At 44.6% G+C, this 72089-nt stretch overlaps 8 protein-coding genes across 8 annotated transcripts; all 8 read left to right on the top strand.

The window, feature by feature from the left end:
* Nucleotides 1-23578: 23578 nt before the first annotated feature.
* On the top strand, nucleotides 23579-56023 carry LOC109740740 (uncharacterized). Its single transcript, XM_045233901.2, has 6 exons — nucleotides 23579-24025; nucleotides 24447-24771; nucleotides 27730-28669; nucleotides 29123-29459; nucleotides 33881-33973; nucleotides 52426-56023. Exon 6 carries the CDS (start codon nucleotides 55080-55082, stop codon nucleotides 55857-55859), a length of 780 nt encoding a protein of 259 aa, XP_045089836.1. The 5' UTR covers nucleotides 23579-24025; nucleotides 24447-24771; nucleotides 27730-28669; nucleotides 29123-29459; nucleotides 33881-33973; nucleotides 52426-55079; the 3' UTR covers nucleotides 55860-56023.
* LOC109740742 (uncharacterized) lies at nucleotides 25255-27215 on the top strand. Its single transcript, XM_020299795.4, has one exon. It carries the CDS (start codon nucleotides 26270-26272, stop codon nucleotides 27071-27073), a length of 804 nt encoding a protein of 267 aa, XP_020155384.1. The 5' UTR covers nucleotides 25255-26269; the 3' UTR covers nucleotides 27074-27215.
* On the top strand, nucleotides 29470-33618 carry LOC109740743 (uncharacterized). The gene has a single exon (XM_045233902.2). It carries the CDS (start codon nucleotides 30749-30751, stop codon nucleotides 31451-31453), a length of 705 nt encoding a protein of 234 aa, XP_045089837.1. The 5' UTR covers nucleotides 29470-30748; the 3' UTR covers nucleotides 31454-33618.
* LOC109740745 (uncharacterized) lies at nucleotides 32750-33618 on the top strand. The gene has a single exon (XM_020299799.4). It carries the CDS (start codon nucleotides 32750-32752, stop codon nucleotides 33449-33451), a length of 702 nt encoding a protein of 233 aa, XP_020155388.1. The 3' UTR covers nucleotides 33452-33618.
* Nucleotides 45037-47894, top strand: LOC109740744 (uncharacterized). Its single transcript, XM_020299798.4, has one exon. The coding sequence runs from the start codon at nucleotides 47087-47089 to the stop codon at nucleotides 47786-47788; it is 702 nt and encodes a 233-aa protein (XP_020155387.1). The 5' UTR covers nucleotides 45037-47086; the 3' UTR covers nucleotides 47789-47894.
* Nucleotides 49294-52183, top strand: LOC109740746 (uncharacterized). The gene has a single exon (XM_073511249.1). It carries the CDS (start codon nucleotides 49298-49300, stop codon nucleotides 50000-50002), a length of 705 nt encoding a protein of 234 aa, XP_073367350.1. The 5' UTR covers nucleotides 49294-49297; the 3' UTR covers nucleotides 50003-52183.
* On the top strand, nucleotides 51563-52030 carry LOC109740755 (uncharacterized). Its single transcript, XM_020299807.1, has one exon. The coding sequence runs from the start codon at nucleotides 51563-51565 to the stop codon at nucleotides 52028-52030; it is 468 nt and encodes a 155-aa protein (XP_020155396.1).
* Nucleotides 56024-57186: 1163 nt separating the features above from the next.
* Nucleotides 57187-57888, top strand: LOC109740754 (uncharacterized). Its single transcript, XM_020299806.1, has one exon. It carries the CDS (start codon nucleotides 57187-57189, stop codon nucleotides 57886-57888), a length of 702 nt encoding a protein of 233 aa, XP_020155395.1.
* The last annotated feature ends 14201 nt before the right edge of the window (nucleotides 57889-72089 follow it).

Genomic DNA, 72089 nt, shown 5'->3' with positions numbered 1-72089 from the left:
ATGGTAGCTAGTACTACTTAATTACTTACCTTGGATCGATACCAAAACAGCTTTTCTCGCCATTTGCCTGGAGTCATCTTGATGAACTTTGCCCAAGCCCTGCCCGCCGGCAAAGAAAATTAATAAAGGGGTTATTAAATAGTTGATATCAGGAAATGACGAACTAAATAGGCCGAGATATAGTTAATAATGATTAAAATTACCTGCCGACTATCCCCTTCAAGATGGTGTAGTCACTTTCTTTTTTATGTAGTGAGTCCAGTACTTCAACTTTTCCTTCTTCAACTTTAATGTCTAACAAGATCCAGTGGTAACTTCATGTGCACATGTTTGTATGTCTTAATTAAGCGGGCATGTGCATAACACTAATCAACTACCCTAAACCCTATACACTTAATTATTAACATCTAGCTAGCTAGTAAGTAAAAACAGAATTTGTAGTACAAGACAGTGTGACTCACAGGAAGTTGTAAGGAAATAGTATATCTTCATTGGTATCGAGGTGCTTCAAGAACTCTAGCATTTTATTCTCTACATCTTGTTTATACCATTCCAATTTCCATGTGTATTCATTAATGGTATTTGGGTCAATGAACCCAACGCCATAGCGTCCAGCTTTTTTCATTTCATACATCTTCATCCTGCATAATACCACGGAAAATAATATAGTGAGGATAATTACAGGTAATGATCGATCAATGAGCACTAAAGCTAGCTTGAGACTTAAATTACAGAAAGAAATCACTTACAGACAATAGCAACTGACGAGAGATTTGTCGAGTGCATCTTGATTGAATAACTGAAATAGTTCTGAATACTCAACGGACAGAGCTAGCTTATGGAAGTAATGCTCTTCCTTGACTTTCACCATGAGGGACTCTCGATTGGAACTCTTGGTAATGTTCATGTACCAATCATGCAATTCATACATTCTCGTTGGAGGTTCTTGACCTCCTCGGGCTCGACCAAAGGTTGGCCGCGGACATATTTCCGTTTTATTTCCTCCTCTCTAAGCGGAGACATGGGCTCGATCTCGAGGAGTTGTCCAACACTAATGCCGAGCATTTTAGCCTGGCTTATATGCTCCTCGGTTATTACCAGATTGCCCAACTTGGGAACTGTTTGCGCACAATAATATAGGGCGCCGGTACTCTCATGTGTTGTTGGCACAACAAGCGGGGGGATCGATTGCGCCGCCTGTTCTCCCAGCCGGGGAACGGTTTTTCCGCATTTTTTGCCAGCTGCTTGTTGGCTCGAGCTCGAGCTCGCTTCCTTCTGTAGTCGTGCTCGATGTGCCTTCCTGATTTGGCTCTCATAGTCTGAGTCAACAGGCTTGGGAGCTGGTGGTCTAGCCATACGAATGAAGTGGTCAATCTTTTCCTCAGGCACTTTCTCCCTTGGCGGCGGTGCCGGTTTCGGTCCAAAATGGGCGTCCACTTGGGCCTGCACTATGGCTGCGTTTTGCTCCTCGGTCATGTCGTAAGGCCTCTGAGGAAGAGGAGCGAGGCTTGGACCATATCTATATCGCTTGCCTCCGCCTGTACCTCCTGTACTACCTCGACTCGTACCGCTACGCACCATAGCTGCGGCGGCTCCCTTCTGCGATTGCTGAGGCGGCGGAGACGGCTGACGTGGCTGAGTTGGAGCAGGAGGAGTGGCCTGATGCTGTGCCGGACTTGGAGGAGGAGGAGTGGCCTGACGCGTTGGTGGACTTGGAGGAGCGGGAGTCTGCTGACGCGGTGGCGGACTTTGAGGAGGAGTCTGCTGACGCTGTGCCGGACTTGAAGCAGGAGGAGTGGCCTGACGCTTTGCCGGACTTGAAGGAGGAGGAGTGGCCTGACGCGTTGGTAGACTTGGAGGAGCGGGAGTCTGCTAACTTGGTGGCGGACTTCGAGGAGGAGTCGGCTGACGCGGTGTCGGTGGCCTTCGAAAGATGATGCAATCCTTTCTCCATAGGATGATACGATGTTTGGCCTCTCCTAGTGTGTGCTCCTCGTCACCTCCAGGAATGTCAAGCTCTAGCCCCGAATATTGGTCCACCACCTCATCAACCAAGACACGAGCATAGCCCACTGGAACCGGGTTGCAATGGAAGGTTGCTTCGGGGGGATTTGTAAAAGCAACGGCGTCCGCCACCTTCATGGATATGTTCTTCATTTTGAAGTGTAGCTCACAGTTAGTGTTCTCCATGATGTCATCCACATGGTATCTATCCAGCAGTGCGTCGCCCGGGGCGGAACCAACGTTGCTTCTCGGCATGGATGGGACGGTGCTATCCAATGCTGGATCATCCGCTAGCTGTTGCCGCTGCTGAGACCCCCTTTCCTGGCTAAGTGAGTCGATCTGCTGCTGCTGCCGCTGGAGTTTGAGTGCCAAGTCCGCGTGCGCTGATTCTAGGCCTTGAAGGCGTTCTGCTTCCTGCTTCCTCTGCTCCTCCTCCAGCTTCCTCTTCTTCTCCTCCTTCATCTTCCTTCTTGCACGGCTCCTGTAGTCGTCGTTCTAGTCCGAAAAGCCCTCATATCAGGGGATAACGCCCTTGCCTCGTGTTCTTCCCGGGTGTTCAGGATTTCCCAGGGCGCGCGTAAGCTCGTCGTTCTCTCTGTTGGGCGTGAACACCCCCGTTGGAGCATCTTCTATTGCTTGAAGTAACTTCCCTTCGGCTCCTTTTAGACTTGCCTTCTTCAAAACCAGGCCTGTCTTCGGGTCCAACGCCCCCCATACGCATAGAACCAAGTTCTGCATCTGGGGGGCCAGCTCCTAGTAACTGGAGTGACCCCTGCATCCAGCATCTCTTGCTCATACTTATCCCACTTAGGCATTGCCACCGCGTAGCCACCTGGCCCCAGCCTATGGAACTGCGTCTTTTTTGCGGCATTGGCCTTGTTTTTTCTCGACCATTCCTTAGATAATTCTGATTCCTTGAATTTCACGAAAGCGGGCCAGTGCTCTTTGCTTCTCCAGTGTTCCCTTGAATTCTGGAGTCTTCCTTTCTCCTTCGACATAGTTGGCCCATACAGTTTTCTTGTGGGTGTTGAATGCAATTGTCATCTTCCTAAGAGCAGCATCCTTGACTTTCTGCACATCTGTATCAGTGAAATGATCTGGTAGGGTGAAATGTTCCATGAGAGATTCCCAAAGCGTTATTTTGCACTAATCTTCTTAAGGAGGGAGTATTTCAAAATTTTCTTACGATCACGCAAGATCTATCTAGCAGATGCATAGCAACGAGAGGGGAGAGTGTGTCTACGTACCCTCGTAGACCGAAAGCGGAAGCGTTTATCAACGCGGTTGATGTAGTCGTACACCTTCACGATCCATCCCGATCAAGTACCGAACATACGGCACCTCCGCGTTCAGCACACGTTCAGCTCGATGACGTCCTCGCCTTCTTGATCCAGCAAGAGGGGCGAAGTAGTAGATGAGTTCCGGTAGCACGACAGCGTGGTGACGGTGTTGGTGAAGAACAATCTCCACAGGGCTTCGCCAAGCACTACAGAAACTATGACGGAGGATAAACTAGAGGGGACGGGGTTGCCGGCACACGACTTGGTGATTCTTGATGTGTCTTTGGTGCAAGCCCTGCCCCTCTATTTATATGTTGAGCCCTGGGGTCGAAACTTGGAGCAAAAGCCTCCTCAAAGTCGGTTTTACCCGAAAGGCAAGAGTCCCACTCGGACTCTAGGACCAAACGCCACAATCCTTGGCGGCTGGCCTAGACGCCATGGGCCTCGGCGTCTGGCCTAGGGCCAGATGCCAGGGTCTCCGGCGTTTGGCCTCTGACCTCCGCAAAATTTTCTTTTGCACCAACTTATAGCCCTGTGGGCCTGACCCCTTGGCCTAACCATATCATCCAATATATGAATCTTTACCTCCGGACCATTCCGGAGCTCCTCGTCATGCTTGTGATCTCATCTGGGACTCCGAACAACATTCGGTTACCAACATTCTTACTCATATAGTACTATATCATCAACAAACGTTAAGCGTGCGGACCCTACGGGTTCGAGAACTATATAGACATGACCGAGACACCTCTCCGGTTAATAACCAATAGCGGAATCTGGATGCCCATATTGGCTCCTACATATTCTACGAAGATCTTATCGGTCGAACCTTACGACAACATACGTAATTCCCTTTGTCATCGGTATGTTACTTGCCCGAGATTCGATCGTCGGTATCTTCATACCTAGTTCAATCTCGTTACCGGAAAGTCTCTTTACTCGTTCCGTAATACATCATCCCGTAACTAACTCATTAGTCACATTGCTTGCAAGGCTTATTATGATGTGCATTACCGAGAGGGCCCAGAGATACCTCTCCGATACACGGAGTGACAAATCCTAATCTTGATCTATGCCAACCCAACAAATACGGAGTAAACCGCCTTGCGGGCCGTCAGGGACGCCGCCTAAACCGCCTTGCCGGGCGTCGGGGACGCTGCCTAAACCGCCCTCTATTCACATGTCCCCCTCATCTCGCACAGTCAGGGGACGAGCCGCCTTCAAACACACAGCCGCCAGGCCGGAGGTCTGTCATCTCTGCTTTCTTTCGTTCATCTTGTTTTTCCAGTGACGTGCTGCTTCACATTTGAATTTTTTTCTTCATGTGTGACATATTGATTCACGTTGATAAAACTGAAGCCAGCCGAAGCAAGCTTGTTACTAGAGTTCTAAATAAACCTTCCATCGGTTATTTGAATGCAGACATTCAACAGTTAAGCTTCATTACCAATGTGATTTGCATTGCTTGTGTTTTTGGCTCGCCAATGATCATATTATATTGATTTCCCTGATTTTGTACACACATCAAGCGGATGAAAAGTAGTCATTCGGGGTGCTTCTCCGTCATGATTAGGGAATTGTTCCCAGTTTTTGGTGCAATCTAGCTATTCTGGACATGCCTCTTTTCCATTCATCCATCGGTGGAGATGTGAAGTGGTGAACCACATGGGAAGCTCGCCGGTTGGAACTATCTACATCTCAGATGCCAGGCAAAAGATGGACAGAGCGGCGCATGCGGCGGCAGAGCAAGCAGTTAGGGATCCACAACGACTATTCAAGTTAGACATGCCAGCCCTGTCAATCATTCATTTTTTGGCTTCTCTAATTTTTCTATTGGAAGGGGATCATTGTGATGAGAGATTGTCCAACCATTATGTTTGCCGTTTTTCAGCTGGCACGGAGGGGGATCAAGCATTCCTTTGTTGTCTTGTGCAATCAGCCTTCAGGAAGGAACCATAATTGATCTTGTGCAGTTCAAGGCTCGCCTCAAGCATCGCTGTAACAGTTCCTAGGCACTTGGCGGCTGGCCCAACTATGATGCAATGCAACTCAGCATATAGCTTCCTGAACACCCACAGACTTAGTTGTTAAGGCTGTTATTACTGTAATCAGGCACTACGTACGACCATATGGGAATGCTTTTTTATCTTCTTTCTGTTGGTGAACGTAGTAATTTCAAAAACAATTCTACGCACACGCAAGATCATGGTGATGCATAGCAACGAGAGGGGAGAGTGTCGTCCATGTACCCTCGTAGACCGTAAGCGGAAGCTTTATGACAACGCGGTTGATGTAGTCGTACGTCTTCACGATCCGACCGATCCAAGTACCGAACACACGGCACCTCCGAGTTCAGCACACGTTCAGCTCAGTGACGTCCCACGAACTCACGATCCAGCAGAGCTTTGAGGGAGAGTTCCGTCAGCACGACGGCGTGATGACGGCGATGATGATGCTACCGACGAAGGGTTTCGCCTAAGCACCGCTACGATATGACCGAGGTGGATTATGGTGGAGGAGGGCACCGCACACGGCTAAAAGATCAATGATCAACTTGTGTGTCTATGGGGTGCCCCCCTTCCCCGTATATAAAGGAGTGGAGGAGGGGGAGGGCCGGGGGAGGGCCGACCCTCTACTATGGCGCGCCCTGGGGAGTCCTACTCCCACCGGGAGTAGGATTCCTCCCCTTCCAAGTAGTAGGAGTAGGAGAGAAGGAAGGGGAAGAGGGAAGAGAAGGAAGGAGGGGGCGGCGCCCCTCCCCCTAGTCCAATTCGGACTAGGCCTTGGGGGGGCGCGCGGCCTGCCCTAGGCAGCCCCCCTCTCTCTCTCCCCTAAAGCCCAATAAGGCCCATATACTCCCCGGCGAATTCTCGTAACTCTCTGGTACTCCCATAAATACCCGAACCATTCAGAACCTTTCCGATGTCCGAATATAGTCGTCCAATATATCGATCTTTACTTCTCGACCATTTCGAGATTCCTCGTCATGTCCGCGATCTCATCCGGGACTCCGAACTACCTTCGGTACATCAAAACACATAAACTCATAATACTGATCGTCACCAAACGTTAAGCGTGCGGACCCTACGGGTTCGAGAACTATGTAGACATGACCGAGACTCATCTCCGGTCAATAACCAATAGCGGAACCTGGATGCTCATATTGGTTCCTACATATTCTACGAAGATCTTTATCGGTCAAACCGCATAACAACATATGTTGTTCCCTTTGTCATCGGTATGTTACTTGCCCGAGATTCGATCGTCGGTATCTTAATACCTAGTTCAATCTCGTTACCGGCAAGTCTCTTTACTCATTCCGTAATGCATCATCCCGCAACTAACTCATTAGTCACAATGCTTGCAAGGCTTATAGTGATGTGCATTACCGAGTGGGCCCAGAGATACCTCTCCGACAATCGGAGTGACAAATCCTAATCTCGAAATACGCCAACCCAACAAGTACCTTCGGAGACACCTGTAGAGCACCTTTATAATCATCCAGTTATGTTGTGACGTTTGGTAGCACACAAAGTGTTCTTCCGGTATTCGGGAGTTGCATAATCTCATAGTCATAGGAACATGTATAAGTCATGAAGAAAGCAATAGCAAAATACTAAACGATCAAGTGCTAAGCTAACGGAATGGGTCAAGTCAATCACATCATTCTTTAATGATGTGATCCCGTTAATCAAATGACAACTCATGTCTATGGCTAGGAAACTTAAGCATCTTTGATTCAACGAGTTAGTCAAGTAGAGGCATACTAGTGACACTTTGTTTGTCTATGTATCCACACATGTATCAAGTTTCCGGTTAATACAATTCTAGCATGAATAATAAACATTTATCATGAAATAAGGAAATAAATAATAACTTTATTATTGCCTCTAGGGCGTATTTCCTTCACTTTCTTTGCTCGCAAATTTGGTCATTTGGATAGCACATTATCAAGTGGTCTTACTTAAAGTTCAGTATAATATGAGATACAAGACGAGGTCGTTCAGAGAAGTGCTTTCACATGACAGTAACAGTATGGACGTAATACCATAAAGAAAAATAGTATGGAGGTAAGGAGGGGTTGTTTGTTGGATTCCACAGTGGACCGTACGTACAATTCAGTCATGTTAACCTGCCATGTTATTTGCTATTAGCCAAAGCTTAGACAATTTTGTTGAGATTATTTCTTTTTTTAAGCTTTATTAGTTCTCAAGGCACCCGGTTCTTTTGTCTAGCTCTATATCCACTCAACTTTGATGTATTTTTTCTTAGCTCTGCATTTCATTGGTGCCTTGACATTCACACTCATATAACAAGTGTTGAAATTCTAACATATGCAGGGTTCTTGAGCAGTTGACTGGGGGTGCTTTCCTACATGTTCTCTTATGCACAATTGTACAATTGGCTAGCTAAATGAGTGTATGGTAAATTTCAGATTCTTTTGTAGTTTCATCTGCTGGGATTTTAAGGTAGTATAAGCTTTGGTATTTTGTATACAAATGGGTGTTTTTTTCCTGATGTACACACTTTAGTCTTCGTGTTGTTCATGCAAGTAAACAGTTCGCGTAGAAATATGAACCAGATATGCGGCCTTGCACGTGGTGAAGGCTAGCTTCTACAGATTGCTTTCCTGATATTGAATACTTGAGAGGTTTGTCTTTTGTTACACAGATGAAATGGATTTTCTTTTGTGGTATGATATAATCAGTTTGTCGATGTTGGAATTTGCATGAAAAAATAAGGTATATGTATCACCTGCTGTTAAATAAGCATTCATGGATCAAATATAGTGACATTAATTCACAACTTAACTATTCCAATTTGGAAAATGACGGGATGATTGAAAGTGGCACATATGTAACAGTTATGGCACTTGCAATATGCCAATGCCAAGCGACACAACCATGGAACATTCTGTCAAGAAAAGAGTGAACAACCATGATACATTTTTTTCAACAAAATTTCATGGACAAAGAGGGCCTTTTTCATGAAATGTTTCCTTAGTCATAAAACGGAGGAAATAAACTTGGAGACAATGGGGTGGAGAACAATATGAGTAAACCATTAAAGTTTTGTTTTGGATGCAAGATAGGCAGCTCAAAAAATTTCCTAAGGATACACGTGCATTGCACGTGCAAACTTACTAGTTGATCTTAGTGTCCCTGTTTGCCATGCAACCCTCTTTCACTGCTTTTTTACCTATAGTTTAGCTAAGCCGTCATTCACCATGTCCATGTCACGACTAATCTTTTTTTAGTCGGTAACCTTTGCAGTTTTATTTAATCAACGGCAAAATTTGAAGCTACCACCGTGGCAAGGCACTCCGGTGACACTTTTTTTGAGGGAAAGCCATGTTGCTAACTTTACTGATCACGAATCACAGATACATCGTCTATAGGTTTACTACCTAAGCAATTCGGAGGATTATTTAACTAGGAACTAGATAGCTTATTACAATAACTAAACTTAGCTAGCACATGTGCCGCTTGATTAGCCGAACGATTACAATGCTTAAAATTGACCTTCCCAATTGTTGTACTAATATCCATGCACTTTGCAAAAATGGCTACTCCAGCATCCCACCATCTAGTGTGCCCATTACAAAAATTGATGACGTCTTGCAAGTCCGCCTCCGCCTCCACACGATTAAGCCCCATAGAGTTTGCTAGCGCTAGACCATTACTCCGGTGGCACTTGGAACTAGGTCTTACATCTATATCTATACCTAATAATAAAAAGGCTATTGGTTATGGCGGTACGTCACGGAAATTGCCACCAAAATTACAGAATATTACCCACCAATGCCACATCTAAGTTTTTTTCAAGACAGTGCGACATATAGGTGATAAAAAATGATTCACACAGGGGAACCCCCGCCTGTGACGGCCCATGCAGGGACCTCATATACTGCACGCACGTTTCGGCCGGCACATGTCCGGGCGGCCTGTTTTTTAAATTTTAAATTTTATTTTTTATTTTTCTTTTCAATTTTTTTTCTGTTTTTTCTAATTTGGGACTCCAAAAAAGTTCCGAAAATTTAAAAAAGAGAATTTTCAAATAAAATGTTTTATAAATCATAAAATGTCTGTGGATTCAAAACATGTTCAGGATTTTACAAAAAAATATTCGAAATTTTGAAAACAAATGTTCGGGAAATCAAAAAATGTTCAAGGTTTTTAAAAAGTTCATGTATTTAAAAAATTAATGAATTTGAACAAAATTTCGCCAATTCAAAAAATGTTCATGAATGAAAAAATATCCTAAAAACTCAAAAACTATTCGTGACTTACAAAATAGAGTAGTTTATTCATTCATAAAATGACCGCAGATTCAAAAAATGATCATGCATTTCAAAAAATGTTCGTTAAATCAATAAAAAAGTTTGTAAAATCAAAATCATTATCATGAATACCAAAAATTGTTCCACCAATTTCGAAAACAATGTTCACCAATTCAAGAAAAATTAATTATTTTTTTCATAATTTTAAAACAATGTTTGGAAATTGTATAAAATGTTTATGAATTCAAGAAGTGTTCTTAATTTGAGAAAATGTTCGAAAATTTGTACAAGTCTTCATGAATTTGAAAAAAGTTCATGATTTCAAATATGTTCATGATTTTAGAAAACTATTCATGATTTCATGAAATTGAGAGTGATAGTGTATCTCCGTGATGCAGGAAAATATGCACAAACCTTTTTGCTATCTATATACCTAATAATAAAGGGGCAATTATTCCTGACGATACGTCACCGAAATTGCCACTAAAGTTGCAAAATATTACCCATTGATGCCGCCTATAAATGATAAAAAAAATGTTTCACACAGGAGAACCCCTGCCTGGGCCGGCCCTGCACTCTGCGCGTTAGGAGAAGACACAATGCACCTGTTCGGGCCGGTCCATGTCCGCGTGGCCTGTTTTATAGATTTCGTTTTCCTTTTTTGTCTACGTTCCTTTCTACTTTAAATAATTTTGGACATAAAAATAGTTCCAAATTGTTATAAAAATATGGATTTTGAAATAACATGTTCAATAATTTAAAAATGTTTGTGGATTCAGAAAATGTTCGCATTTTAAGAAAAAAAATCACATATTCAACAAATCTTCGCAATTTTGAAAACAAATGTTCATGATTTACTTTAAAAGTTCATGTATTAATTTTTTTAATGGAATTGAACAAAACTTTGCCATTTAAAAAAAGTGCATGAATTGAAAATTATCCAAAAAATTTAAAAACTGATAGTGAGTTACAAAGTAGTTTATTGATTCATAAAATGGTTGTAAATTAAAAAACGATCATGCATTTCAAAAAATATTCGTTAAGTCAAAAAAATGTTCATGAATTTAAGAACTTGTTTTACCAATTTCCAAAAGAAATGTTCATCGATTCTAGAAATGTAAGCCTATTCAAGAAAAATGTTTTAAAAAATGATGGCAAATAGTATAAAATGTTCATGAATTCTATTTTTCATGATTTTAGAAAATGTTCGAAAATCTATAAAAATGTTCATGATTTTAGATTTGTTTATAAGTTTTAAAAAATGTTCATGATTTCAAAAATTGTTCACGATTTCACGAAAATGAGAGTGGTTGTGTATCTCGATGATGCAGCAAAATATGATCATGGCCATTGGAGATTATGATTTTTTTTCTCCCGTTTCAACGCACGGGCCATTTTGCTAGTAATTTTCTAACGCAACATGAGCTATGTTGTTCGCCGAATGATGCACCCAGCCTACTTTAAACTCATCTAGAGTTTTAAGTAGTGATTTTATTGTTGGGTAACGTAGTAATTTCAAAAAAATTCCTACGAACACGCAAAATCATGGTGATGCATAGCAACGAGAGGGGAGAGTGTTGTCCACGTACCCTCGTAGACCGAAAGCGGAAGCGTTAACACAACGCGGTTGATGTAGTCGTACGTCTTCACGATCCGACCGATCAAGTACCGAACGTACGGCACCTCCGAGTTCAGCACACGTTCAGCTCGATGACGTCCCTCGAACTCCGATCCAGCCGAGTGTTAAGGGAGAGTTTCGTCAGCACGACGGCGTGGTGACGATGATGATGTTCTACCGACGCAGGGCTTCGCCTAAGCACCGCTACGATATTATCGAGGTGTAATATGGTGGAGGGGGCACCGCATACGGCTAAGAGATCAATAGATCAATTGTTGTGTCTATGGGGTGCCCCCTGCCCTCGTATATAAAGGAGCAAGGGGGGAGGCGGCCGGCCTAGGAGGAGGGCGCGCCAAGGGGGGAGTCCTACTCCCACCGGGAGTAGGACTCCTCCTTTCCTTGTTGGAGTAGGAGAAGGGAAGGGAGAAGGAGAAGGAAGGAAGGGGGCGCCCCCCTCCCTAGTCCAATTCGGACTAGTCCATGGGGAGGGGTGCGGCCACCCTTTGGGGCCTTTCTCTCCTTTCCCGTATGGCCCATTAAGGCCCAATACGAATTCCCGTAACTTTCCGGTACTCCAAAAAATACCCGAATCACTCGGAACCTTTTCGATGTCCGAATATAGTCGTCCAATATATCGATCTTTATGTCTCAAGCATTTCGAGACTCCTCGTCATGTCCCCGATCTCATCCGGGACTCCGAACTCCTTTGGTACATCAAAACTCATAAACTCATAATAAAACTGTTGTCGTAACGTTAAGCGTGCGGAGCCTACGGATTCGAGAACTATGTAGACATGACCGAGACACGTCTCCGGTCAATAACCAATAGCGGGACCTGGATGCCCATATTGGCTCCCACATATTCTACGAAGATTTTTATCGGTCAAACCGCATAACAACATACGTTGTTCCCTTTGTCATCGGTATGTTACTTGCCCGAGATTCGATCGTCGGTATCTTAATACCTAGTTCAATCTCGTTACCGGCAAGTCTCTTTACTCGTTCCGTAATACATCATCTCGCAACAAACTCATTATTTGCAATGCTTGCAAGGCTTAAGTGATGTGTATTACCGAGAGGGCCCAGAGATACCTCTCCGACAATCGGAGTGACAAATCCTAATCTCAAAATACGCCAACCCAACAAGTACCTTCGGAGACACCTGTAGAGCACCTTTATAATCACCCAGTTACGTTGTGACGTTTGGTAGCACACAAAGTGTTCCTCCGGTAAACGGGAGTTGCATAATCTCATAGTCATAGGAACATGTATAAGTCATGAAGAAAGCAATAGCAACATACTAAACGATCGAGTGCTAAGCTAACGGAATGGGTCAAGTCAATCACATCATTCTCCTAATGATGTGATCCCATTAATCAAATGACAACTCATGTCTATGGCTAGGAAACATAACCATCTTTGATCAACGAGCTAGTCAAGTAGAGGCATACTAGTGACACTCTGTTTGTCTATGTATTCACACATGTATCATGTTTCCGGTTAATACAATTCTAGCATGAATAATAAACATTTATCATGATATAAGGAAATAAATAATAATTTTATTATTGCCTCTAGGGCATATTTCCTTCAGTCTCCCACTTGCACTAGAGTCAATAATCTAGTTCACATCGCCATGTGATTTAACATCAATAGTTCACATCACCATGTGATTAACACCCATAGTTCACATCGTCATGTGACCAACACCCAAAGGGTTTACTAGAGTCAGTAATCTAGTTCACATTGCTATGTGATTAACACCCAAAGAGTACTAAGGCGTGATCATGTTTTACTTGTGAGATAATTTTAGTCAACGGGCCTGTCACATTCAGATTCGTAAGTATTTTGCAAATTTCTATGTCTACAATGCTCTGCACGGAGCTACTCTAGCTAATTGCTCCCACTTTCAATATGTATATAGACCGAGACTTAGAGTCATCTAGATTAGTGTCAAAACTTGCATCGACGTAACCCTTTACGACGAACCTTTTGTCACTTCCATAATCGAGAAATATATCCTTATTCCACTAAGGATAATTTTGACCGCTGTCCAGTGATCTACTCCTAGATCACTATTGTACTCCCTTGCCAAAATCAGTGTAGGGTATACAATAGATGTGGTGCACAGCATGGCATAATTTATAGAACCTATGGCCGAGGCATAGGGAATGACTTTCATTCTCTTTCTATCTTCTGCCGTGGTCGGGCTTTGAGTCTTACTCAATTTCACACCTTGTAATACAGGTAAGAACTCTTTCTTTGACTGTTCCATTTTGAACTACTTCAAAATCTTGTCAAGGTATGTACTCATTGAAAAAACTTATCAAGTGTTTTGATCTATCTCTATAGATCTTGATGCTCAATATGTAAGCAGCTTTACCGAGGTCTTTCTTTGAAAAACTCCTTTCAAACACTCCTTTATGCTTTGCAGAATAATTCTACATTATTTTCGATCAACAATATGTCATTCACATATACTTATCAGAAATGTTGTAGTGCTCCCACTCACTTTCTTGTAAATACAGGCTTCACCGCAAGTCTGTATAAAACTATATCCTTTGATCAACTTATCAAAGCGTATATTCCAACTCCGAGATACTTGCACCAGTCCATAGATGGATCGCTGGAGCTTGCATATTTTGTTAGCACCTTTAGGATTGACAAAACCTTCTGGTTGCATCGTATACAACTCTTCTTTAATAAATCCATTAAGGAATGCAGTTTTGTTTATCCATTTGCCAGATTTCACAAAATGCGGCAATTGCTAACATGATTCGGACAGACTTAAGCATAGATACGAGTGAGAAACTCTCATCGTAATCAACACCTTAAACTTGTCGAAAACCTTTTGCGACAATTCTAGCTTTGTAGATAGTAACACTACTATCAGCGTCCGTCTTCCTCTTGAAAATCCATTTAATCTCAATGGCTCGCCGATCATTGGGCAAGTCAATCAAAGTCCATACTTTGTTCTCATACATGGATCTCATCTCAGATTTCATGGCCTCAAGCCATTTTGCACCAGTCCATAGATGGATCGTCATGGTCTAGTAACATAACCTCCAGAACAAGATTACGGTACCACTCTGGTGCGGATCTTACTCTGGTTGACCTACGAGGTTCAGTAATAACTTGATCTGAAGTTTCATGATCATCATCATTAACTTCCTCACTAATTGGTATAGGCGTCACAGAAACTGGTTTCTGCGATGAACTACTTTCCAATAAGGGAGCAGGTACAATTACCTCATCAAGTTCTACTTTCCTCCCACTCACTTCTTTCGAGAGAAACTCCTCCTCTAGAAAGGATCCATACTTAGCAACGAATGTCTTGCCTTCGGATCTGTGATAGAAGGTGTACCCAACTGTTTCCTTTGGGTATCCTATGAAGACACATTTCTCCGATTTGGGTTTGAGCTTATCAGGATGAAACTTTTTCACATAAGCATCGCAACCCCGAACTTTAAGAAATGACAACTTTGGTTTCTTGCCAAACCACAGTTCATAAGATGTCGTCTCAACGGATTTAGATGGTACCCTATTTAACGTGAATGTAGCTGTCTCTAATGCATAACCCCAAAACGATAGTGGTAGATCGGTAAGAGACATCATATATTGCACCATATCTAATAAAGTACGGTTACGATGTTCAGACACACCATTACACTGTGGTGTTCCAGGTGGCGTGAGTAGTGAAACTATTTCACATTGTTTTTACTGAAGGCCAAACTCGTAACTCAAATACTCTTCTCCACGATCAGATCGTAGAAACTTTATTTTCTTGTTACGATGATTTTTCACTTCACTCTGAAATTATATGAACTTTTCAAATGTTTCAGACTTCTGTTTCATTAAGTAGATATACCCATATCTGCTCAAATCATCTCTGAAGGTCAGAAATTAATGATACCTGCTACGAGCCTCAATATTCATCGGACCACATACATCTGTATGTATGATTTCCAACAAATCTGTTGCTCTCTCCATAGTTCCGGAGAACGGCGTATTAGTCATCTTGCCCATGAGGCACGGTTCGCAAGCATCAAGTGATTCATAATCAAGTGATTCCAAAATCCCATCAGTATGGAGTTTCTTCATGCGCTTTACACCAATATGACCTAAAGGGCAGTGCCACAAATAAGTTGCACTATCATTATTAACTTGCATCTTTTGACTTCAATATTATGAATATGTGTATCACTACGATCGAGATCCAACGAACCATTTTCATTGGGTGTGTAACCATATAAGGTTTTATTCATGTAAACAGAACAACAATTATTCTCTAACTTAAATGAATAGCCGTATTGCAATAAACATGATCAAATCATATTCATGCTCAACGCAAACACCAAATAACACTTATTTAGGTTCAACACTAATCCCGAAAGTATAGGGAGTGTGTGATAATGATCATATCAATCTTGGAACTACTTCCAACACACATCGTCACCTCGCCTTTTACTAGTCTCTGTTTATTCTGCAACTCCCGTTTCGAGTTACTACTCTTAGCAACTGAACCAGTATCAAATACCGAGGGGTTGCTACGAACACTAGTAAAATACACATCAATAATCTGTATATCAAATATACCTTTGTTCACTTTTGCCATCCTTCTTATCCACCAAATACTTGGGGCAGTTCCGCTTCCAGTGACCAGTCTCTTTGCAGTAGAAGCACTTAGTCTCAGGCTTAGGTCCAGACTTGGGCTTCTTCACTTGAGCAGCAACTTGCTTGCTGTTCTTCTTGAAGTTCCCCTTCTATCCCTTCGCCCTTTTCTTGAAACTGGTGGTCTTGTTAACCATCAACACTTGATGCTTTTTCTTGATTTCTACCTTCGTCGATTTCAGCATCGCGAAGAGCTCGGGAATTACTTTCGTCATCCCTTACATACTATAGTTCATCACGAAGTTCTACTAACTTTGGTGATGGTGACTAGAGAATTCTGTCAATCACTATTTTATCTGGAAGATTAACTCCCACTTGATTCAAGCGATTGTAGTACCCAGACAATCTGAGCACATGCTCACTGCTTGAGCTATTCTCCTCCATCTTTTAGCTATAGAACTTGTTGGAGACTTCATATCTCTCAACTCGGGTATTTGCTTGAAATATTAACTTCAACTCCTGGAACATCTCATATGGTCCATGACGTTCAAAACATCTTTGAAGTCCCGATTCTAAGCCGTTAAGTATGGTGCACTAAACTATCAAGTAGTCATCATATTGAGCTAGCCAAACGTTCATAACGTCTGCATCTGCTCCTGCAATAGGTCTGTCACCTAGCGGTGCATCAAGGACATAATTCTTCTGTGCAGCAATGAGGATAATCCTCAGATCACGGATCCAATCCGCATCTTTGCTACTAACATCTTTCAACATAATTTTTCTCTAGGAACATATCAAAAATAAACACAGGGAAGCAACAACGCGAGCTATTGATCTACAACATAATTTGCAAAATACTATCAGGACTAAGTTCATGATAAATTTAAGTTTAATTAATCATATTACTTAAGAACTCCCACTTAGATAGACATCCCTCTAATCCTCTAAGTGATCACGTGATCCATATCAACTAAACCATGTCCGATCATCACGTGAGATGGAGTAGTTTCAACGGTGAACATCACTATGTTGATCATATCTACTATATGATTCACGCTCGACCTTTCGGTCTCCGTGTTCCGAGGCCATATCTGTTATATGCTAGGCTCGTCAAGTTTAACCTGAGTATTCCGCGTGTGCAACTATTTTGCACCCGTTGTATTTGAACGTAGAGCCTATCACACCCGATCATCACGTGGTGTCTCAGCACGAAGAACTTTCACAACGGTGCATACTCAGGGAGAACACTTATACTTTGATAATTTAGTGAAGGATCATCTTATAATGCTACCGTCAATCAAAGCAAGATAAGATGCATAAAAGATAAACATCACATGCAATCAATATAAGTGATATGATATGGCCATCATCATCTTGTGCTTGTGATCTCCATCTCCGAAGCACCGTCATGATCACCATCGTCATCGGCGTGACACCTTGATCTCCATCGAAGCATCGTTGTTGTCTCGCCAACTATTGCTTCTACGACTATCGCTACCGCTTAGTGATAAAGTAAAACAATTACATGGCGATTGCATTGCATACAATAAAGCGACAACCATATGGCTCCTGCCAGTTGCCGATAACTCGGTTACAAAACATGATCATCTCATACAATAAAATTCAGTATCATGTCTTGACCATATCACATCACAACATGCCCTGCAAAAACAAGTTAGACGTCCTCTACTTTGTTGTTGCAAGTTTTACGTGGCTGCTATGGGCTTAGCAAGAACCGTTCTTACCTACGCATCAAAACCACAACGATAGTTTGTCAAGTTGGTGCTGTTTTAACCTTCGCAAGGACCGGGCGTAGCCACACTCGGTTCAACTAAAGTGAGAGAGACAGACACCCGCCGGTCACCTTTAAGCAACGAGTGCTCGCAACGGTGAAACCAGTCTCGCGTAAGCGTACGTGTAATGCCGGTCAGGGCCGCTTCATCTCACAATACCGTCGAACCAAAGTATGACATGCTGGTAAGCAGTATGACTTATATCGCCCACAACTCACTTGTGTTCTACTCGTGCATAACATCAACGCATAAAACCTGGCTCGGATGCCACTGTTGGGGAACGTAGTAATTTCAAAAAATTTCCTACGAACACGCAAGATCATGGTGATGCATAGCAACAAGAGGGGAGAGTGTTGTCCACGTACCCTCGTAGACCGAAAGTGGAAGCGTTAACACAACGCGGTTGATGTAGTCGTACGTCTTCACGATCCGACCGATCAAGTATCGAACGTACGGCACCTCCGAGTTCAGCACACGTTCAGCTCGATGACGTCCCTCGAACTCCGATCCAGCCAAGTGTTGAGGGAGAGTTTCGTCAGCACGACGGCGTGGTGACGATGATGATGTTCTACCGACGCAGGGCTTCGCCTAAGCATCGCTACGATATTTATCGAGGTGTAATATGGTGGAGGGGGCACCGCACACGGCTAAGAGATCAATAGATCAATTGTTGTGTCTATGGGGTGCCCCCTGCCCCCGTATATAAAGGGGCAAGGGGGGAGGCGGCCGGCCTACGAGGAGGGCGCGCCAAGGGGGGAGTCCTACTCCCACCGGGAGTAGGACCCCTCCTTTCCTTGTTGGAGTAGGAGAAGGGAAGGGAGAAGGAGAAGGAAGGAAGGGGGCGCCCCCCCTCCCTAGTCCAATTCAGACTAGTCCATGGGGAGGGGTGCGGCCACCCTTTGGGGCCTTTCTCTCCTTTCCCGTATGGCCCGTTAAGGCCCAATACGAATTCCCGCAACTTTTCGGTACTCCGAAAAATACCCGAATCACTCGGAACCTTTCCGATGTCCGAATATAGTCGTCCAATATATCGATCTTTACGTCTCGACCATTTCGAGACTCCTCGTCATGTCCCCGATCTCATCCGGGACTCCGAACTCCTTCGGTACATCAAAACTCATAAACTCATAATAAAACTGTCATCGTAACGTTAAGCGTGCGGACCCTACGGGTTCGAGAACTATGTAGACATGATCGAGACACGTCTCCGGTCAATAACCAATAGCGGGACCTGGATGCCCATATTGGCTCCCACATATTCTACGAAGATTTTTATCGGTCAAACCGCATAACAACATACGTTGTTCCCTTTGTCATCGGTATGTTACTTGCCCGAGATTCGATCGTCGGTATCTTAATACCTAGTTCAATCTCGTTACCGGCAAGTCTCTTTACTTGTTCCGTAATACATCATCTCGCAACAAACTCATTAGTTGCAATGCTTGCAAGGCTTAAGTGATGTGTATTACCGAGAGGGCCGAGAGATACCTCTCCGGCAATCGGAGTGACAAATCCTAATCTCGAAATACGCCAACCCAACAAGTACCTTCGGAGACACCTGTAGAGCACCTTTATAATCACCCAGTTACGTTGTGACGTTTGGTAGCACACAAAGTGTTCCTCCGGTAGACGGGAGTTGCATAATCTCATAGTCATAGGAACATGTATAAGTCATGAAGAAAGCAATAGCAACATACTAAACGATCGAGTGCTAAGCTAACGGAATGGGTCAAGTCAATCACATCATTCTCCTAATGATGTGATCCCATTAATCAAATGACAACTCATGTCTATGGCTAGGAAACATAACCATCTTTGATCAACGAGCTAGTCAAGTAGAGGCATACTAGTGACACTCTGTTTGTCTATGTATTCACACATGTATCATGTTTCCGGTTAATACAATTCTAGCATGAATAATAAACATTTATCATGATATAAGGAAATAAATAATAACTTTATTATTGCCTCTAGGGCATATTTCCTTCATTTATCAGGTGTGGCCGTCAGATGGTACCTCTGCGACACGATGGAGCAGGCGCTTGCGCCAGCCAGCAGGGCTGCAGATGGCCTAGGCACCCCAACACACCACGGTATATATATCTGCTACTACTACTCCTACTACTACTATGTACATACTAGTACTGTTTACCCTTCTTCAAAAGGCTGTGCAGGGGAGGGGGCCAATGCCCCCCTACCACCCGGTTTTGATCGTTGTCAATATTGTAGGAGTGCTAGCTTAATTCGTAGAAGATTGTGAAATCCTCCGGCCTCAGAGTATTATAAACACTTCGTCACAATGAAAAATCATGTGGCAATCAACTAAAAAATGAGCTAACATACAACCCTACCCCCCCCCCCCCCCCCCCCCGCCGCCTTTCTGAAACCCTAACTTCAAGCCACAATCTAAACATTATAGGTGACATTGGCCATGATATCTATTGTAATGCAAGTAATTGAAGAAGAAAATAACGTGTATAGCGTTTGATATCAAGTTCCTTGTAGACTTCTGATTAGGGGAGATGTAGCGACGCTATGCGTGATGGTCATGTGGGCCATCTTGATCAATCGCAACCGCTGCACACACAATGAGGTGACTTACCAACCAAATCAGTCTATGGTACTAGTTAAAGAGCTCATGAGGGCACTGGAATTTCCTCCTGTTGTGAGGAAGAATGATCAAGTAAAGCCGACGAAATGGTCTATTCCTGTTGAGGGCCGGACTAAAATAAATGTTGACACAGCGGTGGACATTTTCATTGGCCAATGTGCTAGGGGGCAATGGCGAGAGATCATGAAGGTAAATTTATCAGTGCTAAATGTACAAGGTATATGGGAGTGGTTGACCCCTTGAATTTGGAAATTTCGGCCTACCAAGATGCACTACTAATGGCACGGGAAAGGAGTTTCACAATAGTGATAATTGAAACTGATTGCTTGACTTCAAAACAGTTGTGGGAGAGCAGGTCTAAGGGGAAACCAGTAGGTTTTCACTTTATTCTCCAGGAGATGGAAGAGCATAGTGTTAGTTTGTAGGGATTTGAGCTTCACCATACTAGTCGTACTATTAATTCTGTAGCACATACTTGTGCAAAAGAAAACTCTTTTACAGGAGAGTATTGTAAACTACTCTGATGTAATCCCTGGTTTTCCGAGGCTCAGTTTGAGCTCAGACAGGTTGCCGCTGAATGAATAAAATGCCTGAGAGCGGAGCTTTCAGAAAAAGTTCCTTCTATATTTCTGATCGGTGTTTAATTGTTTAATAATATAACTATTTTTACGAGTTTGTTTAAAGTTACAACCTGAGTCATTAAGAAATAGCATGGCTAGATCTCATATATGAGCAGCTCGCATCATCATAGAACATTTTGTTGTTTCTTTTTCATATTTTTATTCTTCTTTCAGTTTTCCCCTTTTTACTTTCCTATTTTTGCTGCCATGTTCTTTTTGAACATCAGTACAGACGCAAAGCGCTCATACATGCCATGTTTATTTGTTAGAAAATGATAAATGTATTTGCACATTGCCAACAAATGCAATTATAATTCCGCACTGGGATGAGTGAACCGCATCTATAGTAGTGTGCTACTGGCGGGCAGGCAACTGTAGTCGCGCGTACTGGAATTTCTAGGTTTCCCAAGTGCAGAAAGGAAAAACAGAAAACCAGGAAGGAAAATCTGCATGAATCTTGGTGTAAAACCATACGGTGAGAGGTCGAGTGAGATTTGAGTGAGGATTAGCAAAATCATAAAAAAATTACAACCTTGACACTTAACATAATACTCATTCCGCGACGACAACTAATTCCGGACGGAGGTACTAGTATTTGACAATCAGTGTTCAAAAAGTCTAGTGAAAAAGCAAGTTGACACAGTGAAAAAGTTCATTACTACACGAGAAGAACAAGCAATGTTTGACTGGAGGGGAATTGTGAAGAGGGGCGAGAGACAGAGACCACACCCAAACACTTATCGCCAGAGCTCCACCTCGACAATGGCCGCCGCTTTCTCCTCCTCCTCCTCGTCGCCGTCCGCCGCGGCATCCACCCACCACCCCTTCCCTTTCCCGGCCCCTCCAAACCCGCCCACAGCCCACCGCCTCCGCCTCCGCATCCGCCTGGCCGCCTCCAGGTGGGTGAGCCGCGGCAGGGCCCCGCCGGAGCGCGGCGCCGGCGCGGCCAACTCCATATGGGTCAACCCGGCCGCCCCGTCCCGGCCCGGCCAGGCCGGCCAGAAGCTCCGCCGCCTGGTCCAGCTCGGGGACCTGGACGCCGCGCTCCGCCTCCTCGGCGCCTCCCCCGACCCGCCGGCCGTCGTCGCCTGCAACATCCTCATCAAGAAGCTCTGCGCGCAGCGCCGCCTCGCCGACGCGGAGCGCGTGCTCGACGCGCTCAAGGCGGCCGGCGCGGCGGACCCCGTCTCCCACAACACCCTCGTCGCCGGCTACTGCCGCGACGGCCGGCTGGCGGACGCCGAGCGCGCCCTCGCGGCGGCGGCCCTCTCCGGGGCCGCCAACGTCGTCACCTACACCACGCTCATCAACGGCTACTGCCGCTCCGGCAGGCTCGCCGACGCGCTCGCCCTCATCGCCTCCATGCCCGTCGCGCCGGACACCTACACCTACAACACCGTGCTCATGGGCCTGTGTGGCGCCCGGCAGTGGGAGGACGCCGAGGAGCTCATGGCCGAGATGGTCAGGAACCATTGCCCTCCCAACGAGGTGACGTTCGCCACCCAGATCCGCGCTTTCTGCCAGAACGGGCTGCTCGACCGCGCCGTTCAGCTGCTCGACCGAATGCCTAGGTACGGATGCACGCCCGATGTTGTCATTTACAGCACCCTGGTGAATGGGTTCTCGGAGCAAGGGCGTGTCGACGACGCCATCGAGCTGCTCAACGGCATGCTCTGCAAGCCCAACACTGTTTGTTACAACGCCGCGCTGAAAGGTTTGTGCATCGCTCAGCGTTGGGAGGATGTCGGAGAGCTGATTGTGGGGATGGTTAAGAAAGACTGCCTGCCAAACGAAGCGACATTCAGTATGCTAACCAGTTGCTTGTGCCAGAATGGGCTGGTTGATTGTGCGGTGGAAGTCCTCGAGCAGATGCACAAGTATGGGTGCAGACCTGATGTTGTCATTTACAATACGCTGATATATTCCTTTTCAGAACAAGGGCGTGTGGAGGACGCGCTCAAGTTACTAAACAGCATGCCGTGCAGTCCTGACGTCATTAGCTTCAACGCCGCGTTGAAGGGTTTATGCAGAGCTGAGCGATGGGATGATGCCGAGGAGCTTATAGGGCAGATGCTTAGGGAGGACTGTCCCCTAATTGAAATGACTTTCAATATACTCATTGATTCGCTGTGCCAGAGTGGCCGGGTAAACTACGCAATTGAAGTGTTTGAGCAAATGCCAAACTTTGGATGTACACCTGATATTGTCACATACAGTAGCCTTATTAATGGCCTTTCTGAACAAGGGCTTGTCGAATCAGCCATTGAGTTGTTTCAAAGCATGCCATGCAAGCCTGATATCTTTGGCTACAATGCTGTGCTGAAGGGTTTGTGCAAAGCTGCGCGATGGGAGGATGCTGGGGAGCTTATATCTAAGATGGCTAGAAAGGATTGCCCCCCAAATGAAATCACATTCAATATACTAATCAATTCCCTGTGCCAGAAAGGGCTTGTTGATCGTGCAATTGAGGTTTTCGAGCAAATGCCAAAGTATGGAAGTACACCTGATATTTTCACATACAATGCCCTTATCAATGGCTTTTCTGAACAAGGCCGTCTGGATGATGCCCGCAAGATATTAAGCACCATGTCATGCAAGCCTGATGCCGTGTCCTATAATTCTGCATTGAAGGGTTTATGTCGAGCTGAACGATGGAAGGAAGCAGAGGAGGTTGTGGCTGAGATGCTTAGAAAGAAGTGCCCTCCAAATGAAGTAACATTCAAGTATGCTAATCGATTATTTGTACCAAACAGGGTAACTTGAGTCAACCTTTTGAATCTCTTCAGAAAATGCCAATTATGAAGTTATGCTTTGCCATCTACACTGCCCCTGCCAAAGGAGATTTTGTAAGCAAGAGCCTGAAGGGTACTACAGGCCTGCCACAGTCTGCTCTTATGCTTCATCAATGGATTTGTGTAGAAATGAGCAACAGGATACTGCCAGAGTTTCTGGTTGAGATCAGCGCGGAAAGGCTAATCCAAATAGTGCATCTTTTGGTTGGCCGGGATCATGGCCCGGTCCATGCTAGTGCCAGAAAACGCGAGGTAGGCAACTGGAGGCAACGAGGACACGGTGGAGGCCTACATCTCTCCAGCAAACCTTTCATTTCCTGCAATTTGCACAATCAAACTGAGACGACTGTGCTGCCACCTACCTCTCTCCGTGCATGAGCGCCGGTGACGATGACAAGGTGGCTTGCTTCTCTCCTGTAAGTACCTAAATCCTCCTCTGAAAATCCAGGCCCCTGATTCTCCTTCCCCTGTTCAAAAGAATTGGGGGGCATGGATCTTGGGCTGGAACTTGTTTATTCTGTGTCAGTGTCACTATGATGTACTGCACGTTGTTGCTTTTACTAGACATGCCTCTTTTTACCGATTCATGTCTGTCTCCTGTATTGGTTCAGAGTAGAATCAGCTATGTACCTAACTTTATTTGTGAAAAGAAACTGTCTTTAGTTGAACAAGTACTGCCAATGCCATTCTTATCATTCATGTTGTTACAAGAAAACTTTGTGTTATATAGATGTGCTAGCTTGCTTGCTTTCCTTCTCAAAGCATACACCAAGAGCCTGCTTAATGCATCCTTATTTTCTGGCAGCTTCTCATCTGTTTAATTCACTGTTTCTGCAGATATTGCAACTGCTGCTAGCAGGAGGGAGCTTCTTGATTAAGGAACAAACTATATTTTATTGTAAGGAGAAAAGTCAGTTGCAACAAATAATTATTTGTCAGTTACCAAGTGTGCTCAGATATATTATTCTATCTGAAATGGTTGAAAATTGAAAAGCATTGTACTTCTGAGTAATTCTGAAAACCCATGGTTTCATTCATATCTGGGTAATTCTGCTCATGCACCTTCTCCATGGAAATTCTGGATGATGTGTATGTGTTACAATCCAAATAGCTGCTCGGTCAGCTTCTGAAGATGGGAAGTTCAGAGTTCAAGCAAACAAAGGTATCTTTCTGGCATGATACTTCCATTTCTTTGGCTCTTTAATCTTGTGCAGTTACTTGGCAGTTCTAGACTTTTCAAGTGGGGCTCTACAATATTCTTTTTGTTTCAATCATTTCATCCGCTATGCTTTTCTTGATTGTATCAATCCATTACATATTCAGCAATCAAACTTAAAATTTAAACAGAAGAGTAGAAAGGAAAATAACTAGCCTGCTGTGTTCTCTGCACAGGAAGACTGTAAAACAATGTAATCTTATGGAAGTTTGACCTCCCAAACTAATCCATTGGAGATTACCCCATTTCTATAGCTGGCGAAGAATATACAGTGCGCTCATAAGTTATACTCCGTCCCAAAATTCTTGTCTTAGATTTGTCTAGATACGGATGTATCTTGTCTAAATACGGATGTATCAAGTTATGTTTTAGTATTAGATACATCCGTATCTAGACAAATCTAAGACAAGAATTTTGGGACGGAGGGAGTACTACATTATACTAATAACTAGACTTGGGTAAAACACTAACTTACAAAATATTCAGTATTCTAATGTTTGTGTTTTTGAGAAAGCGCAAAAGCCTCATGTTTCATTCCATTGAAAAATTAGAAAAGACAGAGTACGCCCCAAATGGGCCAAAAAAGAAAACCATTACAGACTTACCCGTGGGCTTCTAGAAATGAGAGGTGGTATGTGATTATGTTTGTATCAACATTAGAAATTATTTTAAGACATGATGGTAGAAAGCTTCAAAATCAATAGTAAACAGGATTTGTTAGCATCCATACGTCTCAGTTGCAGAACAGAATCATTTGGCTGGCAAAAGAAGCAATAGCCTGAAAAGGAAAAAACAACCTATTGGGATGCTAAACTTCACCAAAAAGAACTCATCGATGTTTGAGAATCAATTAGTCTACCAAAAAGAAATAGCATCGTATTAAAAACATCAAAAAAAGACAGGTGAGCAGGGGCACAGTTCAGAACCTCTTCTATGTTATCGTTTGATGCCATATAACCATGCTACTCATACTGTGGGTGGCTCAAACTGAAAAGATGGGGATAAAATGTTGAACAAATAAAAAGTTCTGTGTTCCTTGTGCGTTGTATGTATCTTGTTTTCTAATACATAAAAATGCCAGCTCTAAACCATGAGTATCCAACAAAAGAAAACATGCCTGATTAAATGAAGAACATGCGGTAGCCAGCAGCATTCCACTAGATAACAGCTTGAGGATGCAATTGTCTCAGGATCCACCACCAAACTACACCATTCTTTATTAGCCCTTGCTGCCAATAAGTGGAACATGACAATGTGGTTCATCTCGAGGACAGCAGACATAATAAAAAACTGTAGTGGACATGAGACGACTTTAGTGTTGTGATCTCTATGCTTCTGCCAGATCTCAAGGCATAGCAGACAGCATCAGGGAGATGTAATGGCATGATTCTTCGTGCCTGCCAATCAGATGCTACATCACTGCTGTACACTTCTGTATAAATAGATGACAGTGGAACTGTACATACATCAAACAAGAAGCTCTTCTTTTCTGCTTCTCCTCCTCTCATCAACCACAATACAGAGAAAGGCATCAAGCTCAGAGATGGCTTTCTACCTAAGATCGATAAGTTTGCCTTCTAGGCCTCACGTCAGTGAGACCGAAGTCGAGCAAGAACTCCACAGCCTAGAAGCAAGCATCTCTTCCTCCAATTCCATCAGCATGATGTGCGATGGTCTCAGGAGTCTTGCAAACATCTACGATGCTCTTGAAGAGATTATTTGCCTACCAAGCAGCCAAGTTTGCTCCTCCCAGCAGAGGAACATATTGGATGGTGAAATTGAAGGTTCTCTTGAGCTGCTAGATCTCTGCAGTGCCATGCAAGAGATCTTCGTCGAGATGAAGGCTATCATCCAAGAGCTGCAAGTGGCTTTAAGGAAAGCCGACGATGCAGCCTCTCAAGCCAAGATCCAATCTTACACCCGCTTGGCAAAGAAGGCCAAGAAACATCTCAGGAAGACTGCGAAGAAGGCTCCTGCAGCTTGCAGGATAGTCATGCTGTTGGCCAAGGCCAGAGAGATCTCTGTCTCTCTGCTGGAGTCCACACTTCATCTCTTGTCAAAGCAAATCGAAATGCCTAAACAGTCTCTTGTTTCCAAAGCATTTCACAAGAAGAAGTTAGCTGTTTGCAAGGAGGAGCAATTGTTGGAGCTAGAGTGCAGTATCGGAGATCTCGAGAGTGGAGTAGGACATCTGTTCAGGAAATTAGTCCAGAGCAGAGTTTCTCTACTCAACATCCTTAGCTCGTAGATACTCCCAAGTCACTCTTGACACTCTGATTGGCATCCACCTTTTAAGGAATAGCTGATCTGCATACAGTTTTCCCATATTTATACACGAGATAGTATAAATGTAAATGATACTATAGAAAGAGAAACAGAAGTTTTGATCCATTTCACCATTTCATGCTTGATGTGTGTTTTGTGAGCCTACTTACTTTGTTTTAATGTCCTTGGTTTGTGGATCTTGCTTCTTGTGCATGAAACATGCCAGATCAAAGTCACAAGGTCTCAACTTGTTGTTAGCAGAATCAATCAGTTTTATTATCCAGATTCTCTACCACCACCACATGTCCACATGGCTGTGCAGTCTGGCACTACAATTGAATATTTTTATTGTTTCATATAACAGAGTCTAAATTAGTACTCTCAAGTTTTAACATCGTCGACATCTATATCATTTAAGCATTTTAGGTGAAAAAACAACAAAAACATTTATCTTAGAAGCACAACCTTTTGCATGTGCTACAGGATTAACAATAATCTGAGCAAAACGTAATCCAACCTTTTGCACTGATATTGTCACGTACAGTAGCCTTATCATGGCCTTGCTGAACAAGAGCTTGTGGAATCGGCCATTGAGTAATTTCAAAGCATGCCATGTAAGCCTGATATTTTTTTTTACAGTGCTGTGCTACAGGATTTGTGCAGAGCTGCGCGATGGGAGGAAGCTGGGGAGATGATATCTAAGATGGCCAGAAAGGATTGTCCCCCAAATGAAGTCACATCAATATACTAATCAATTCCTTGTGCCAAAAAGGGCTTATCGATCGTGCAATCTAGGTGGTTGAGCAAATGCCAAAGTATGGAAGTACACCTGATATTTTCACATACAATGCCCTTATCAATGGCTTTTCTGAACAAGGCCGTCTGTATGATGCCGACAAGTTATTAAGCACTATGCCGTGCAAGCCAGATACCGTTTCCTATAATTCTACATTGAAGTTCATGTAGAGCTGAGCGATGGAAGGAAGCAGAGGAGGTTGTGGCTGAGATGCTTAGAAAGAAGTGCCCTCTAAAGGAAGTAACATTCAATTATGCTAATCAATTGTTTATACCAAACAGGGTAACTTGAATCAACCTTTGAAATCTCTTGAGAAAATTCCAATAATATAAAGTTATGCTTGGTCATCTACACTGCCCCTGCGAAAGGCGCTTTTGTAAGCAAGAGTCTGAAGGATGCCCTGAGTTATGAATCAGTGCACTTGTGCAGGCCTGCCACGGTCCACTCTTATTCTTCATCAAAGGATTTGTGTAGAAATGAGCAACATGTAAATGCCAGAGTTTCTGGTTGAGATCAGCGCCGAGAGGGTAATCCAAATAAGGCCTCTTTTGGTTAGGCTGGATATAGCCAGGATCATGGCCTGATCCACGCCAGTGACAGAAAACGTGATGTAGGCAACCGGAGGCGACGGGGCAGAGTCGACATAGCCTACACCTCTGGCAAAATTTTAGTTTCTCCTTTCCCCACAACTTGCACAACTGAACTGAGATAACTGTGCCGTCACCTACTTCTCTCCGCACATGACCTCCGGCGGCAACGACAACAATGGCTTGGTTCTCTCCTGTAAGTACCTGCACCATCGTCCAAAAATCTAGGGTTTGAGATTTCCATCTCTTCCTTCTGATTCTTGTGTTGAGCGCCCATGATTCTCCTCTTTCCCCTGCTTGAAAGAATTGGCGGGCATGGATCTTGGGCTGGAACTAGTTTATTATGTATCAATATGATGTACTGCATGTTGCCGCTTTTACTAGACATGCGCATGCCTGTTTTTACCAATTCATGTTTGTCTCCTGTATTCAGAGTGGAATCAGCTATGTACCTTGCTTTTGTCAAGAGAAACTGTCTTTAGTCGAACAAGCGCTGCCGATGCCATTCTTAGAAAACTGTGTTATATATATACCTATATAGATGCGCTAGTTCTGCTTGCTTTCCTTCTCAAAGCATACACCAAGAGCTTGCATAATGCATCCTCATTTTTTTCCAGCTTCTCATCTCTTTGATTCACTGTTTCTGCAGATATTGCAACTACTACTAGTCGGAGGGAGCTTCTTGATTAAGGAATGTACTTTATTTTGTTGTAAGGAGAAAAGTCAGTTGCAACAAAGAATTATTTGATTTTCTGCCAGTTACCAAGTGATCTCAGATGTTTTGTTCTGTCTGAAATGGTTGAAAAAAAAATTAAAAGCATTGTACTTCTGAGTAATTCTGAAAATCCATGGTTTCCTTCATATCTGGGTAATTCTTCTCATGCGCCATCTCCATGGGAATTCTGGATCATGTGTATGTGTTACAATCCAAATACCTGCTCGGTCAGCTTCTGAAGATGGGAAGTTCAGAGTTCAAGCAAACAAAGGTATCTTTCTGAAACAATACTTCCATTTCTTTGGCTCCTTAATCTTGCGCAGTTACTTGACAGTTCTAGACTTTTCAAGTGGGGCTCAATAGTCTTATACTTTACAATATTCTTTTTATTTCAATCATTTCTTGGATGATCTGCCAAGCTTTTCTTGATTGTATCAATACGTTATATATTCAGCAATCAAACCAAGTAAGTTGACACAGTATACCCACAAGTAGGTTGTTCTAATTCCACGAGATGTATTGGTTTCTATCTCTGACCTTTAGAAAACATATATGCTCATTGAAACTGCATTGCTAAAAAGTTAAACAGGAGAGAAGAAAGGAAAATAATCGAGTCTGGTATGTTCTGTGTCCAGGAAGACTGTAAAAGTGAAACAATGTAACCTTATGGAAATTTGACCTCCCAAACTAACCCATTGGATGACCAGACCTTGGTAAAACACCCACTTACAAAATTTGCAGCATTCTACCGTATTTTTTTCGTTGAGAAAACGCAAAAGCCCCAAACGGACAGAAAAGAAAAGAAAACAATTACAGAGTGTCCCTTGGGCTTTGATGTAATTACGTTTGTATTAACATTATAAATTATTATAAGACATGGTATACTGGCAGAAAGCCTCAAACTTACCAACAAACAGGATTTGTTAGCACCCATACTTTGTGATGTGGCAAGTGAAAAATCTTTCGGTCACAGAACCGAACCATTTGGCTGGCAACAGAAGCAATGGCCTGAAAAGGAAAAAGAGAGAATGTTGAAAAAATAAGCTCCGTGTTTCTCCAGCACATAAAAATGCCTGCTACAAATCATGAGGTTATCACGAATATATCCAACAGAAGAAAGAAACATACCTGGTTAAATGTAGAACATGCTGGCAGCCAGCAGCATTCCTCTGAATAATAGCTTGAGCGTGCAATTATGTCAAGATCCACCACCAAACTATACCATTCTTAATTAGCCCTTGCCTCTAATAAGTGGAACACGGCAATGCGATGGTTCATCTCGAGGGTAGCAGACCACAATAGAAAATGTAGTGAACATGAGACGACTTTGGTGTTGTAATCGATGCACTGCTGGCAGATCTCAAGGCATAGCAGACAATATCATGGAGATGTAATGGCATGATTCTTCATGTCTACCAATCAGATGCTACAGTACATCTGTGCACTTCTCTGTATAAATAGGCGTCAGTGGAACGGTAGATACATCAAACTAGAAGCTCTTCTTTCCAGCTCCCCCTCGTTTCTGCATCCAGTATACAGAGAAAAACTTCAGGATCAGATATGGCTTTCCACCTAAGATCAATAAGTTTGCCTTCTAGGCCTCATGTCAGTGAGACCGAAGTCGAGCAAGAACTCCATAGCCTAGAAGCAAGCATCTCTTCCTCTAATTCCATCGGCATGATGTGCAATGGTCTCAGGGGTCTTGCAAACATCTACGATGGTCTTGAAGGGATCATTTCGCTACCAAGCCACCAAGCTTGCTCCTCCCAGCAGAGGGTGATGTTGGATGGAGAACTGGAAGGTTCTCTCGAGCTCCTAGATCTCTGCGGTGCCATGCAAGAGATCTTCGTCGAGATGAAGGCCATCATCCAAGAGCTGCAAGTGGCTCTAAGGAAAGGGGAAGTTGCAGCTGCTCAAGCCAAGATTCAGTCTTACACCCGCCTGTCGAAGAAGGCCAGGAACCATTTCAAGAAGGCCACGAAGAAGGCTCCTGCGGATTGCAGGATGGTCATGCTATTGGCCAAGGCCAGGGAGGTCTCTGCCTCTCTCCTGGAGTCCACACTCCACCTTGTGTCGAAGCACATCGAAATGCCTAAACAGTCTCTTGTTTCCAAGGCATTTCACAAGAAGAAGGCGGTTGTTTGTAAGGAGGAAGAATTGTCGGAGTTAGAGTGCAGTATCGGAGATCTTGAGAGTGGAGCAGGACATCTGTTCAGGAAATTAGTCCAGAGCAGAGTTTCTCTACTCAACATCCTTAGCTCATAGATATTCCCAAGTCATTTTTGGCGCCCTCCGATCGGCATCCGCCTTTTAAGGAATAGCTGATCTTCATACAACTATACTGTATAAATGTACATGAAACTATAGAAATAGAAAGTGAAACAAAAGTTTTGATCCATTTGACCATTTCATCCGTGAAGACGTGTTTGTGATCCCAGTGGTTAGTGGATCTTGTTCCTTATGCATGAAACATGCCAGATCAAAGTCACAAGGTCCCAATCGATCAATTTTATTGTCCAGATTCTCCACCACCACCACATAGTTGTGCACTACTCTGGCACTACAATTGAATATATTTCTTTTTCATACAACGAAGTCCAAATCAGTGTACTCAAATTTCAAAATCTTTGACATCTATATCATTTAAGCATTGAAGGTGACAAAATAAGAAAAAACATTTACTCCAGAACCAGAACTTTTTGCATGTTCCACAGTATTAACAATAATCTGAGCAAGGCCTAATCCAAACTTGCCAGTGCACAGACTTTTTGGTCCTTCCATATAATGCACGCAAAGAACAGTCGACGCTTTATATGCTCATTCCCGGGGTGTCTGAGAATCAGTTAGTACGACTAAGAGGTAATATAATAGCGTACAAAAACATTGAAAAGAATAGGCACACATCAAAAGCTAGTCTCTGCAATGGTTAGATGTTAAATGGTCATGCTGCTTACACGGTGGGTGGCTGAAAGCTTCAAGCTGAAAATAAAATATGGGGATAACATGCTGAGCCGCTAACATGGATCTTTTGCAGTGGATCTTGTTTCCATGGCCTAAACATGCCAGCTCCGACCGTTGAGGCTTTAACCTGTCATTTGCAAGAGTGCCCACCAAAGAAAACACCTTATTAAATATAGGTATGTGACAGATAAATGTTAGGTTAGCGATCCATTAAGTAATGGCATGGGCGTGCAATTATGCTGAAACCCACCATCAGACTAAACCGCATCTTTTTGATTGCTTCTTGCTGCCAATTGCTGGAACATGATAGTATGATGACTCATATCTCAAGGACAGTAGGCACAGAAACAAATGTACTAAACATGAGAAGACTTTAGTGTTGCAATCTCTATGCGTCTGCCAGACATAGCAGACAGCATGTGGGCTATGTAATGGCATGATTCTTCATGTCTACCAATCGGATGCTACAATACAGCTGTACACATCTTCTGTATAAATAGGCGGCAGCAGAACGGGTAGATACATCAAACAAGAAGCTCTTATTTTCTGCTTCTCCTCCTCTCATCAACCACGAGACAGAGAAAAGCTTCAAGCTCAGATATGGCTTTCCACCAAAGATCGATAAGTTTGCCTTCTAGGCCTCACGTCAGTGAGACCGAAGTCGCGCAAGAGCTCCACCGCCTAGAAGCAAGTATCTCTTCCTCCAATTCCATCAGCATGATGTGTGATGGTCTCAGGAGTCTCGCAAACATCTACGATGGTCTTGAAGAGATTATTTGCCTACCAAGCAACCAAGTTTGCTCCTCCCAGCAGAGGAACATGTTGGATGGAGAGATGGAATGCTCCATTGAGCTGTTAGATCTCTGCAGCACCATGCAAGGGACCTTCGCCGAGATGATGGCCATCATCCAAGAGCTCCAACTGGCTCTAAGAAAAGGAGATGATGCAGCTGCTCAAGCCAAGATCCAGTCTTTTATTCGCTTGGGGAAGAAGGCCAGGAAACATTTCAAGAAGTCTGCCAAGAAGCCTGCATTTGACAAGATGGTCATGCTCTTGACCAAGGCAAGAGAGATCTGCATCTCTCTGTTGGAGTCCACACTCCATCTCTTGTTGAAGCAAATTGAAATGCCAAAGCAGTCTCTTGTCTGCAAGGCATTTTACAAGAAGAAGGAAATTGTCTGCAAGGAGGAACAATTGCAGGAGTTAGAGTGCAGTATCGAAGATCTTCAGAATGGAGCAGGAGATTTGTTCAGGAAATTAGTCCAGAACAGAGTTTCTCTTTTAAACATTCTTAGCTCATAGATACTCCACATCACTCTACTCCCTGTGATTGGCATCCGCCTTTTTGAGGATGAGCCGATCTTGATACAGTTTTGCCATATGTATATAGAGTACAAATTAATGTACAGAAATTATAGAAACAAAGACCAAAGTTTTGATCCATCTCAGATTTTGCGATATTGATAAAATCTCTTGGGGCTTTTTGATGAATATATGCATGACAAGAGAAAATGTGTATGATGTGAATTCATCATGTATTTGCTAGGTTTGTGTTACTGGTTTGATTTTTGTGGTAAATGATAACAGCAAAATGATGTTAGACGTACACGCAAGTTTTTTTACAAGTTAACATTACCTTAAGATACTTTTTTTTAGCTGTACTTTAAGATTCTTGATTAGCACACAATCATTATTTTGTGGATCTCACTGACCATGCATAGGACACGCCAGGTCGAAGCCACATGGTTGATGGTTGCGTCACACCTAGCCAGATTCCCTTCATAGTTGCCAATGGTGGCCATCGTATGCTCAGTTATTATTTTGGTATGTATCTACCTTGTTATTCTTATTCATATGACTAGTCATCAACCCGTGCATCTGCACGGGCTAGGGTTTTTTATATCATTAAACCATTAGAGTGCAATCCAATATACAATATGGAAATAAATCTTTTAAGCATAATAGGGAAATAAAGCTTTGTGAAGATTTTAGGTGACCACTACCTCAATTATTAATGTGACTGTTCGTTAATTCGTAAAATTTTACTTCGATATCAGATTCTTTCTTTCGTTATACTCTAATTCGTAAATGAAAAGTTATACACAATAGCTCCTCGTGTCGTACAATTTTTCTTTATGTTTTGTATCAGGAAAATTAACAAAAAACACAGTAAGAAATCAATGCTTCATCTAGAAATGTCCAAATGATGATTGACAATACAAACTGCAGTTAGCTGAATGCAAAGCTGATGCGATTGATCTTGTGAAATACTGTACCATGCATGTGGTCTTATTTGTTGCATTCGTTAAAGGATATATTTTATGAGCAATTGATGCAAGCACAAAGTTCAGCTAATTGTAGGTGAAAATAAATATGAAAACCATGTATAGGACTGGAAAATATCCGGACAACACTTGGTCGACGTGAAATACAATACAGTTAGTAGTTTGTGAAAACACAAATAGATATAAAACATAGCATTCAAATTTCTTGGATTATTATTGAAGTATAGAAAATTAGCATTAGTCGTGCACTGCACAAAAAGTATAGTCAACTCACAAAAAGTATAGCCCCTGGTCACCCACAGTATCATCTCTACCAATTCTTGGGAGTTAGTCCAGACCTTACATTCAGATACTTGATCTGCACTCCGTGTAAAGGGACGCAACGTACATTAACCAAATCTATAGATTGTAGTTCCTTGAATCCGGGCACTTCAGATAAACAGAAAACATCGGATTTAACTTCAAGTCAGACCTAATTATCCCCTCACATGCAATCAAATCAAGAAAATAATAAGAATATTAATTACTTGATAGCATTAGGCCTAGTGCTCCTTCCTGCAGCATGCCAAACCCTCATCAGACGGCTCAGACTGCCCTTTTCACTCAGGGGCGAAAATCACACTGCTCTTCCCGTGTGAACTGGGCTGAGAACTTGCGAAGGGGCATCATCTAGATGGAAAAGACTGCGGCGCTGATGGGTCATGCCATGGAGAGGGAATCAATGGAAAGGTGAATGAGTAGGCTTGGAGCGTGTGCTGCGTGGCCGATGGAAGACCCGCAACGGCAAGAGGTGCGGGTTTGGCTGCTGCTGCCGCGCGGAGGCATGACCACAGGAAAACGGATCTAATACTATTACCCGCATGCACCAGTTAATATTGTAGGCTTTTCAGGATGTGGTGATGGCTGCCGGCTTGCTAGATTCAATTGCTGTTGAGGAAGGGAACATGTAGCTGCTGGTTGAAATCCTATTTAGATGGATGCAGCGTGGAAGTTTAGGCCATGTGGGAACATCAGAGGAGACACGCAGAGGAGGAAGATGATAATCTTGCCCGGAGACGTTTGTGACTTTGTGGGGCCGAATCGGCCAAGTCATTTTCTTTACTGCAACGTAGATGTGTTTTTGGCAGCCCGTGCAAGAGTTTTTTGTTTCTGTCAAAGCTTATGTGGGACAGGGCAGCCCGTGCAATTTTTTTTTTGCCAAAGCTTAAGTGGGACAGATAGCGTGGACTCTTGACCTATTTTATCCTACGGCTATGGTTAGCTAATGGAGGGATCGTACGGACAACTTGCTAAGTTAATGAGGATTAACGTGAAGCCCTGATTAGTGCTTCCAATTAGTAAATATAAGATAAGATATGTTTGCATTGCTGATAAAATCATATAGCTAATTGTGATGGATAGATTAACGGAAAAATGAAATAAAAAATATTCTTAATAATAAAATAATCCATATTCACCTATGAAAAAAAATTGTATGCTGGTTTCTTCTGCATGATGTTATTTGGTATTTCATGGGAGATGATTATTGGATTGAGCATCATGGATTTATGAGATGCCATATCCTAATGTTAACAATTTTTTTTTTTCAAAAAGGAGGATGACCCCCGACCTCTGCATCTGGGAGATGCATGTGGTCATTTTATTAATTATTCATAAGGACCTTACAAGCTAATACATCAATATGTCTGAATCCGCGCAACTCCTATCCAATTGATGAAGGGATGCAGTAAGCCTGAGACGAATACCCAGACCTCTCACCAAAGCCTAACATCTAAAACCGAAGGCCTGAACGAAGCCACATACTAGGTGTGGGGCACAAACCGTTTTGACGCACTCTCATGGGTCGTCACCACCATCTTCCACCGGTCTATCTTAAGAGCAGGTATTGACGCATCGTCCTTGGCAGTCCTGCCGTCGACACCGCCACGGCACCAAACAACGCCACCACCCTGCGCTCGTCCATCCAGACACTTTTGTCGTCGAGACCCATCTGCCTCATGCCGCCAGTACTCGTCGTCTTCATGTTGTAGATGACATGCCGCTCCACCTGCGAACCTCCGCACCACCGCCACTAGCCCTTGCCACCCGGATCCCACAGCCAGAACAACCTTCTCCCGAACACCCAAGCCTCCCCAGACGATGCCTTCATGAAGGGTACGACGAGCAAGGCATCGCCGCCGTCCAAGCACGTGGGTTTTGGACTTTCGTTCGGATGTGTGTGTGTGTGTGTGTGGGGGGGGGGCAGGTGTCGGAATTAACCACATGGCACCACACACCAGCCTCTCCTAGCCAAACGGCGCCCCAATGGAGGTAACGACACCGAGCGCCGCCGCCGCCGCATCCGCAAGGGATAACACGAATTAACCTTGGATCGGAGAAGAGGGGGTGGGGAGAAGGGATCTCGTCGGTGCCTCCAAGGAGGGGAGCAGCGCCGCATGCGGTGTCACCGACATGGATGGCCAAGCCACCAAAGGATTTCTCACGAACCCAACTCACACCACCATGCCCAGCCACCATCAGGCCGATGAGACAAGATCACCGGCGCGAGATCCGGCGGGAAGTGGACAAGACGGTAAACTTCAGATCCGATGCTAGCTAGGAGAACCGCCGGAGCAGACCGCCGGCCATGTACCGAGCCTGCTGTCGCCGTCGAGGACACCAACCCTCCCCCATGAGCACTGTTGGGTAACGTAGCAATAATTCAAAATTTTCCTACGTGTCACCAAGATCAATCTAGGAGATGCTAGCAACGAGAGAGAGGGAGTGCATCTTCATACCCTTGAAGATCGCTAAGCGGAAGCGTTACAAGAACGCGGTTGATGGAGTCGTACTCGCGGCGATTCAAATCACGGAAGATCCGATCTAGCGCCGAACGGACGGCGCCTCCGCGTTCAACACACGTACAGCCCGGGGACGTCTCCTACTTCTTGATCCAGCAAGGGGCGAGGAGAAGTTGAGGGAGAACTCCAGCAGCACGACGGCGTGGTGGCGATGGAGCTCGTGGTTCTCCGGCAGAGCTTCGCTAAGCACTACGGAGGAGGAGGAGTTGGAGGAGGAGAGGGCTGCGCCAGGGGAAGGGTGTGGCTGCCCTCCCACCCCCTCACTATATATAGGGGGAAGGGGAGAGGGGGCCGGCCCCTCTAGATGGATCTAGAGGAGGAGGCGGCGGCCAGGGGAAACCCTAGATGGGTTTGGGCGCCCCCACCCCCTAGGAAACTTGCCCCCCAAGCCGGGAGGGGCGGCTGCCCTTGGGATGGCGCCCCCACCTCTCCTGGTTACGTGAGAGGGGTTGGGAGGGGCGCACAGCCCCTTAGTGGGCTGGTTTGCCCCTTCCCCTTGGCCCATAAGGCCCCCAACGCTTGCCGGGGCCTCCGAAACCCCTTTCGGACATGCTGGCCATAGCCTGGTACCCCCGGAACAATTCCGGACTCCAATACCCTTCGTCCAATATACCGATCTTCACCTCCGGACCATTCCGGAGCTCCTCATCATGTCCGGGATCTCATCCGGGACTCCGAACAACCTTCGGTAACCACATACTATTTCCCATAACAACTCTAGCGTCACCGAACCTTAAGTGTGTAGACCCTACGGGTTCGGGAACCATGCAGACATGACCGAGACACCTCTCCGGCCAATAACCAATAGCGGGATCTGGATACCCATATTGGCTCCTACATGTTCCACGATGATCTCATCAGATGAACCACGATGTCGGGGATTCAATCAATCCCGTATTCAATTCCCTTTGTCTATCGGTATGTTACTTGCCCGAGATTCGATCATCGGTATCCCCATACCTCGTTCAGTCTTGTTACCGGCAAGTCTCTTTACTCGTTCCGTAACGCATGATCCCGTGGCTAACTCATTAGTCACATTGAGCTCATTATGATGATGCATTACCGAGTGGGCCCAGAGATACCTCTCCGTCATACGGAGTGACAAATCCCAGTCTCGGTTCGTGCCAACCCAACAGACACTTTCGGAGATACCTGTAGTGCACCTTTATAGCCACCCAGTTATGTTGTGACGTTTGGTACACCCAAAGCATTCCTACGGTATCCGGGAGTTGCACAATCTCATGGTCTAAGGAAACGATACTTGACATTTGAAAAACTCTTAGCAAACGAACTACACGGTCTTGTGCTATGCTTAGGATTGGGTCTTGTCCATCACATCATTCTCCTAATGATGTGATCCCGTTATCAATGACATCCAATGTCCATGGTCAGGAAACCATAACCATCTATTGATCAACAAGCTAGTCAACTAGAGGCTCACTAGGGACATTTTGTGGTCTATGTATTCACACATGTATTACGGTTTCCAGTTAATACAATTATAGCATGAACAATAGACAATTATCATGAACAAGGAAATATAATAATAACCATTTTATTATTGCCTCTAGGGCATATTTCCAACAGTCTCCCACTTGCACTAGAGTCAATAATCTAGTTCACATCACTATGTGATTGCAATGAATCCAACACCCATGGTGTTTTATCATATCTCGCTTGTGAGAGAGGTTATTAGTCAACGGGTCTGAACCTTTCAGATCCGTGTGTGCTTTACAAATCTCTATGTCATCTCCTAGATGCAGCTACCACGCGCTATTTGGAACTATTCCAAATAACTGCTCTACTATACGAATCCGGTCTACTACTCAGAGTCATCCAGATTAGTGTCAAAGTTTGCATCGGCGTAACCCTTTACGACGAACTCTTTTACGACCTCCATAATCGAGAAAATTCCTTAGTCCACTAGTTACTAAGGATAAGTTCGACCGCTGTCATGTGATCCATTCCTGGATCACTATTGTACCCCTTGACTAACTCATTGCAAGGCACACTTCAGGTGCGGTACATAGCATAGCATACTGTAGAGCCTACGTCTAAAGCATAGGGGACGACCTTCGTCCTTTCTCTCTCTTCTGCCGTGGTCAGGTCTTGAGTCTTACTCAATACTCACACCTTGTAACACAGCCAAGAACTCCTTCTTTGCTGATCTGTTTTGAACTCCTTCAAAATCTTGTCACGGTATGTATTCATTTGAAAGTACTATTAAGCGTTTTTTGATCTATCCTTATAGATCTTGATGCTCAATGTTCAAGTAGCTTAATCCAGGTTTTCCATTGAAAAACACTTTTCAAATAACCCTGTATGCTTTCTAGAAATTCTACATCATTTGTGATCAACAATATGTTAACAACATATACTCATCAAAAATTCTATAGTGCTCCCACTCACTTCTTTGGAAATACAAGTTTCTCATAAACTTTGTAAAAACCCAAAATCTTTGATCATCTCATCAAAGCGTACATTCCAACTCCGAGATGCTTACTCCAGTTCTTAGAAGGATTGCTGGAGCTTTGCATACTTGTTAGCATCTTTCAGAATTGACAAAACCTTCTGGTTGTATCACATACAACCTTTCCTCAAGAAAATCGTCGAGGAAACAATGTTTTTTGACATCCTATCTGCAAGATTTCATAAATAATGCAGTAACTGCTAATATAATTCCAACAGACTCTTAGCATCGCTACGAGTGAGAAAATCTTATCGTAGTCAACTCCTTGAACTTGTCGGAAAACATCTTAACGACAAGTCGAGCTTTCTTAATGGTGACACTTACCATCATTGTCCGTCTTCCTTTTAAAATCCATCTGCACCCAACAGCCTTACGACCATCAAGTAGTTCTTCCAAAGTCTATACTTTGTTTTTATACATGGATCATCTCTTGGATTTTATGGCCTCGAGCCATTCGTCGAAATCTGGGCCCATCATCGCTTCTCCATAGCTCGTAGGTTCATTGTTGTCTAGCAACACGACTTCCAAGATAGGATTACGTACCACTCTGAAGTAGTACGCATCCTTGTCGTCCTACGAGGTTTGGTAGTGACTTGATCCGAAGTTTCATGATCACTATCATAAGCTTCCACTTCAATTGGTGTAGGTGCCACAGGAACAACTTCTTGTGCCCTGCTACACACTAGTTGAAGTGACGGTTCAATAACCTCATCAAGTCTCCACCATCCTCCCACTCAATTCTTTCAAGAGAAACTTTTTCTCGAGAAAGGACCCGTTTCTAGAAACAATCACTTTTGCTTCCAGATCTGAAATAGGAGGTATACCCAACTGTTTTGGGTATTCTATGAAGATGCATTTATCCGCTTTGGGTTCGAGCTTATCAGCCTGAAACTTTTTCACATAAGCGTCGCAGCCCCAAACTTTTAAGAAACGACAGCTTAGGTTTCTCTAAACCATAGTTCATACGGTGTCGTCTCAACGGAATTGCGTGGTGCCCTATTTAAAGTGAATGCGGTTGTCTCTAATGCCTAACCCATAAACGATAGTGGTAATTCGATAAGAGACATCATGGTATGCACCATATCCAATAGGGTGCATTTATGATGTTCGGACACACCATCACACTATGGTGTTCCAGGCGGTATTAGTTGTGAATAATTTCCACAATGTCTTAATTGTGTACCAAACTCGTAACTCAGATATTCATCTCTATGATCATATCATAGACATCTTATCCTCTTGTCACGACGATCTTCTACTTCACTCTGAAATTACTTCAGACTTGTATTTCATCAAGTAAATATACTTAGAATCTACTCAAATCATCTGTAAAGTAAGAGTATAATGATATTTACTGCGTGCCTCAGCACTCATTGGATTGCACACATCAAATGTATTACTTCCAACAAGTTGCTCTTTTGTTCCATTTCACTGAAAACGAGGCCTTCCAGTCATCTTGCCCATGTGGTATAATTTGCATGCCTCAAGTGATTCAAAATCAAGTGAGTCCAAACGATCCATCTGCATGGAGTTTCTTCATGCATATATACCAATAGACATGGTTCGCATGTCTCAATCTTTTCAAAAACGAGTGAGTCCAAAGATCCATCTACATGGAGCTTCTTCATGCGTTTTATACCAATATGACTCAAATGGCAGTGCCACAAGTATGTGGTACTATCATTACTATCTTATATCTTTTGGCATGATCATGTGTATCACTACGAATCGAGATTCAATAAACCATTCATTTTAGGTGCAAGACCATTAAAGATATTATTCAAATAAACAGAGTAACCATTATTCTCCTTAAATGAATAACCATATTGCGATAAACATAATCCAATCATGTCTATGCTCAATGCAAACACCAAATAACAATTATTTAGGTTTAACACCAATCTCGATGGTAGAGGGAGCATGCGATGCTTGATCACATCAACCTTGGAAACACTTCCAACACATATCGTCATCTCACCTTTAGTTAATCTCCATTTATTCCGTAGCTTTTTATTTCGAGTTACCAACACTTAGCAACCGAACCGGTATCTAATACCCTGGTGCTACTAGGAGTACTAGTAAAGTACACATTAATATAATGTGTATCCAATATACTTCTGTCGACCTTACCCGCCTTCTCATCTACCAAGTATCTAGGGTAGTTCTGCTTCAGTGACCGTTCCCCTCATTACAGAAGCACTTAGCCTCGGGTTTGGGTTCTACCTTGGGTTTCTTCACTAGAGCAGCAACTGATTTGCCGTTTCATGAAGGATCCCTTCTTGCCCTTGCCCTTCTTGAAACTAGTGGTTTTACTAACCAACAACAATTGATGCTCCTACTTGATTTCTACTTTCGCGGTGTCAAACATCGCGAATAGCTCAAGGATCATCATATCTATCCCTGATATGTTATAGTTCATCACGAAGCTCTAGTAGCTTGGTGGCAGTGACTTTGGAGAACCATCACTATCTCATCTGGAAGACAACTCCCACTCGATTCAAGCGATTGTAGTACTCAGAGAATCTGAGCACATGCTCAACGATTGAGCTTTTCTCCCTTAGTTTGCAGGCTTAAGAAACTTGTCAGAGGTCTCATACCTCTTGACGTGGGCACTAGTCTGAGATCCCAATTTCAGTCTTTGGAACATCTCATATGTTCTGCAACGTTTCAAAAACGTCTTTGGCGCCTCAATTCTAAACCGTTAGCATTACGCACTGAACTATCACGTAGTCATCAAAACATGTATGTCAGATGTTCGCAACATCCACAGACGACGCTCGAGGTTCAGCACACCGAGCGGTGCATTAAGGACATAAGCCTTCTGCACAGCAATGAGGATAATCCTCAGTTTACGGACCCAGTCCGCATAATTTCTACTATCAACTTTCAACTAAATTTTCTCTAAGAACATATCTTAAACAGTAGAACTAAAGCGTAAGCTACGACATAATTTGCAAAGACCTTTTGACTATGTTCATGATAATTAAGTTCATATGATTATTTAATGAACTCCCGCTTAGATAGACATCCCTCTAGTCATCTAAGTGATACATGATCCGAGTCAACTAGGCCGTGTCCGATCATCACGTGAGACGGACTAGTCATCATCGGTGAACATCTTCATGTTGATCGTATCTACTATACGACTCATGTTCGACCTTTCGGTCTCTTGTGTTTCGAGGCCATATCTGTACATGCTAGGCTCGTCAAGTCAACCTAAGTGTTTCGCATGTGTAAATCTGGCTTACACCCGTTGTATGCGAACGTTAGAATCTATCACACCCGATCATCACGTGGTGCTTCGAAACAACGAACCTTCGCAACGGTGCACAGTTAGGGGGAACACATCTCTTGAAATTTTAGTGAGGGATCATCTTATTTATGCTACCGTCGTTCTAAGCAAATAAGATGTAAACATGACAAACATCACATGCAAATCATAAAGTGACATGATATGGCCAATATCATCTTGCGCCTTTTGATCTCCATCTTCGAGGCGCGGCATGATCACCTTCGTCACCGTCATAACACCATGATCTCCATCATCATGATCTTCATCATCATGATCTCCATCATCGTGTCTTCATGAAGTTGTCTCGCCAACTATTACTTCTACTACTATGGCTAACGGTTAGCAATAAAGCAAAGTAATTACATGGCGTTTTTCATTGACACGCAGGTCATACAATAAATTAAGACAACTCCTATGGCTCCTGCTGGTTGTCATAATCATCGACATGCAAGTCGTGATTCCTATTACAAGAACATGATCAATCTCATACATCACATATATATAATTCATCACATCCTTTTGGCCATATCACATCACATAGCATACCCTGCAAAAACAAGTTAGACGTCCTCTAATTGTTGTTGCATGTTTTACGTGGCTGCTCTGGGTTTCTAGCAAGAACATTTCTTACCTACGCAAAAGCCACAACAGTGATATGCCAATTGCTATTTACCCTTCATAAGGACCCTCTTCATCGAATCCGATCCGACTAAAGTGGGAGAGACAGACACCCGCTAGCCACCTTATGCATCAAGTGCATGTCAGTCGGTGGAACCTGTCTCACGTAAGAGTACGTGTAAGGTCGGTCCGGGCCGCTTCATCCCATAATGCCGTCGAATCAAGATAAGACTAGTAACGGTAAGCAAATTGAACAAATCATCGCCCACAACTACTTTGTGTTCTACTCGTGCATAGAATCTACGCATAGACCTAGCTCATGATGCCACTGTTGGGTAACGTAGCAATAATTCAAAATTTTCCTACGTGTCACCAAGATCAATCTAGGAGATGCTAGCAATGAGAGAGAGGGAGTGCATCTTCATACCCTTGAAGATCGCTAAGCGGAAGCGTTACAAGAACGCGGTTGATGGAGTCGTACTCGTGGCGATTCAAATCGCGGAAGATCCGATCTAGCGCCGAACGGACGGCGCCTCCGCGTTCAACACACGTACAGCCCGGGGACGTCTCCTACTTCTTGATCCAGCAAGGGGAGAGGAGAAGTTGAGGGAGAACTCCAGCAGCACGACGGCGTGGTGGCGATGGAGCTCGTGGTTCTCCGGCAGAGCTTCACTAAGCACTACAGAGGAGGAGGAGGAGGAGTTGGAGGAGGAGAGGGCTGCGCCAGGGGAAGGGTGTGGCTGCCCTCCCACCCCCTCACTATATATAGGGGGAAGGGGAGAGGGGGCCGGCCCCTCTAGATGGATCTAGAGGAGGAGGCGGCGGCCAGGGGAAACCCTAGATGGGTTTGGGTGCCCCCACCCCCTAGGAAACTTGCCCCCCAAGCCGGGAGGGGCGACTGCCCTAGGGGTGGCGCCCCCACCTCTCCTGGTTACGTGAGAGGGGTTGGGAGGGGCGCACAGCCCCTTAGTGGGCTGGTTTGCCCCTTCCCCTTGGCCCATAAGGCCCCAAACGCTTGCCGGGGCCTCCGAAACCCCTTTCGGACATGCTGGCCATAGCCTGGTACCCCCGGAACAATTCCGGACTCCAATACCCTTCGTCCAATATACCGATCTTCACCTCCGGACCATTCCGGAGCTCCTCATCATGTCCGGGATCTCATCCGGGACTCCGAACAACCTTCGGAACCACATACTATTTCCCATAACAACTCTAGCGTCACCGAACCTTAAGTGTGTAGACCCTACGGGTTCGGGAACCATGCAGACATGACCGAGACACCTCTCCGGCCAATAACCAATAGCGGGATCTGGATACCCATATTGGCTCCCACATGTTTCACGATGATCTCATCAGATGAACCACGATGTCGGGGATTCAATCAATCCCGTATTCAATTCCCTTTGTCTATCGGTATGTTACTTGCCCGAGATTCGATCGTCGGTATCCCCATACCTCGTTCAATCTTGTTACCGGCAAGTCTCTGTACTCGTTTCGTAATGCATGATCCCGTGGCTAACTCATTAGTCACATTGAGCTCATTATGATGATGCATTACCGAGTGGGCCCAGAGATACCTCTCCGTCATACGGAGTGACAAATCCCAGTCTCGATTCGTGCCAACCCAACAAACACTTTCGGAGATACCTGTAGTGCACCTTTATAGCCACCCAATTACGTTGTGACGTTTGGTACACCCAAAGCATTCCTACGGTATCCGGGAGTTGCACAATCTCATGGTCTAAGGAAACGATACTTGATATTAGAAAAACTCTTAGCAAACGAACTACACGGTCTTGTGCTATGCTTAGGATTGGGTCTTGTCCATCACATCATTCTCCTAATGATGTGATCAACCATTAGGATTGGGTCCAATGTCCATGGTTAGGAAACCATAACCATCTATTGATCAACGAGCTAGTCAACTAGAGGCTCACTAGGGACATGTTGTGGATCTATGTATTCACACATGTATTACGGTTTCCAGTTAATACAATTATAGCATGAACAATAGACAATTATCATGAACAAGGAAATATAATGATAACCATTTTATTATTGCCTCTAGGGCATATTTCCAACAAGCACAGCCGGCCGCGAAGATGACGTCGGCTCTCCAAGCAGGGCCGCCGCCCTGGAGCCCCCTTCCCTTTGCCGAGACCAGAGCATCGAAATCCCCGCCGCCACCTTCATCGGCAGCCGCACGGGCTTGCCCGACAGCCTCCTCTAGTGGCGGCGAGGAAGATGAGGGGGCTAGAAGTGGCGGCACGGGGTTACCCTAGTCGCCTCCCTGTGTCGCCCGGGAGGACGACCTAACAACAATAAAATATCTACTGTAAAATGGAAATATTTTGCCTCATCAAGGCATGGTACTATACTTTTGTTTGTTTCTTCGCCCCTCTTACATTGAATAAGAACGCCACTAAAATCCATTGCAACCATACACACTAAAAAAACTCATGTAGCTAAGAATTTGTGAGGAAATTTACCAACATATTGGCCAAAAAACCTTAGAACCGTGCCTCTTCAACTATAATCTTGTCACTCTCAATGGCGACGATATATATACACACACTTAATATCAATTCACAGAAAATTTAAGCATTTTTGGGCCACAAAGAGGTTTGTGCACTTGAACACCTCTACATTTTTTAGCATTACTAGATGAATTGCAAGCATGCAACTGGATGTTATGAAGAGTCAAGAGTGTAAGGTTGGCCCCTGATAACGGCTGTTAGCAGAACCAGATAGCACAACGCTGGAACATGCGTATGAAGTCAATGACTCCTTGCACCAGCAAGACGAAACCACACGTCGATACCCTCATGCAGATGAGTTTGCCACTAACAACTAAGACACGGCTGCAGCATGCCAGCGGCAAAGCATGAAGAGAGCTAGTCATCACACACATGATCAAGCTGTCTAGATCATCCAGCACAAAAAACTGGTCCTGGTGTGTGAGTTTGCCCCTGATAATTAAGACACTTTCGACAAGCCCATATACTCGCTCATAAATGTATGACATGAGAAGAAGACAGCAGAGCAGCATAAACTTGCCTTGAAGATGGGGGACAAACTCTCAGGGCTTGAACTGACAAGATTCCACTAAAAATGATAGCTTGAGCATGCAACTATGTGAAGATCCATCATCAAACTATACCATTCTTAATTAGTCCTTGCTGCCAATTAGTGGAACATGACGGCGTGAACATGAGACGACTTTAGTGTTGGGATCTCTATGCTTGCGCCAGATCTCATGGCTAATGCAATGGCATGATTCTTCATGTCTACTAATCAGATGCCGCAGCACAGTTGTACACACACCTTCTGTATAAATAGGCGTCAGCAGAACGGTACATACATCAAACCAGAAGCTCTTCTTTCTTTCTCCTCTCATCAACAAAATCGCAGAGAAAATTTTCAAGCTCAGAAATGGCTTTCCACCAAAGATCGACCAGTTTGCCTTTTAGGCCTCACGTCAGTGAGACCGAAGTCGAGCTAGAGCTTCAGAGCCTTGAAGCAAGCATCTCTTCCTCCAATTCCATCAGCACGATGTGCGATGGTCTCAGGACTCTTGCAAACATCTACGATGGTCTTGAAGAGATCATCTGCCTACCAAGCAACCAAGTTTGCTCCTCCCAGCAGAGGAGCATGTTGGATGGAGAAATGGACGGTTCTCTTGAGCTGCTAGATCTCTGCAGCGCCATGCAAGAGATCTTCGTCGAGATGAAGGCCATCATCCAAGAGCGGCAGGTGGCTCTAAGGAAAGGTGATGATGCAGCTACTCAAGCCAAGATCCAATCTTACACCCTCTTGGTGAAGAAGTCGAAGAATCTTTTCAAGAAGACTGCGAAGAAGGCTCCAGCAGATTGTAGCATGGTCATGCTGTTGGCCAAGGCTAGAGAGATCTCTGTGCCTCTCCTGGAGTCCACACTCCGTCTCTTGTCGAAGCAAATCGAAATGCCTAAACAGTCTCTTGTTTCCAAGGCATTTCAGAAAAAGAAGGCAGTTGTTTGCAAGGAGCAATTGTCATGGCTAGAGTGCAGTATCGGCGATCTCGAGAGCGGAGCAGGGCATCTGTTCAGGAAATTAGTCCAGAGCAGAGCTTCTCTACTCAACATCCTTAGCTCATAGATACTCCTGAGTCACTGTTGACGCCCTTCGATTGGCATCCGCCTTTTAAGGAATAGCTGATCATCATACAATTTTCCCATATGTATACACTATACTGTATAAATGTACAAGATAGTATAGAAATAGAAACCGAAGTTTTGATCAATTTGGCCATTTCATGCTCGAAGATGCGTTTGTGATACTTTATATTGATATCCTTGGCTAGTGGATCTTGCTCCTTATGCATGAAACATGCCAGATCAAAGTCACAAGGTACCAACTTGTAGTTAGCAGAATCAATCAATTTTATTACCCAGATTCTCCACCACCACCACATGGCTGTGCAGTCTGGCACTACAATTGAATACATGTTTCATACAACAATGTCCAAACTTTTCTTTTATTTCATACAACAAGGTCCAAACTAGTGTACTCAAATTTTAACATCGTCGCATCTATATCATTTAAGCTTGGAAGGTGAATTAAAAAAACATTTACTGTAGAACCACAGCCTTTTCCCTGTTCTTTAGGATTAACAGTAGTCGGAGCAAGACCTAATCCAAACTTGCCACCGCGCAAAGCTTTTGTTCCTCTCCATATAATGATTCTCAATACACAGAGAACAATCGATGCTTTATATGCTTCCAACTTCACCAAAAATAAAGATGCTGATGTTGGAGAATCAGTTAGTATGACCAAGAGGTAATAAGATTGTACAGAACCTTGACAAAATAGGTTGTCAAAACTGTAAGAGTTTCTTTCCACAGAATTTTTATAAATTTTATATAAAGTATATACAAGTAAGTAAAAGGAAAAGAAATAAAAAAAGCCATCTATCTATCTAACTGTGCAGCTATACAAGAGAACAGCTATGAAGATAAACCCAGAAAGCTAAACCCGAACTAGGTGTTTAGAAATAAAAACTTAGCTCTCGAAGGCACTCTGTATATCAAAATCTTCTTTCTGTAAGCTTCAAACTGAAAAAAATGAGGATAATGCGAAACCGCTGATAGATCTTGAGCAGTGGATCTTGTTTCCATGGCCTAAACATGCCAGCTCCAGTCGCCGAGGCTTTAACTTTTATTTGCAAGAGTGCCCACCAAGGAAAATAATTTATAAAGGCATGATAAAGGTAGATGCTAAGTTAGCGATCTTTTACATAATGGCTTGAGCGTGCAATTATGCCAAGATCCATCATACTAAACCTCCCTGCTGGTTCTTGCTGCCAATTTTTGGAACATGATTATGTGATGGCTCATCTCAAGGACAGTAGACACGCAAAACAATGTACTAAACATGAGAAGACTTAGTGTTGCCATCTCTATACTTCTGCCAGATCTCAAGACATAGCAAGCAGACAGCATCTGGGAGATGTAATGGCATGATTCTTAGTGTCTACCAATCAAATGCTACTGCTTGTACATTTCTGTATAAATAGGCCTCAACAGAGCAGTAGACACATCAACCCAAAACTGTTCTTTTCTTCAACTCTCATCACCTGCAATACAGAGTAAAGCTTCAAGCTCAGATATGGCTTTCCACCAAAGATCGATCAGTTTGCCTTCTAGGCCTCACGCCAGTGAGACCGAAGTCGAGCTAGAGCTTCAGAGCCTGGAAGCAAGCATCCCTTCCTCTAATTCCATCAGCACAATGTGCGATGGTCTCAGGACTCTTGCAAACATCTACGATGTTCTTGAAGAGATTATTTGCCTACCAAGCAACCAAGTTTGCTCCTCCCAGCAGAGGAGCATGTTGGATGGAGAAATGGACGCTTCTCTTGAGCTGCTAGATCTCTGCAGCGCCATGCAAGAGATCTTCGTCGAGATGAAGGCCATCATCCAAGAGCTGCAAGTGGCCCTAAGGAAAGGGGATGATGCAGCTACTCGAGCCAAGATCCAATCCTACACCTGCTTGGTGAAGAAGTCCAAGAATCTTTTCAAGAAGACCGCGAACAAGACTCCTGCAGATTGTAGCATGGTCATGCTGTTGGCCAAGGCTAGAGAGATCTCTGTGTCTCTGCTGGAGTCTACACTCCATCTCTTGTCGAAGCAAATCGAAATGCCTAAACAGTCTCTTGTTTCCAAGGCATTTCACAAGAAGAAGGCAGCTGTTTGCAAGGAGGAGCAATTGTTGGGGCTAGAGTGCAGTATCGGAGATCTCGAGAGTGGGGCAGGACATCTGTTCAGAAAATTAGTCCAGAGCAGAGTTTCCCTACTCAACATCCTTAGCTCATAGATACTCCCAAGTCACTCTTTTGGCGCCCTCCGATTGGCATCCGCCTTTTTAAGGAATAGCTGATCTTCATACAATTTTGCCATATGTATACACTATACTGTACAAATGTACATGATACTACAGAAAGAGAAAGAAAAGTTTTGATCCATTTGACCATTTCTTCCTTGAAGACGTATTTGTGATCCCAGTATAGTCTATTTTGAAGCCCATGGTTAGTGAATCTTGTTCCTTATGCATGAAACATGCCAGCTCAAAGTCAAATGGCCTCAACTTGTACTTGGCAGAATCAATCAATTTTATTGTCCACCACCACCACATGGCTGTGCAGTCTGGCATAATTAGTGCGCTCAAATTTTAAACATCATTGACATCTATATCATTTAAGCATTGAAGAAAATGAAAATTACCCTAGAACCAAGCTTTTTGCATGTTCTACCGGATCAACAATAATCTGAGCTAGACGTAATCCAAACTTGCTAGTGCGCAAAGTTTTGTTCCTGTCCATATAATGATTCTCAACACACGGAGAACCCTTTTCGAGAAAACATACACAAAGAACAACTGATTCTTTATATGCTTGTTTGTTATTTCAAACTTCACCTAAGTAAATATGCCGATGTCCGAGAATCAGTTAGTACGACTAAAAGGTAACAGGATTGTACAAAAACATTGGAAAAACTAGAGACACACATCAAAGCTTGTTTGTGTAGTGGTTAGATATCAAATTGTCATGCTACTCACACGGTGGGTGGCTGAAAGCCTCAAACTGACAAAATGGGGATAACACGCTGAACCACTAACATGAATCTTGTGCAGTGGATCTTGTTTCCGTGGCCTAAACATGCCAGCACCGACCGTCGAGGCTCTAACTTGTGATACCCAGCAGTGCCCACCAAGGAAAATACCTTATTAAAAGGCATGTTACAGCTAAATGCTAGGTTAGCGATCCATTAAATAATTGCATGGGCGTGCAATTATGCCAAGACCCACCGCCAGACTAAACCGCATCTTTTTCATTGGTTCTTGCTGCCAATGGCTGGAACATGATAATGTGGTGACTCATCTCATGGACATTAGGCACAGAAAACAATGTACTAAACATGAGAAGACTTTAGTGTTGCGGTCTCAAGGCATAGCAGACAGCATGTGGGAGATGCAATGGCATGATTCTTCACGTCTACCAATCAGATGCTACGGCACAGCTGTACACATCTTCTGTATAAATAGGCGGCAGCGGAATGGTAGATACATCAGACAAGAAGCTCTTATTTTCTGCTTCTCCTTCTCTCATCCACCACAAGACATCGATTAGCTTCAAGCTCAGATATGGCTTTCCACCAAAGATCGATAAGTTTGCCTTCTAGGCCTCACGTCAGTGAGACGGAAGTCGAGCAAGAGCTCCACTGCCTAGAAGCAAGCATCTCCTCCTCAGATTCCATCAGCACGATGTGCGATGGTCTTAGGAGTCTTGCAAGCATCTACGATGGTCTTGAAGAGATTATTTGCCTACCAAGCAACCAAGCTTGATCCTCCCAGCAGAGGAACATGTTGGATTGAGGGATGGAATGCTCCATTGAGCTGTTAGATCTCTGTAGCACCATGCAAGAGACCTTCGCCGAGATGATGGTCATCATCCAAGAGCTCCAACTTGCTCTAAGAAAAGGAGATGATGCAGCTGCTCAAGCCAAGATCCAGTCTTTTATTCGCTTGGGGAAAAAGGCCAGGAAATATTTCAAGAAGTCTGCCACGAAGCCTGCATTTGACAAGATGGTCATGCTCTTGACCAAGGCAAGAGAGATCTGCATCTCTCTGTTGGAGTCCACACTCCATCTCTTGTTGAAGCAAATTGAAATGCCAAAGCAGTCTCTTGTCTGCAAGGCATTTTACAAGAAGAAGGCAATTGTCTGCAAGGAGGAACAATTGCAGGAGTTAGAGTGCAGTATCGAAGATCTTCAGAATGGAGCAGGAGATCTGTTCAGGAAATTAGTCCAGAACAAAGTTTCTCTTTTAAACATTCTTAGCTCATAGATACTCCACATCACTCTACTCCCTGTGATTGGCATCCGCCTTTTTGAGGATGAGCCGATCTTGATACAGTTCTGCCATATGTATATAGTACAAATGTACAGAAATTATAGAAACAAAGACCAAAGTTTTGATCCATCTCAGATTTTGCGATAATTGATAAAATCTCTTGGGGCTTTCTGATGAATATATGCATGACAAGAGGAAATGTGTATGATGTGAATCCATCGTGTATTTGCTAGGTTTGTGTCACTGGTTTCATTTCTGTGGTAAATGATAACAGCAAGATGATTTTAGACCTACATGCAAGTTTTTTTTACAAGTTAACATTACCTTAAGATTCAATTTTTTTTGAGCTGCACAAGATTCTTGATTAGCACACAATCTTTATTTTGTAGATCTCACTGATCATGCATAGGACACGCCAGGTCGAAGCCACATGGTTGATGGTTGCGTCACACCTAGCCAGATTCCCTTCATAGTTGCAAATGTTGTCCATCATAAGCTCAGTTATTATTTTGGTATGTATCTACCTTGTTATTCTTATTCATACGATAAGTTAGCATTGCTGATAAAATCATATAGCTAATTGTGATGGATAGACTAACTGAAAAAATGAAACAAAAAATGTTCTTAATCTATACCTACTATTAAAGGGAGGTGATATTCTTGGTTTCGTCCCGCTTTGTTTGGTCCTGTTTCAATTAATTTCACGTACCCTATTTGGTTTCGTTACTTGCCACCCGTTTGGAAGCCCATATGGCGGCGCACTATGGCCTTTGTTCGGAGAAAAATAAAATTGCCGATGGAAGGGTTCGATCTCATAACCTGCCAGCCGGCCATGCACAGTTTGTTAAAAGAACTGACCCAGCTAGAGATATGAGTGGATTTTTTTCTTCTGGTGCAACGCAAGGGCCTTGTTGTTAGTAATAAAATAATCCATATTCACATATGAAAAAAATTGTATGCTGGTTTCTTCTGCATGATGTGGTATTTCATGGGAGATGATTATTGGATTGAGCATCATGGATTTATGAGATACCATATCCTAATGTTAACACATTTTTTTTCCGAAAAGGAGGATGACCCCCGGCCTTTGCATCTGGGAGATGCATGCAGTCATTTTATTAATTATTCACAAGGACCTTACAAGCTAATACATCAATATGTCTGAATCCGCCATCCTGGCGACATTGTGTCGCAACTCCTATCCAATTGATGAAGGGATGCGGTAAGCCTGAGCCGAATACCCAGACCTCTCACCAAAGCTAACATCTAAAACCGAAGGCCTGAACAAAGCCACATACTAGGTGTGGGGCACAAACCGGTCTGACGCACTCTCATGGGCCAGGAGTCGGAATTAACCACATGGCACCACACACCAGCCTCTCCTTGCCAAACGGCGCCCCAATGGAGGTAACGACACCGAGCGCTGCCGCCGCCGCATCCACAAGGGATAACAGGAATTAACCTTGGGTCGGAGAAGAGGGGGTGGGGAGAAGGGATCTCGTCGGTGCCACCAAGGAGGGGAGCAGCGCCCGCAGGCGGTGTCACCGACATGGATGGCCAAGCCACCAAAGGATTTTTCCCGAACCCAACTCACACCACCGTGCCCAGCCGCCATCAGGCCGGTGAGACAAGATCACCGGCGCGAGATCCGGCGGGAAGTGGACAAGACGGGAAACTTCAGATCCGCCGCTAGGAGAACCGCCGGAGCAGACCACCGGCCATGTACCGCGCTTGCCGTCGCCGCTGAGGACACCAACCCTCTCCCATGAGCACCGCCAGCCGTGAAGATGACGTTGGCTCTCCAAGCAGGGCCGCCGCCCTGGAGCCCCATTCCCTTTGCCGAGACCGGAGCGACGAAATCCCCGCCGTCACCTTCACCGGCGGCCGCACGGGCTTGCCCGGCGGCCTCCTCTGGTGGCGGCGAGGAAGATGAGGGGCTAGGAGTGCCGCGGGGTAACCCTAGTCGCCTCCCGTGTCGCCCGGGAGGACGACCTAACAACAATAAAATCTCTACTGTAAAATGGAAATATTTTGCCTCATCAAGGCATGGTACTATACTTTTGTTTGTTTCTTCGCCCCACTTACATTGTATAAGAACGACCCTAAAATCCATTACAACCATATACACTAAAAAAACTCATGTAGCTAAGAATTTGTGAGGAAATTTACCAACATATTTGTCAAAAAACCTTAGAACCGTGCCTCTTCAACTATAATCTTGTCACTCAGTGGCGACGATATATACACACACACACTTAATATCAATTCACAGAAAATTTAAGCATTTTTGGGCCACAAAGAGGTTTGTGCACTTGAACACCTCTACATTTGTTAGCATTACTAGATGAATTGCAAGCATGCAACTGAAACATGCCAGCGATGTTATGAAGAGTCAAGAGTGTAAGGTTGGACAACGGCTGTTAGCAGAACCAGATAGCACAACGCTGGAACATGCGGATGAAGTCAATGAATCCTTGCACCAGCAAGACGAAACCACACGTCGACACCCTCGTGCAGATGAGTTTGCCACTAACAACTAAGACACGGCTGCAACATGCCAGCGGCAAAGCATGAAGAGGGCTAGTCATCACACACATGATCAAGCTGTCTAGATCATCCAGCACAAAAAACTGGTCCTCGCGTGTGAGTTTGCCCCTGATAATTAAGACACTTTCGACAGGCCTATATACTCGTTCATAAATGTATGAAACGATATAAGAAGACAGCAGAGCGGCATGAACTTGCCTTGAAGATGGGGGACAAACTCTCGGGGCTTGAACTGACAAGGTTCCACTAAATGATAGCTTGAGCATGCAACTATGTGAAGATCACTTATCAAACTATACCATTGTTAATTAGTCCTTGCTCCCAATTAGTGGAACATGACAGAGTGCACATGAGACGACTTTTGTGTTGGGATCTCTATGCTTCTGCCAGATCTCTAGGCTGATGTAATGGCATGATTCTTCATGTCTACTAATCAGATGCTGCAGCACAGCTGTACACATATCTTCTGTATAAATAGGCGTCAGCAGAATGGTAGATGCATCAAACTAGAAGCTCTTCTTTCTTCCTCCTCTCTTCGACCACAATACAGAGCAAATCTTCAAGCTCAGACATGGCTTTCCACCAAAGATCGACAAGTTTGCCTTCTAGGCCTCACGTCAGTGAGACCGAAGTCGAGCTAGAGCTTCAGAGCCTAGAAGCAAGCATCTCTTCCTCTAATTCCATCAGCACGATGTGCGATGGTCTCAGGACTCTTGCAAACATCTACGATGGTCTTGAAGAAATCATCTGCCTACCAAGGAACCAAGTTTGCTCCTCCCAGCAGAGGAGCATGTTGGATGGAGAAATGGACGCTTCTCTTGAGCTGCTAGATCTCTGCAGCGCCATGCAAGAGATCTTCGTCGAGATGAAGGCCATCATCCAAGAGCTGCAAGTGGCTCTAAGGAAAGGTGATGACACAGCTACTCAGGCCAAGATCCAATCCTACACCCGCTTGGTGAAGAAGTCGAAGAATCTTTTCAAGAAGACCGCGAAGAAGGCTCCTGCAGATTGTAGCATGGTCATGCTGTTGGCCAAGGCTAGAGAGATCTCTGTGCCTCTCCTGGAGTCCACACTCCGTCTCTTGTCGAAGCAAATCGAAATGCCTAAACAGTCTCTTGTTTCCAAGGCATTTCACAAGAAGAAGGCAGCTGTTTGCAAGGAGGAGCAATTGTTGGGGCTAGAGTGCAGTATCAGAGATCTCGAGAGTGGGGCAGGACATCTGTTCAGAAAATTAGTCCAGAGCAGAGTTTCCCTACTCAACATCCTTAGCTCATAGATACTCCCAAGTCACTCTTGGCGCCCTCCGATTGGCATCCGCCTTTTTAAGGAATAGCTGATCTTCATACAATTTGCCATATGTATACACTATACTGTAAATGTACATGATACTACAGAAAGAGAAAGAAAAGTTTTGATCCATTTGACCATTTCTTCCTTGAAGACGTGTTTGTGATCCCAGTATAGTCTATTTTGAAGCCCATGGTTAGTGAATCTTGTTCCTTATGCATGAAACATGCCAGCTCAAAGTCAAATGGTCTCAACTTGTACTTGGAAGAATCAATCAATTTTATTGTCCACCACCACCACATGGCTGTTCAGTCTGGCATAATTAGTGCGCTCAAATTCTAAACATCATTGACATCTATATCATTTAAGCATTGAAGAAAATGAAAATTACCCTAGAACCAAGCTGTTTGCATGTTCTACCGGATCAGCAATAATCTGGGCAAGACGTAATCCAAACTTGCTAGTGCGCAAAGTTTTGTTCCTTTCCATATAATGATTCTCAACACACAGAGAACCCTTTTCGAGAAAAAATACACAAAGAACAACCGATTCTTTATATGCTTATTTGTTATTTCAAACTTCACCAAAGTAACGATGCCGATGCCCGAGAATCAGTTAGTACGACTAAAAGGTAACAGGATTGTACAAAAACATTGAAAAAACTAGAGACACACATCAAATTAAAGCTTGTCTGTGTAGTGGTTAGATATCGAATGGTCATGCTACTCACACGGTGGGTGGCTGAAAGCCTCAAACTGAAAAAATGGGGATAACACGCTGAACCACTAACATGAATCTTGTGCAGTGGATCTTGTTTCCGTGGCCTAAACATGCCAGCACCGACCGTCGAGGCTCTAACTTGTGATACCCAGCAGTGCCCACCAAGGAAAATACCTTATTAAAAGGCATGGTACAGCTAAATGCCAGGTTAGCGGTCCATTAAATAATTGCATGGGCGTGCAATTATGCCAAGATCCACCGTCAGACTAAACCGCATCTTTTTTCATTGGTTCTTGCTGCCAATGGCTGGAACATGATATTGTGGTGACTCATCTCATGGACATTAGGCACAGAAAACAATGTACTAAACATGAGAAGACTTTAGTGTTGCGATCTCAAGGCATAGCAGACAACATGTGGGAGATGCAATGGCATGATTCTTCATGTCTACCAATCAGATGCTACGGCACAGCTGTACACATCTTCTGTATAAATAGGCGGGAGCGGAACGGTAGATACATCAAACAAGAATCTCTTATTTTCTGCTTCTCCTCCTCTCATCCACCACAAGACAGCGATAAGCTTGAAGCTCAGATATGGCTTTCCACCAAAGATCGATAAGTTTGCCTCCTAGGCCTCACGTCAGTGAGACCGAAGTCGAGCAAGAGCTCCACTGCCTAGAAGCAAGCATCTCTTCCTCCAATTCCATCAGCGCGATGTGCGATGGTCTCAGGAGTCTTGCAAGCATCTACGATGGTCTTGAAGCGATTATTTGCCTACCAAGCAACCAAGCTTGCTCCTCCCTGCAGAGGAACATGTTGGATGGAGAGATGGAATGCTCCATTGAGCTGTTAGATCACTGTAGCACCATGCAAGAGACCTTCGCCGAGATGATGGTCATCATCCAAGAGCTCCAACTGGCTCTAAGAAAAGTAGATGATGCAGCTGCTCAAGCCAAGATCCAGTCTTTTATTCGCTTGGGGAAAAAGGCCAGGAAACATTTCAAGAAGTCTGCCAAGAAGCCTGCATTTGACAAGATGGTCATGCTCTTGACCAAGGCAAGAGAGATCTGCATCTCTCTGTTGGAGTCCACACTCCATCTCTTGTTGAAGCAAATGGAAATGCCAAAGCAGTCTCTTGTCTGCAAGGCATTTTACAAGAAGAAGGCAATTGTCTGCAAGGAGGAGCAATTGCAGGAGTTAGAGTGCAGTATCGAAGATCTTCAGAATGGAGCAGGAGATCTGTTCAGGAAATTAGTCCAGAACAGAGTATCTCTTTTAAACATTCTTAGCTCATAGATACTCCACATCACCCTACTCCCTGTGATTGGCATCTGCCTTTTTGAGGATGAGCCGATCTTGATACAGTTTTGCCATATCTATATAGAGTACAAATTAATGTACTGAAATTATAGAAACAAAGACCAAAGTTTTGATCCATCTCAGATTTTGCGATATTGATAAAATCTCTTGGGGCTTTTTGATGAATATATGCATGACAAGAGAAAATGTGTATGATGTGAATTCATCATGTATTTGCTAGGTTTGTGTCACTGGTTTGATTTTTGTGGTAAATGATAACAGCAAGATGATTTTAGACCTTAAGATTCAATTTTTTTAGCTGCACAAGATTCTTGATTAGCACACAATCTTTATTTTGTAGATCTCACTAATCATGCATAGGACACGCCAGGTCGAAGCCACATGGTTGATGGTTGCGTCACACCTAGCCAGATTCCCTTCATAGTTGCAAATGTTGTCCATGATAAGCTCAGTTATTATTTTGGTATGTATCTACCTTGTTATTCTTATTCATATGATAAGTTTGCATTGCTGATAAAATCATAGCTAATTGTGATGGATAGATTAACTGAAAAAATGAAATAAAAAATGTTCTTGATAATAAAATAATCCATATTCAGATATGAAAAAAAATCGTATGCTGGTTTCTTCTGCATGATGTTATTTGGTATTTAACGGGAGATGATTATTGGATTGAGCATCATGGATTTATGCGATACCATACGGATGACCCCGGCCTCTGCACCTGGGAGATGCATGCAGTCATTTTATTAATTATTCACACGGACCTTACAAGCTAATACATCAATATGTCTGAACCCGCCATCCTGGTGACATTTGTCGCAACTCCTATCCAATTGATGAAGGGATGCAGTAAGCCTGAGCCGAATACCCAGACCTTTCACCAAAGCCTAACATCTAAAACCGAAGGCCTGAACGAAGCCACACACTAGGTGTGGGGCACAAACAGGTCTGACGCACTCTCATGGGTCGTCACCACTATCTTCCACCGGTCTATCTTAAGAGCAGGTATTGACGCATCGTCCTTGCCAGTCCTGCCGCCACGGCGCCAAACAACGCCACCACCCCGCGCTCGTTCATCCAGACACTTCTGTCGTCGAGATCCAGCTGCCTCATGCCGACAGTACTCATTGTCTTCATGCTGTAGATGACATGTCGCTCCACCTGCGAACCTCCGCACCACCGCCACCAGCCCTTGCCACCCTGATCCGATCGCGAGAACAACCTTCTCCCGAACACCCAAGCCTCCCCAGACGACGCCTTCATGAAGGGTACGACGAGCAAGGCATCGCCGCCGCCCAAGCACGCGGGTTTTGGACTTTCGTCCGGGTGGGGGGGGGGGGGGGAGGGGGGTCAGGAGTCGGAATCAACCACATGGCACCACACACCATCCTCTCCTAGCCAAATGGCACCCCAATGGAGGTAACGACACCGAGTGCTGCCGCCGCCGCATCCGCAAGGGATAACGGGAATTAACCTTGGGTCGGAGAAGAGGTGGTGGGCAGAAGGGATCTCGTTGGTGCCTCCAAGGAGGGGAGCAGCGCCCGCGGGCGATGTCACCGACATGGATGGCCAAGCCACCAAAGGATTTCTCCCGAACCCAACTCACACCACCGTGCCCAGCCACCATCAGGCCGGTGATACATGATCACCGGCGCGAGATCCGGCGGGAAGTGGACAAGACGGGAAACTTCAGATCCGACACTAGGAGAACCGTCGGAGCAGACCGCCGGCCATGTATCGCGCCTGCCGTCGCTGCCGAGGACACCGACCCTCTCCCATGAGCACCGCCAGACGCAAAGATGACGTCGGCTTTCCAAGCAGGGCCGCTGCCCTGGAGCCCCATTCCCTTTGCTGAGACCGGAGAGACGAAATCCCCGCCGCCACCTTCACCGGCGGCGCACGGGCTTGCCCGGCAGCCTCCTCTGGTGGCGGCAAGGAAGATGAGGGGCCTAGAAGTGGAGGCACGGGGGTAACCCTAGTCACCTCCCGTGTCGCCCGAGAGAACGACCTAACAACAATAAAATCTCTACTGTAAAATGGAAATAGTTTGCCTCTTCAAGGCATGGTACTATACTTTTGTTTGTTTCTTCACCCCTCTTACTTTGTATAAGAACGCCACTAAAATTCATTACAACCATATACACTAAAAAAAACTCATGTAGCTAAGAATTTGTGAGAAAATTTACCAACATATTTGTCAAAAAACCTTAGAACCATGCCTCTTCAACTATAATCTTGTCACTCAGTGGCGACGATAATATACACACACTTAATATCAATTCACAGAAAATTTAAGCAGTTTTGGGCCACAAAGAGGTTTGTGCACTTGAACACCTCTACATTTGTTAGCATTACTAGATGAATTGCAAGCATGCAACTGAAGCATGCCACCGATGTTATGAAGAGTCAAGAGTGTAAGGTTGGCCCTGATAACGGCTGGTAGCAGAACCAGATAGCACAACGCTGGAACATGCGGATGAAGTCAATGACTCCTTGCACCAGCAAGACGAAACCACACGTCGACACCCTCGTGCAGATGAGTTTGCCACTAATAACTAAGACACGGCTGCAGCATGCCAGCCGCAAAGCACTAGTAGAAAAGAGGGCTTTGGTTCAGGCCGGGTCAGCCCATTAGTCCCGGTTCAGTCCAGAACCGGGACCAATGGGGCACTGGTCCCCGTTCGTGAGGCCAGGGGCCTGCCGGGCCTCGTGGGGGCATTGGTCCCGGTTCGTATGGCCCCTTTGGTCCCGGTTGGTGGGACGAACCGGGACCAATGGGCCTCGCTCCTGGCCCACCACCATTGGTCCCGGTTGGTGGCTTGAACCGGGACCACAGGCTGCCCTTTAGTCCCGGTTCATGCCACTAACCGGGACCAATGAGGTGCCTATATATACCCCTCGCCCGCGAGCAGAGCACTCCAGTGCTCTGTTTTTCTTTGGCCGGCGAGGGGAGGGCTTTGTGGTGCTCTAGCTCACCTCCGATGCACATGAGGTGTTCGATGAAATGCCCCAGCTACAGTAGTTAAGCTTTCTCCTCTCGAAGCTCGATCTCAAAGCTCCATTTTCCTCGAGATTTGTCTAGGTTTAGCGGCCCGTCACGTCCCATTCCCGTCTTCACCGCCGTCGATCGCCCGCGCCGATCTCGTCGCCGGCACCACCATGGTGAGCCTCTTGTTCTTATCTTCTTTCTGAAAGAAAAAAAAATTCTTACTTTAGATAGATACTTGTCTAATTTTCTTAGTATTGTATTGCTTGTTATTATATAGTGCGATGGTTTTGGTATCCGCCCCCGTCAGCCCTCGTCCTGTCTATGATTCGGATGTGGTATATATTATCTTTATAACTATTGGTTCATTTATTGTTTATGAAAATTATGCCGACCAACGTGACATAGATTTTACTTATCTAGGAGGTATGTGAACCGGAAATTCCAACCGACCCTATTGTCGAGAGGTTAAATTTAGTTGAAGAAGAAAACAATTTCTTGAAGGAAAAAATAAAAAAAATTGAGGAGGAGAAGATGATATTGGAGTTGCATGTTGCGGATGTCGTCGATGATCGCAAGATCAAGATGGATGCAATGCGCTTGAAGATTAAAAAGATTAGAAAATATGCCATTCATACCGAGGCTTGGTATCATTATGCCGTTGGATCAATTGTTACCTTGGTTGCGATTATGATCACATTTGTTTTTGCATTGAAATGTTTTACATAGTTTCAATGTATGGTTTAATTAATTAGATGCTCTGGAGAGCTATATGTTGTTAGATGAGAACTAAGCATGTACTTTGGTTTTATGTGATGATGAACTTCTATTAATTTGGTCACTTAATTATCTATTCATGATGTTCTGTAATGGTTTTTGACACATTTAATTATATATAATGCACGCAGATGAACCGGCAATGGATGTACGGTGACAGACACACCTCCGAGTACATTAAGGGCGTGCATGATTTTCTCGAAGTGGCTGAGGCAAACAAGCAGAATGGTTTTATGTGTTGTCCATGCCCTACATGTGGGAATACGAAGTCTTATTCTGACCGGAAAATCCTTCACACCCACCTGCTTTACAAGGGTTTCATGCCACACTATAATGTTTGGACGAGGCATGGAGAAATAGGGGTTATGATGGAAGACGGCGAAGAAGAAGAGGACGATGACAACTATGTGCCCCCTGAATACGGTGATGCTGCAACGGGGGAAGCTGCTGAAGATCAAGAGGAACCAGACGATGTGCCCAATGATGCTGCAACGGGGGAAGCTACTGAAGATCAAGAGGAACCAGTGCCCGGTGATGATGATCTCCGCCGGGTCATTGTCGATGCAAGGACGCAATGCGAAAGTCAAAAGGAGAAGCTGAAGTTCGATCGCATGTTAGAGGATCACAAAAAAGGGTTGTACCCCAATTGCGAAGATGGCAACACAAAGCTCGGTACCGTACTGGAATTGCTGCAGTGGAAGGCAGAGAATGGTGTGCCTGACAAAGGATTTGAGAAGCTATTGAAAATATTGAAGAAGAAGCTTCCAAAGGATAACGAATTGCCCGACAGTACATACGCAGCAAAGAAGGTCGTATGCCCTCTAGGATTGGAGATGCAGAAGATACATGCATGCCCTAATGACTGCATCCTCTACCGCGGTGCGTACAAGGATCTGAACGCATGCCCGGTATGCGGTGCATTGCGGTATAAGATCAGACGAGATGACCCTGGTGATGTTGACGGCGAGCCCCCCAGGAAGAGGGTTCCTGCGAAGGTGATGTGGTATGCTCCTATAATACCACGGCTGAAACGTCTGTTCAGAAACGAAGAGCATGCCAAGTTGATGCGATGGCACAGTGAGGACTGTAAAAAGACGGGAAGTTGAGAGCACCCGCTGACGGGTCGAAGTGCAGAAAAATCGAGAGAAGGTACTGGGCTGAGTTTGCAGGTGACCCAAGAAACGTATGGTTTGGTTTAAGCGCGGATGGCATTAATCCTTTCGTGGAGCAGAGCAGCAATCGCAGCACCTGGCCCGTGACTCTATGTATGTATAACCTCCCTCCTTGGATGTGCATGAAGCGGAAGTTCATTATGATGCCAGTTCTCATCCAAGGCCCTAAGAAACCCGGCAACGACATTGATGTGTACCTAAGGCCATTAGTTGAAGAACTTTTACAGCTGCGGAATAGAAACGGTGTACGTACGTGGGATGAGCACAAACAGGAGGAATTTAATCTGCACCCGTTGCTGTTTGTAACCATCAACGATTGGCCCGCTCTCAGTAACCTTTCAGGACAGACAAACAAGGGATACCACGCATGCACGCACTGTTTAGATGACACTGAAAGTATATACCTGGACAAATGCAGGAAGAATGTGTACCTGGGCCATCGTCGATTTCTTCCGACCAATCATCAATGTCGAAAGAAAGGCAAGCATTTCAAAGGCGAGGCAGATCACCGGAAGAAGCCCGCCATGCGTACCGGTGATCACGTACTTGCTATGGTCAATGATTTACACGTAATCTTTGGAAAGGGTCCTGGCGGACTAGCTGTTCCGAATGACGCTGAGGGACACGCACCCATGTGGAAGAAGAAATCTATATTTTGGGACCTACCCTACTGGAAATACCTAGAGGTCCGCTCTTCAATCGACGTGATGCACGTGACGAAGAACCTTTGCATGAACCTGCTAGGCTTCTTGGGCGTGTATGGGAAGACAAAAGATACACCTGAGGCACGGGAGGACCTGCAACGTTTGCACGAAAAAGACGGCATGCCTCCGAAGCAGTATGAAGGTCTTGCCAGCTACGCTCTTACGAAAGAAGAGAAAGAAATCTTCTTTGAATGCCTGCTCAGTATGAAGGTCCCGACTGGCTTCTCGTCGAATATAAAGGGAAGAATAAATATGCCAGAGAAAAAGTTCCAGAACCTAAAGTCTCATGACTGCCACGTGATTATGACGCAACTGCTTCCGGTTGCATTGAGGGGGGCTTCTACCGGAAAACGTCCGATTAGCCATTGTGAAGCTATGTGCATTCCTCAATGCAATCTCTCAGAAGGTGATCGATCCAGAAATCATACCAAGGCTAAGGAGTGATGTGGCGCAATGTCTTGTCAGTTTCGAGCTGGTGTTCCCACCATCCTTCTTCAATATCATGACGCACGTCCTAGTTCATCTAGTCGACGAGATTGTCATTCTGGGGCCCGTATTTCCACACAATATGTTCCCCTTTGAGAGGTTCATGGGAGTCCTAAAGAAATATGTCCGTAACCGCGCTAGGCCAGAAGGAAGCATCTCCATGGGCCATCAAACAGAGGATGTCATTGAGTTTTGTGTTGACTTCATTCCTGGCCTGAAGAAGATAGGTCTCCCTAAATCGCGGTATGAGGGGAGACTGACTGGAAAAGGCACGCTAGGAGCGGACTCAATAATATGCAGGGACGGGCATTCTTGGTCTCAAGCACACTACACAGTTCTACAGAACTCTACCTTGGTGACCCCGTATGTCGATGAACACAAGAACAGTCTGCGCTCCAAACACCCGGAGCAGTGTGACGACTGGATTACATGTGAACACATCAGGACTTTCAGCAGTTGGTTGGAAACACGTCTCAGAGGTGACACCACTGTTTGTGATGACTTGTACTCGTTGTCCAGGGGACCATCTTCGACTGTATTGACTTACAAAGGATACGAGATAAATGGGAATACATTTTACACGATCGCCCAAGATCAAAAGAGCACCAACCAAAACAGCGGTGTCCGCTTTGATGCAGCAACCGAGAGGGGAAAGGACACATATTATGGTTACATAATGGACATATGGGAACTTGACTACGGACATGATTTTAAGGTCCCTTTGTTTAAGTGCAAATGGGTCAATCTGTCAGGAGGCGGCGTACAGGTAGACCCACAGTACGGAATGACAACAGTGGATGTGAACAATCTTGGGTACACTGACGAACCGTTCGTCCTAGCCAATGATGTGGCACAGGTTATCTATGTGAAGGACATGTCTACCAGACCGAGAAAAAGAAAAGATAAGGAAGCGAATACATCATACGATGAGCCAAAGCGCCACATAGTTCTTTCAGGAAAAAGGGACATTGTGGGAGTGGAGGGCAAGACAGACATGTCTGAAGATTATGAAAAGTTTCATGAAATTCCTCCCTTCAAAGTCAAGGCTGACCCAAGCATCCTGATAAACGATGAAGATTATCCATGGTTACGGCACAATAAGCAAATGACACAAGCGAAGAAAAAGTGAAGACTTTCTCCCGCAACTATTATGATGATACCATGCCAACTTTGTAACAGACGAGTATGATACCATTGTCCGTTTTGTACACGAAGTGCATCCAGTTTTTGCCGTAACCCTCTCAACTTTCTTGCACATGCTATGTGGATGAAATGATGATACCATGCCAACTTTCATCCTTTTCAGAGTTCATTTGAAATGCTTTTCAATTTTAAGGTCTTATACCTGAAAATAATCAGTAAAGGCATGAAAAATGGTGCATGAAAAATAACAAATAAAATAAATAAATAATTAGAAACAAAATAATATAAACTTTAAAAATATATATAAGTAGAAACAAAATAAAATAAAATTTAATAACATAAATAAAATTTATGAAACTAAAATTATCAAAGTATTTTCTGTTCAAAACATTATAAGCAACCTCTAGTATTATTGAAACTAAAATTATATAAAATTGATGCAACTAAAATTATCGAAGTATTTTCTGTTCAAAATCATTTAAAGAAAAAATAATTTTCATAAAGAACTTTTTTTGTTGGAAACTTTAATAGCAAAAAGAATTATCATAAATTAAAAAAATAAGTAATTAGAAACAAAATAAAATAAAATAAATAAGTTTTTTGTTAAAGTAGAAACAAAACAAAATAAATAAAGAAAAAAAGAAAACAAAAAAACAAGCAAAAAATAAAAATTATGCCACCTACTGGGCCACCACGGCCTGAATACGACTAGAAACCCATCCATGGGCCAGGATTCAGGCCCGCAGAAGGCCCAGTAGGCCCACAGGCATGTACAGAGAGGTTAGGCCCGTAAGCCTGCTTTAGAGAGGAGCTCGACAGCTCAGGCGCACCGCACCTTATAAACAGGTGCGGCTCTCTCTCAGCTAGCGAGGTGGGACTAAACTCCCACCACCACGCTGCTGTGCAAGGCTTTCCGTCCCGGTTGGTGGCACCAACCGGGACTAAAGGGTGCCTTTGGTACCGGTTGGTGGCACCAACCGGGACCAATGCCCCCCCTTTAGTCCCGGTTGGTGCCACCAACCGGGACCAAAGGCCGCTGCTTCCCGCCCTTTGGGCTGCTGAAAAGAGGCCTTTGGTCCCGGTTGGTGGCACCAACCGGTACCAATGCTCTTTGTATATAAGCTGGACTTGTGAAATTTCACAACTTCACCGTCCGTTCGTGCCCGACGCCCCAGCGCTGTTCCTCGTCGCCGTCGCCGTCATCGCCCTGCCTCCGACGCCGTCGCCGCGCCGCCCCTGCCTCCGACGCCGTCGCCGCGCCGCCCGGCCTCCGACGCCGTCGCCGCACCGCCCCTGCCTCCGACTCCGTCGCTTTGCCGCCCCTGTCCCCGACCACGCCGTCGCCGCGCCGGCCCCTGCCCCGCGCCCGAGCCCCTTCCCACGGCCTGCCCCCGCGCGCCGACGCCCTCGCCTCCCCCGCCGTCGCCATCGCCAGACGCCCCCGCTGTGAGCCGCCGCGCCGGTCCGGCTCTGTTTTTATTTTGTATTAGATTAATTTTTTGTTCATATATATAAAATGTATATTTGTATGTATGTGGCTATATGTAAGTTCAGAGCAATTTTTTATTAGAATTTCTTATTAGATTTATTACATTAATTTTTTTGTTCACAACATGTTTTTGTTCATATATGTATTTTTTTGTCCATATGTGTATTAATGTTTTTGTTGTATATATGTAATTTTTTTCAATGTATATATGTATGTGGTAGCTATATATGCATGACGAGGGGGGTGGGAGTCGATATACCCCCTCCCCGATAATTTCAACATGAGGGGAGGTCGGTACCCCCTCCCCGACAACATTTTATCGGGAACTCCATTCCAAAATAACTTCGACATGATGTGCGGTCGATATATATACCCCCTCTCGACCGTGATAACTTATACCACGGGAGCACCCCCGGCCCTCTCGCTCGACCAAAACACTCGAGGACACCCAAACCGTAGAAAAAAGCTAGGTCTACGTTTGCACTAATATATCCACGCCCCTACCCTTGAAGCGTTGCCGAGGCCACCCCAAACCCGGAATAAGCTAGGTCTACGTTTGCACTAATATATCCACCTGCTGTCATGTTTGTGTAATAATTGCCATGTTGTAATATTTGCAGAAACAATGGAGCACGGACGAGACGAGGAAGCAGAAGAGGTGTTGGGGGACATAATCTTAGCCGGAGGTGATGTCTTGTCATATCTTAACGACAATAATGGTCTGGAAGAACAGGGTGAAGAAGCAGGCTACGGTGATCGAAGAGTGGAGGAGGAAAGACATGATTATGATGGCTCCGGTGACCCAATGCTGGTGCAAGAAGGAGCCCGTGGTGACAGCTTCGGTGACCGAACAGAGTCCGGCCAGGTAAATATATTAGTTAAGCTTGTGCTGACTAGCTAATTGATGCATTCATTGTTTTGGTATGTACACATATTAATTAACTCTCGTCTTTCTTCCTTTTTCTAGCCCTCCGGATCGAGTACAACTTCGCTAAAGAGACGAGGCCCGAAGAGAAAGTTGCGCTCGGATGAAAGGTTTGAGACCACAGCAATCGCGCGCGACGGCGAACCGATTGAACCCATCCGGACAAAGGAAGCATTTGCTGCTCAGTGCGGGGTTCTTGTTAGGGACAAGATCCCGATCAGCATCCACCAATGGTATAAGCCTAAGAAGGAAGACCCTGAGGTGTCTTATGTCAATGATATGCAGAAAGATGATCTTTGGACTGAGCTGAAGGCAAATTTCACCCTACCGCCAGAGGAGGATCCGGAGAAGGCAGGTAAAGAGCAATTAATCAAGTCTCATGCTCTTAAGAAGATGGCAGACCTATTCAGGAGGTGGAAGAATGAGCTGAAAACGTTTGTCGACAAAGAAGAGACACCATAATTCATCGGCCGGTATGAGAAGATCAGAGATCACTGGCCCGCATTTGTGGCCCACAAGACATTGGAAAAGAGTAAGAAGATGTCAGCGACAAACAAGAAGAATGCTGCGAAGAAGAAGCTTCACCATCACACGGGGTCATGTGGCTACCTCAAAGCCCGGCCTAAGTGGGCCAAGGCTGAGAATGATCTGCTTGATAAAGGGATCGAACCACAGACAATGAACTGGCCAGACCGTTGGCGGACTTGGTTCTTCGGGGCTAGCGGAAAATTGGACCCTGTATCAGGGAAGTGCGTTTGGACGGACGAGCTTTTGAGAATACCAGTCAAGAGGCTTCAGCACTATATCGATGCAGCGCAGCAAGGGACGTTCGTTCCAGACAGAGAGAACGACGAGCTCACAATGGCCCTCGGGAATCCTGAGCACCCTGGACGGACATGAGGCACGCCAGGCTCCGTTCCGTGGAAGGCTGGTTTTCCGGACGTAGGCGGTTACAAAAGCCAGGAGAGGAGGAAAAAAGTGGAGCAGACCCAAATTCAGAAGCTGCAGGAAAGGGTTCAAGCGCTAGAGGAACGAGACGGCAATCGACATGCCGAAACTACCCCGCCATCTCAGCGGAGAAGCAGCGTGGCTTCCACCGAGCTGCTTCTGCCGGAGCATGTCTTGACGGCTCCTGCTAGCTACCCCGTGGATGCTATCACGGAGTCTCAACATTGCCACCTTATGACGCAATGGCAGAACTTCAAAGTCAAGGCGGCTGTTGGCTCTGTTTTACCTCCTGAACCCGGCGCAACCTACCACTGCCGGCCGATTCCAGAAGGATATGCTAGGGTGATGGTGGATGAAATAGCGGAGGGATTTGAGGTCCTCCGGCTTGACCACCCTACCGGTGAAGGGGAGACTCGGCTGGGTTCTGCTCTGAAGACTCCATGCCTATGGCGGAAGGAGCTCATTAACCTTCCGAACTGGACGCCTCCGGCGAGTAAGGGCACTCCGCCTCCTCCTCCGGCAAGTGATCAGGGCACTCAGCCTCCTTCTCCGGCGCGTGGCGGCACTCCGCCTCCTCCTCCGGCGAGTGATCAGGGCACTCAGCCTCCTTCTCCGGCGCGTGGCGGCACTTCGCCTCCTTCTCCGCCTGCGCCGGCGCGCCAGAGCAGCCAGCCTCCTCCTTCTCCGCCTCATCAGCAAGGGCGGAAGAGACCCGCCGCCGCTCCGGCTGCTCCGGCGCGTCATAGTCCTTCTCCTCCGCCTCGTAAGCAAGGAAAGAAGACAGCCGCAGCCGCTCCGTCTGCTCTGCCGGCGTCTAGCAGTACAGCCAGAGGCGGGAGGCAATACAGATTCGGTCCTTCTCTGAAGACTCCAGAGAAGTTACCATACGAGAGGACCGAGGAGGAAACCATGAAGATCGTGCGAGCCGAAGTGACGAACTTCTTTGAAGGGGTGAAAGCAAAGAAACATCCACCTCCGGAGGAGAAGCTAGATCCGGTGAAAGCGAAGCGCATTCTGGCTGCCCTGACAAAACCACCAAAGTCTCCGCCGAGAGGCAACTATGAGCGCATTATTGCAAAGACATTTGCCGAAGCGGAGCGGTCGGAAAGTACTGTCAGTGATCAAAGGTTAAAAGAACAACGAGCTGGGAAAAAAATTGCCCAGCTCGGCGAACAAGCGAACCAATCGTGCCCCCCCCGCTCAAGGGGTCTAGCGACATCGTCGCTGTAGATCCGAGGATGGTGCCCGGTTATAGCAATCTTGGAGATTACCTGCCGGATGATGTACATTATGAAATCTTGGAGGTGGACGAACACAAATACCATTACGGGAAGCCTCTCATCAAAGATGAAAGATCCCTAACAACGATGATGCGAAGATTACATGATTGGTACATGAAAACCTACAGAGAGTCTGGGGGGAGGAATACTTTGACGCTGAGAGTTAAACCGGAGCATGACCTCGTTGGAATTGAACTGTTGAATGTTCCATTTGAGGAGTTCTTCCAATTTTTCAATCAAAAGCCCTCGATAAATCAACGATCACTTGCTACTGTCTGTAAGTAGTACTACTTCTGTCATTAAGTCTCTCTATATAGGTCAGCTCTTTCATTGCATGTATTTATAATTATCCTCACTATATTATGCAGATTGAAGATCACCGAATTGAAGAAAAGACAAATCGGTGATATTGGGTTCATTAACACAAATCTCATAGATGCATATACGGTTGAAAAACATCCCAAAGAAGCCGAGGCCAACTTGCTACAATCATTGGTATTAAATCAAAACAAAGATATAATACTCTTTCCTTATAACTTCAAGTGAGTGTTACTGTCTTGTGCATATTCGGTTTCCCTTATTAGTCCAGGTTATAGTAATGTAATTGATGATTTATGCATGCGTGCGCAGCTTCCACTATATTCTCCTAGAGATTAAGCTTGAGCAGGGAGTAGTAACCATCTTAGACTCGAGACGAAAAGATCCCCAGAACTATGCAGACATGACTCAAATGCTCGAGAAGTAAGTTAAATCGATCATTATCCACCATATCAGCAACTTTGTTCATTTCCTGATATCAAGTAATTGTTTTCTTTGTCTGGCAGGGTTTGAAGAAAATTCACCAAAAAAGCTCCGGGACTGCCGAAGAAGCTGCAATTTAGACACCCGAAAGTAAGTACTATAGTAGCATGTTCCGCGCATCTCCTAGTGATTCAAGCGCTAGTTTCATCAATACCATTTAGCATGCTTGCTTATTAGTTTGACTGACCTCTATTTCTTGTAAAGTGGTTGTGGCAGGAACCCGGAAATAATTACTGTGGATACTATGTTTGCGAGTCCATCGCTACACGACCTGTGAGCGGGGCTACTCTGACGAACAATATGAAGTGCGTAAGCAATAATATTCACAATTTTATTTTATTACCATCATTTGTGTCGAGTTTCATTTATTTATTTATATATATATATATATATATATGTATGTATGTATGTATTGACCCCCTTCTTCAAATTAGATCTTTTGGATGCGGGATGAACTCCGAGCACCAGATCGTATGCGAGCAATTCAAGAGGAATTGGCGGCATTCTTCCTTTACCACGTGATCGCTGAAAACGGAGAATACTATGTGGACCCCGTGTTCTTACAATTTAATTAGGAGATTATATTGTAAGAGATAATTATTGTATATATGTAGCCGGTAGTGTTGGATAGATATACGAGAACTTGTTGTTCGACCAATCTCTCGGAGAAGGAGAGGTGGTCGATATCACTTCTCTCTGTATGCATATGTTCATGACGATCTTCTGTTTCCTTCATTTGCTTACTAGCTAGCGTGTCTAGTCCTCTCCATACGTATATAGTATGTAGCGTCGACCAAGCACGGAGATAAGAGAGGACACTTCTCTCTATTAATTAGCTAGCTAACACAATATATGAAACACCTAAATTAACCCCCCAAAACCCCCAAACCCCCCCTTTCAAAAAAAAACAAAAACCCAGCCACTGAAATGCTGACGCGTGGATGCCTATTGGTCCCGGTTAGTGCCACCAACCGGGATCAAAGGCCCTCCTGCCTGGGCTCGCCGCACCGGCCATGTGGAGACCCATCTGTCCCGGTTCGTGTAAGAACCGGGACTAAAGGGTTAGGGCATTAGTAACGACCCTTTAGTCCCGGTTCAAAAACCGGGACAAAAGGCCCTTACCAACCGGGACAATAGGCCCTTATTCTACTAGTGAAGCATGAAGAGGGCTAGTCATCACACACATGATCAAGCTGTCTAGATCATCCAGCACAAAAAAACCAGTCCTCGTGTGTTCACTTTCGACAGGACCATATACTCGTTCATATATGTATGAAACGATAAGAAGACAGCAGAGCGGCATGAACTTGCCTTGAAGATGGGGGACAAACTCTCGGGGCTTGAACTGACAAGGTTCCACTAAATGATAGCTTGAGCATGCAACTATGTGAAGATCACTTATCAAACTATACCATTGTTAATTAGTCCTTGCTTCCAATTAGTGGAACATGACAGAGTGAGCA

This window comes from Aegilops tauschii, chromosome 3, assembly GCF_002575655.3.
Source record: "Aegilops tauschii subsp. strangulata cultivar AL8/78 chromosome 3, Aet v6.0, whole genome shotgun sequence".
Lineage (NCBI taxonomy): Eukaryota > Viridiplantae > Streptophyta > Magnoliopsida > Poales > Poaceae > Aegilops > Aegilops tauschii.
This window is presented reverse-complemented; position numbering and strand designations above follow the sequence as displayed.

Coding starts and splice junctions, on each gene's coding strand:
- LOC109740742 (XM_020299795.4), top strand. CDS start 26,270: ATGACAGTGGAACTGTACATACATCAAACAAGAAGCTCTTCTTTTCTG.
- LOC109740743 (XM_045233902.2), top strand. CDS start 30,749: ATGGCTTTCCACCTAAGATCAATAAGTTTGCCTTCTAGGCCTCATGTC.
- LOC109740745 (XM_020299799.4), top strand. CDS start 32,750: ATGGCTTTCCACCAAAGATCGATAAGTTTGCCTTCTAGGCCTCACGTC.
- LOC109740744 (XM_020299798.4), top strand. CDS start 47,087: ATGGCTTTCCACCAAAGATCGACCAGTTTGCCTTTTAGGCCTCACGTC.
- LOC109740746 (XM_073511249.1), top strand. CDS start 49,298: ATGGCTTTCCACCAAAGATCGATCAGTTTGCCTTCTAGGCCTCACGCC.
- LOC109740755 (XM_020299807.1), top strand. CDS start 51,563: ATGGAATGCTCCATTGAGCTGTTAGATCTCTGTAGCACCATGCAAGAG.
- LOC109740740 (XM_045233901.2), top strand. CDS start 55,080: ATGCATCAAACTAGAAGCTCTTCTTTCTTCCTCCTCTCTTCGACCACA.
- LOC109740754 (XM_020299806.1), top strand. CDS start 57,187: ATGGCTTTCCACCAAAGATCGATAAGTTTGCCTCCTAGGCCTCACGTC.